The sequence below is a fragment of the Pleurodeles waltl genome, chromosome 1_1 (genome assembly GCF_031143425.1).
Source record: "Pleurodeles waltl isolate 20211129_DDA chromosome 1_1, aPleWal1.hap1.20221129, whole genome shotgun sequence".
Lineage (NCBI taxonomy): Eukaryota > Metazoa > Chordata > Amphibia > Caudata > Salamandridae > Pleurodeles > Pleurodeles waltl.
The window spans coordinates 986,572,277-986,643,900 of NC_090436.1; positions in this window are offsets into that span (position 1 = coordinate 986,572,277).

Here is a 71,624-nt window from a genome sequence, read left to right on the forward strand (position 1 = left end):
AAACAAGTTTTCCTCACATTTCGGTGACAGAAAGTTCTGGAATCTGAGAGGAGCCAAAAACTTCCTTCCACCCAGCGTTCCCCCAAGTCTCCCGATAAAAATGATACCTCACTTGTGTGGGTAGGCCTAGCGCCCACGACAGGAAACGCCCCAAAGCGCAACGTGGACACATACAAATTTTTGGAAGAAAACAGAGGTGTTTTTTGCGAAGTGCCTACCTGTAGATTTTGGCCTCTAGCTCAGCCGGCACCTAGGGAAACCTACCAAACCTGTGCATTTCTGAAAACTAGAGACCTAGGGGATTCCAAGGAGTTAGACTTGCGGGGCTCGCACCAGGTTCTGTTACCCAGAATCCTTTGCAAACCTCAAAAAGAGGCTAAAAAAACAAGTTTTCCTCACATTTCGGTGACAGAAAGTTCTGGAATCTGAGAGGAGCCACAAACTTCCTTCCACCCAGCATTTCCCCAAGTCTCCCGATAAAAATGATACCTCACTTGTGTGGGTAGGCCTAGCGCCCGCGACAGGAAACGCCCCAAAGCGCAACGTGGACACATACAAATTTTTGGAAGAAAACAGAGGTGTTTTTTGCGAAGTGCCTACCTGTAGATTTTGGCCTCTAGCTCAGCCGGCACCTAGGGAAACCTACCAAACCTGTGCATTTCTGAAAACTAGAGACCTAGGGGATTCCAAGGAGGGGTGACTTGCGGGGCTCGGACCAGGTTCTGTTACCCAGAATCCTTTGCAAACCTCAAAAAGAGGCTAAAAAAACAAGTTTTCCTCACATTTCGGTGACAGAAAGTTCTGGAATCTGAGAGGAGCCACAAACTTCCTTCCACCCAGCGTTCCCCCAAGTCTCCCGATAAAAATGATACCTCACTTGTGTGGGTAGGCCTAGCGCCCGCGACAGGAAACACCCCAAAGCGCAACGTGGACACACACAAATTTTTGGAAGAAAACAGAGGTGTTTTTTGCAAAGTGCCTACCTGTAGATTTTGGCCTCTAGCTCAGCCGGCACCTAGGGAAACCTACCAAACCTGTGCATTTCTGAAAACTAGAGACCTAGGGGAATCCAAGGAGGGGTGACTTGCGGGGCTCGGACCAGGTTCTGTTACCCAGAATCCTTTGCAAACCTCAAAAAGAGGCTAAAAAAACAAGTTTTCCTCACATTTCGGTGACAGAAAGTTCTGGAATCTGAGAGGAGCCACAAACTTCCTTCCACCCAGCGTTCCCCCAAGTCTCCCGATAAAAATGATACCTCACTTGTGTGGGTAGGCTTAGCGCCCACGACAGGAAACGCCCCAAAGCGCAACGTGGACACATACAAATTTTTGGAAGAAAACAGAGGTGTTTTTTGCGAAGTGCCTACCTGTAGATTTTGGCCTCTAGCTCAGCCGGCACCTAGGGAAACCTACCAAACCTGTGCATTTCTGAAAACTAGAGACCTAGGGGATTCGAAGGAGGGGTGACTTGCGGGGCTCGGACCAGGTTCTGTTACCCAGAATCCTTTGCAAACCTAAAAAAGAGGCTAAAAAAACAAGTTTTCCTCACATTTCGGTGACAGAAAGTTCTGGAATCTGAGAGGAGCCACAAACTTCCTTCCACCCAGCGTTCCCCCAAGTCTCCCGATAAAAATGATACCTCACTTGTGTGGGTATGCCTAGCGCCCGCGACAGGAAACGCCCCAAAGCGCAACGTGGACACACACAAATATTTGGAAGAAAACAGAGGTGTTTTTGGCGAAGTGCCTACCTGTAGATTTTGGCCTCTAGCTCAGCCGGCACCTAGGGAAACCTACCAAACCTGTGCATTTCTGCAAACTACAGACCTAGGGGAATCCAAGGAGGGGTGACTTGCGGGGCTCGGACCAGGTTCTGTTACCCAGAATCCTTTGCAAACCTCAAAAAGTGGTTAAAAAAACAAGTTTTCCTCACATTTCGGTGACAGAATGTTCTGGAATCTGAGAGGAGCCACAAATTTCCTGTCCACCCAGCGTTCCCCCAAGTCTCCCGATAAAAATGATACCTCACTTGTGTGGGTACGCCTAGCGCCCGCGACAGGAAACGCCCCAAAGTGCAACGTGGACACACACAAATATTTGGAAGAAAACAGAGGTGTTTTTGGCGAAGTGCCTACCTGTAGATTTTGGCCTCTAGCTCAGCCGGCACCTAGGGAAACCTACCAAACCTGTGCATTTCTGCAAACTACAGACCTAGGGGAATCCAAGGAGGGGTGACTTGCGGGGCTCGGACCAGGTTCTGTTACCCAGAATCCTTTGCAAACCTCAAAAAGTGGCTAAAAAAACAAGTTTTCCACACATATCGGTGACAGAAAGTTCTGGAATCTGAGAGGAGCCACAAATTTCCTTCCACCCAGCGTTCCCCCAAGTCTCCCGATGAAAATGATACCTCACTTGTGTGGGTAGGCTAGCGCCCGCGACAGGAAACGCCCCAAAGCGCAACGTGGACACACACAATTTTTGGAAGAAAACAGAGGTGTTTTTTGCGAAGTGCCTACCTGTAGATTTTGGCCTCTAGCTCAGCCGGCACCTAGGGAAACCTACCAAACCTGTGCATTTCTGAAAACTAGAGACCTAGGGGAATCCAAGGAGGGGTGACTTGCGGGGCTCGGACCAGGTTCTGTTACCCAGAATCCTTTGCAAACCTCAAAAAGAGGCTAAAAAAACAAGTTTTCCTCACATTTCGGTGACAGAAAGTTCTGGAATCTGAGAGGAGCCACAAACTTCCTTCCACCCAGCGTTCCCCCAAGTCTCCCGATAAAAATGATACCTCACTTGTGTGGGTAGGCCTAGCGCCCGCGACAGGAAACGCCCCAAAGCGCAACGTGGACACTCACAAATTTTTGGAAGAAAACAGAGGTGTTTTTTGTGAAGTGCCTACCTGTAGATTTTGGCCTCTAGCTCAGCCGGCTCCTAGGGAAACCTACCAAACCTGTGCATTTCTGCAAACTAGAGACCTAGTGGAATCCAAGGAGGGGTGACTTGCGGGGCTCGGACCAGGTTATGTTACCCAGAATCCTTTGCAAACCTCAAAAAGAGGCTAAAAAAACAAGTTTTCCTCACATTTCGGTGACAGAAAGTTCTGGAATCTGAGAGGAGCCACAAACTTCCTTCCACCCAGCGTTCCCCCAAGTCTCCCGATAAAATTGATACCTCACTTGTGTGGGTAGGCCTAGCGCCCACGACAGGAAACGCCCCAAAGCGCAACGTGGACACATACAAATTTTTGGAAGAAAACAGAGGTGTTTTTTGCGAAGTGCCTACCTGTAGATTTTGGCCTCTAGCTCAGCCGGCACCTAGGGAAACCTACCAAACCTGTGCATTTCTGAAAACTAGAGACCTAGGGGAATCCAAGGAGGGGTGACTTGCGGGGCTCGGACCAGGTTCTGTTACCCAGAATCCTTTGCAAACCTCAAAAAGAGGCTAAAAAAACAAGTTTTCCTCACATTTCGGTGACAGAAAGTTCTGGAATCTGAGAGGAGCCACAAACTTCCTTCCACCCAGCGTTCCCCCAAGTCTCCCGATAAAAATGATACCTCACTTGTGTGGGTAGGCCTAGCGCCCACGACAGGAAACGCCCCAAAGCGCAACGTGGACACATACACATTTTTGGAAGAAAACAGAGGTGTTTTTTGCGAAGTGCCTATCTGTAGATTTTGGCCTCTAGCTCAGCCGGGGCACCTAGGGAAACCTACCAAACCTGTGCATTTCTGAAAACTAGAGACCTAGGGGATTCCAAGGAGGGGTGACTTGCGGGCTCGGACCAGGTTCTGTTACCAGAATCCTGTGCAAACCTCAAAAGAGGCTAAAAAAACAAGTTTTCCTCACATTTCGGTGACAGAAAGTTCTGGAATCTGAGAGGAGCCACAAACTTCCTTCCACCCAGCGTTTGCCCCAAGTCTCTCGATAAAAATGATACCTCACTTGTGTGGGTAGGCCTAGCGCCCGCGACAGGAAACACCCCAAAGCGCAACGTGGACACACACAAATTTTTGGAAGAAAACAGAGGTGTTTTTTGCAAAGTGCCTACCTGTAGATTTTGGCCTCTAGCTCAGCCGGGGCACCTAGGGAAACCTACCAAACCTGTGCATTTCTGAAAACTAGAGACCTAGGGGAATCCAAGGAGGGGTGACTTGCGGGGCTCGGACCAGGTTCTGTTACCCAGAATCCTTTGCAAACCTCAAAAAGAGGCTAAAAAAACATGTTTTCCTCACATTTCTTTGACAGAAAGTTCTGGAATCTGAGAGGAGCCACAAACTTCCTTCCACCCAGCGTTCCCCCAAGTCTCCCGATAAAAATGATACCTCACTTGTGTGGGTAGGCCTAGCGCCCGCGACAGGAAACACCCCAAAGCGCAACGTGGACACACACAAATTTTTGGAAGAAAACAGAGGTGTTTTTTGCAAAGTGCCTACCTGTAGATTTTGGCCTCTAGCTCAGCCGGCACCTAGGGAAACCTACCAAACCTGTGCATTTCTGAAAACTAGAGACCTAGGGGAATCCAAGGAGGGGTGACTTGCGGGGGCTCGGACCAGGTTCTGTTACCCAGAATCCTTTGCAAACCTCAAAAAGAGGCTAAAAAAACAAGTTTTCCTCACATTTCGGTGACAGAAAGTTCTGGAATCTGAGAGGAGCCACAAACTTCCTTCCACCCAGCGTTCCCCCAAGTCTCCCGATAAAACTGATACCTCACTTGTGTGGGTAGGCCTAGCGCCCACGACAGGAAACGCCCCAAAGCGCAACGTGGACACACACAATATTTGGAAGAAAACAGAGGTGTTTTTGGCGAAGTGCCTACCTGTAGATTTTGGCCTCTAGCTCAGCCGGCACCTAGGGAAACCTACCAAACCTGTGCATTTCTGCAAACTACAGACCTAGGGGAATCCAAGGAGGGGTGACTTGCGGGGCTCGGACCAGGTTCTGTTACCCAGAATCCTTTGCAAACCTCAAAAAGTGGCTAAAAAAACAAGTTTTCCACACATATCGGTGACAGAAAGTTCTGGAATCTGAGAGGAGCCACAAATTTCCTTCCACCCAGCGTTCCCCCAAGTCTCCCGATGAAAATGATACCTCACTTGTGTGGGTAGGCCTAGCGCCCGCGACAGGAAACGCCCCAAAGCGCAACGTGGACACACACAAATTTTTGGAAGAAAACAGAGGTGTTTTTTGCGAAGTGCCTACCTGTAGATTTTGGCCTCTAGCTCAGCCGGCACCTAGGGAAACCTACCAAACCTGTGCATTTCTGAAAACTAGAGACCTAGGGGAATCCAAGGAGGGGTGACTTGCGGGGCTCGGGACCAGGTTCTGTTACCCAGAATCCTTTGCAAACCTCAAAAAGAGGCTAAAAAAACAAGTTTTCCTCACATTTCGGTGACAGAAAGTTCTGGAATCTGAGAGGAGCCACAAACTTCCTTCCACCCAGCGTTCCCCCAAGTCTCCCGATAAAAATGATACCTCACTTGTGTGGGTAGGCCTAGCGCCCGCGACAGGAAACGCCCCAAAGCGCAACGTGGACACTCACAAATTTTTGGAAGAAAACAGAGGTGTTTTTTTGTGAAGTGCCTACCTGTAGATTTTGGCCTCTAGCTCAGCCGGCACCTAGGGAAACCTACCAAACCTGTGCATTTCTGCAAACTAGAGACCTAGTGGAATCCAAGGAGGGGTGACTTGCGGGGCTCGGACCAGGTTATGTTACCCAGAATCCTTTGCAAACCTCAAAAAGAGGCTAAAAAAACAAGTTTTCCTCACATTTCGGTGACAGAAAGTTCTGGAATCTGAGAGGAGCCACAAACTTCCTTCCACCCAGCGTTCCCCCAAGTCTCCCGATAAAAATGATACCTCACTTGTGTGGGTAGGCTTAGCGCCCACGACAGGAAACGCCCCAAAGCGCAACGTGGACACATACAAATTTTTGGAAGAAAACAGAGGTGTTTTTTGCGAAGTGCCTACCTGTAGATTTTGGCCTCTAGCTCAGCCGGCACCTAGGGAAACCTACCAAACCTGTGCATTTCTGAAAACTAGAGACCTAGGGGATTCGAAGGAGGGGTGACTTGCGGGGCTCGGACCAGGTTCTGTTACCCAGAATCCTTTGCAAACCTCAAAAAGAGGCTAAAAAAACAAGTTTTCCTCACATTTCGGTGACAGAAAGTTCTGGAATCTGAGAGGAGCCACAAACTTCCTTCCACCCAGCGTTCCCCCAAGTCTCCCGATAAAATGACACCTCACTTGTGTGGGTATGCCTAGCGCCCGCGACAGGAAACGCCCCAAAGCGCAACGTGGACACACACAAATATTTGGAAGAAAACAGAGGTGTTTTTGGCGAAGTGCCTACCTGTAGATTTTGGCCTCTAGCTCAGCCGGCACCTAGGGAAACCTACCAAACCTGTGCATTTCTGCAAACTACAGACCTAGGGGAATCCAAGGAGGGGTGACTTGCGGGGCTCGGACCAGGTTCTGTTACCCAGAATCCTTTGCAAACCTCAAAAAGTGGTTAAAAAAACAAGTTTTCCTCACATTTCGGTGACAGAAAGTTCTGGAATCTGAGAGGAGCCACAAATTTCCTTCCACCCAGCGTTCCCCCAAGTCTCCCGATAAAAATGATACCTCACTTGTGTGGGTACGCCTAGCGCCCGCGACAGGAAACGCCCCAAAGTGCAACGTGGACACACACAAATATTTGGAAGAAAACAGAGGTGTTTTTGGCGAAGTGCCTACCTGTAGATTTTGGCCTCTAGCTCAGCGGCGGGCACCTAGGGAAACCTACCAAACCTGTGCATTTCTGCAAACTACAGACCTAGGGGAATCCAAGGAGGGGTGACTTGCGGGGCTCGGACCAGGTTCTGTTACCCAGAATCCTTTGCAAACCTCAAAAAGTTATCGGTGACAGAAAGTTCTGGAATCTGAGAGGAGCCACAAATTTTCCCTTCCACCCAGCGTTTCCCCCAAGTCTCCCGATGAAAATGATACCTCACTTGTGTGGGTAGGCCTAGCGCCCGCGACAGGAAACGCCCCAAAGCGCAACGTGGACACACACAAATTTTTGGAAGAAAACAGAGGTGTTTTTTGCGAAGTGAGCCTACCCTGTAGATTTTGGCCTCTAGCTCAGCCGGCACCTAGGGAAACCTACCAAACCCTGTGCAATTTCTGAAAACTAGAGACCTAGGGGAATCCAAGGAGGGGTGACTTGCGGGGGCTCGGACCAGGTTCTGTTACCCAGAATCCTTTTGCAAACCTCAAAAAGAGGCTAAAAAAACAAGTTTTCCTCACATTTCGGTGACAGAAAGTTCTGGAATCTGAGAGGAGCCACAAACTATCCTTCCAGCCCAGCGTTCCTCCCCAAGTCTCCCGATAAAAAATGATACCTCACTTGTGTGAGGTAGGCCTAGCGCCCGCGACAGGAAAACGCCCCAAAAGCGCAACGTGGACACTCACAAAATTTTTTGGAAGGAAAACAGAGGGTGTTTTTTTGTGAAGTGCCTACCCTGTAGATTTTGGCCTTCTAGCTCAGCCGGCACCTAGGGAAAACCTACCAAACCTGTGCATTTCTGCCAAACTAGAGACCTAGTGGAAATCCAAGGAGGGGTGACTTGCGGGGCTCGGACCAGGTTATGTTACCCAGGAATCCTTTGCAAACCTCAAAAAAGAGGCTAAAAAAAACAAGTTTTCCTCACATTTCGGTGACAGAAAGTTCTGGAATCTGAGAGGAGCCACAAACTTCCTTCCACCCAGCGTTCCCCCAAGTCTCCCGATAAAATTGATACCTCACTTGTGTGGGTAGGCCTAGCGCCCACGACAGGAAACGCCCCAAAGCGCAACGTGGACACATACAAATTTTTGGAAGAAAACAGAGGTGTTTTTTGCGAAGTGCCTACCTGTAGATTTTGGCCTCTAGCTCAGCCGGCACCTAGGGAAACCTACCAAACCTGTGCATTTCTGAAAACTAGAGACCTAGGGGAATCCAAGGAGGGGTGACTTGCGGGGCTCGGACCAGGTTCTGTTACCCAGAATCCTTTGCAAACCTCAAAAAGAGGCTAAAAAAACAAGTTTTCCTCACATTTCGGTGACAGAAAGTTCTGGAATCTGAGAGGAGCCACAAACTTCCTTCCACCCAGCGTTCCCCCAAGTCTCCCGATAAAAATGATACCTCACTTGTGTGGGTAGGCCTAGCGCCCACGACAGGAAACGCCCCAAAGCGCAACGTGGACACATACACATTTTTGGAAGAAAACAGAGGTGTTTTTTGCGAAGTGCCTATCTGTAGATTTTGGCCTCTAGCTCAGCCGGCACCTAGGGAAACCTACCAAACCTGTGCATTTCTGAAAACTAGAGACCTAGGGGATTCCAAGGAGGGGTGACTTGCGGGGCTCGGACCAGGTTCTGTTACCCAGAATCCTTTGCAAACCTCAAAAAGAGGCTAAAAAAACAAGTTTTCCTCACATTTCGGTGACAGAAAGTTCTGGAATCTGAGAGGAGCCACAAACTTCCTTCCACCCAGCGTTGCCCCAAGTCTCTCGATAAAAATGATACCTCACTTGTGTGGGTAGGCCTAGCGCCCGCGACAGGAAACACCCCAAAGCGCAACGTGGACACACACAAATTTTTGGAAGAAAACAGAGGTGTTTTTTGCAAAGTGCCTACCTGTAGATTTTGGCCTCTAGCTCAGCCGGCACCTAGGGAAACCTACCAAACCTGTGCATTTCTGAAAACTAGAGACCTAGGGGAATCCAAGGAGGGGTGACTTGCGGGGCTCGGACCAGGTTCTGTTACCCAGAATCCTTTGCAAACCTCAAAAAGAGGCTAAAAAAACAAGTTTTCCTCACATTTCGGTGACAGAAAGTTCTGGAATCTGAGAGGAGCCACAAACTTCCTTCCACCCAGCGTTCCCCCAAGTCTCCCGATAAAAATGACACCTCACTTGTGTGGGTATGCCTAGCGCCCGCGACAGGAAACGCCCCAAAGCGCAACGTGGACACACACAAATATTTGGAAGAAAACAGAGGTGTTTTTGGCGAAGTGCCTACCTGTAGATTTTGGCCTCTAGCTCAGCCGGCACCTAGGGAAACCTACCAAACCTGTGCATTTCTGCAAACTACAGACCTAGGGGAATCCAAGGAGGGGTGACTTGCGGGGCTCGGACCAGGTTCTGTTACCCAGAATCCTTTGCAAACCTCAAAAAGTGGTTAAAAAAACAAGTTTTCCTCACATTTCGGTGACAGAAAGTTCTGGAATCTGAGAGGAGCCACAAATTTCCTTCCACCCAGCATTCCCCCAAGTCTCCCGATAAAAATGATACCTCACTTGTGTGGGTACGCCTAGCGCGCCCGCGACAGGAAACGCCCCAAAGTGCAACGTGGACACACACAAATATTTGGAAGAAAACAGAGGTGTTTTTGGCGAAGTGCCTACCTGTAGATTTTGGCCTCTAGCTCAGCCGGCACCTAGGGAAACCTACCAAACCTGTGCATTTCTGCAAACTACAGACCTAGGGGAATCCAAGGAGGGGTGACTTGCGGGGCTCGGACCAGGTTCTGTTACCCAGAATCCTTTGCAAACCTCAAAAAGTGGCTAAAAAAACAAGTTTTCCACACATATCGGTGACAGAAAGTTCTGGAATCTGAGAGGAGCCACAAATTTCCTTCCACCCAGCGTTCCCCCAAGTCTCCCGATGAAAATGATACCTCACTTGTGTGGGTAGGCCTAGCGCCCGCGACAGGAAACGCCCCAAAGCGCAACGTGGACACACACAAATTTTTGGAAGAAAACAGAGGTGTTTTTTGCGAAGTGCCTACCTGTAGATTTTGGCCTCTAGCTCAGCCGGCACCTAGGGAAACCTACCAAACCTGTGCATTTCTGAAAACTAGAGACCTAGGGGAATCCAAGGAGGGGTGACTTGCGGGGCTCGGACCAGGTTCTGTTACCCAGAATCCTTTGCAAACCTCAAAAAGAGGCTAAAAAAACAAGTTTTCCTCACATTTCGGTGACAGAAAGTTCTGGAATCTGAGAGGAGCCACAAACTTCCTTCCACCCAGCGTTCCCCCAAGTCTCCCGATAAAAATGATACCTCACTTGTGTGGGTAGGCCTAGCGCCCGCGACAGGAAACGCCCCAAAGCGCAACGTGGACACTCACAAATTTTTGGAAGAAAACAGAGGTGTTTTTTGTGAAGTGCCTACCTGTAGATTTTGGCCTCTAGCTCAGCCGGCACCTAGGGAAACCTACCAAACCTGTGCATTTCTGCAAACTAGAGACCTAGTGGAATCCAAGGAGGGGTGACTTGCGGGGCTCGGACCAGGTTATGTTACCCAGAATCCTTTGCAAACCTCAAAAAGAGGCTAAAAAGAACAAGTTTTCCTCACATTTCGGTGACAGAAAGTTCTGGAATCTGAGAGGAGCCACAAACTTCCTTCCACCCAGCGTTCCCCCAAGTCTCCCGATAAAATTGATACCTCACTTGTGTGGGTAGGCCTAGCGCCCACGACAGGAAACGCCCCAAAGCGCAACGTGGACACATACAAATTTTTGGAAGAAAACAGAGGTGTTTTTTGCGAAGTGCCTACCTGTAGATTTTGGCCTCTAGCTCAGCCGGCACCTAGGGAAACCTACCAAACCTGTGCATTTCTGAAAACTAGAGACCTAGGGGAATCCAAGGAGGGGTGACTTGCGGGGCTCGGACCAGGTTCTGTTACCCAGAATCCTTTGCAAACCTCAAAAAGAGGCTAAAAAAACAAGTTTTCCTCACATTTCGGTGACAGAAAGTTCTGGAATCTGAGAGGAGCCACAAACTTCCTTCCACCCAGCGTTCCCCCAAGTCTCCCGATAAAAATGATACCTCACTTGTGTGGGTAGGCCTAGCGCCCACGACAGGAAACGCCCCAAAGCGCAACGTGGACACATACACATTTTTGGAAGAAAACAGAGGTGTTTTTTGCGAAGTGCCTATCTGTAGATTTTGGCCTCTAGCTCAGCCGGCACCTAGGGAAACCTACCAAACCTGTGCATTTCTGAAAACTAGAGACCTAGGGGATTCCAAGGAGGGGTGACTTGCGGGGCTCGGACCAGGTTCTGTTACCCAGAATCCTTTGCAAACCTCAAAAAGAGGCTAAAAAAACAAGTTTTCCTCACATTTCGGTGACAGAAAGTTCTGGAATCTGAGAGGAGCCACAAACTTCCTTCCACCCAGCGTTGCCCCAAGTCTCTCGATAAAAATGATACCTCACTTGTGTGGGTAGGCCTAGCGCCCGCGACAGGAAACACCCCAAAGCGCAACGTGGACACACACAAATTTTTGGAAGAAAACAGAGGTGTTTTTTGCAAAGTGCCTACCTGTAGATTTTGGCCTCTAGCTCAGCCGGCACCTAGGGAAACCTACCAAACCTGTGCATTTCTGAAAACTAGAGACCTAGGGGAATCCAAGGAGGGGTGACTTGCGGGGCTCGGACCAGGTTCTGTTACCCAGAATCCTTTGCAAACCTCAAAAAGAGGCTAAAAAAACAAGTTTTCCTCACATTTCTTTGACAGAAAGTTCTGGAATCTGAGAGGAGCCACAAACTTCCTTCCACCCAGCGTTCCCCCAAGTCTCCCGATAAAAATGATACCTCACTTGTGTGGGTAGGCCTAGCGCCCGCGACAGGAAACACCCCAAAGCGCAACGTGGACACACACAAATTTTTGGAAGAAAACAGAGGTGTTTTTTGCAAAGTGCCTACCTGTAGATTTTGGCCTCTAGCTCAGCCGGCACCTAGGGAAACCTACCAAACCTGTGCATTTCTGAAAACTAGAGACCTAGGGGAATCCAAGGAGGGGTGACTTGCGGGGCTCGGACCAGGTTCTGTTACCCAGAATCCTTTGCAAACCTCAAAAAGAGGCTAAAAAAACAAGTTTTCCTCACATTTCGGTGACAGAAAGTTCTGGAATCTGAGAGGAGCCACAAACTTCCTTCCACCCAGCGTTCCCCCAAGTCTCCCGATAAAAATGATACCTCACTTGTGTGGGTAGGCTTAGCGCCCACGACAGGAAACGCCCCAAAGCGCAACGTGGACACATACAAATTTTTGGAAGAAAACAGAGGTGTTTTTTGCGAAGTGCCTACCTGTAGATTTTGGCCTCTAGCTCAGCCGGCACCTAGGGAAACCTACCAAACCTGTGCATTTCTGAAAACTAGAGACCTAGGGGATTCCAAGGAGGGGTGACTTGCGGGGCTCGGACCAGGTTCTGTTACCCAGAATCCTTTGCAAACCTCAAAAAGAGGCTAAAAAAACAAGTTTTCCTCACATTTCGGTGACAGAAAGTTCTGGAATCTGAGAGGAGCCACAAACTTCCTTCCACCCAGCGTTCCCCCAAGTCTCCCGATAAAAATGATACCTCACTTGTGTGGGTACGCCTAGCGCCCGCGACAGGAAACGCCCCAAAGCGCAACGTGGACACACACAAATATTTGGAAGAAAACAGAGGTGTTTTTGGCGAAGTGCCTACCTGTAGATTTTGGCCTCTAGCTCAGCCGGCACCTAGGGAAACCTACCAAACCTGTGCATTTCTGCAAACTACAGACCTAGGGGAATCCAAGGAGGGGTGACTTGCGGGGCTCGGACCAGGTTCTGTTACCCAGAATCCTTTGCAAACCTCAAAAAGTGGCTAAAAAAACAAGTTTTCCTCACATTTCGGTGACAGAAAGTTCTGGAATCTGAGAGGAGCCACAAATTTCCTTCCACCCAGCGTTCCCCCAAGTCTCCCGATATAAATGATACCTCACTTGTGTGGGTAGGCCTAGCGCCCACGACAGGAAACGCCCCAAAGCGCAACGTGGACACATACACATTTTTGGAAGAAAACAGAGGTGTTTTTTGCGAAGTGCCTACCTGTAGATTTTGGCCTCTAGCTCAGCCGGCACCTAGGGAAACCTACCAAACCTGTGCATTTCTGAAAACTACAGACCTAGGGGATTCCAAGGAGTTAGACTTGCGGGGCTCGCACCAGGTTCTGTTACCCAGAATCCTTTGCAAACCTCAAAAAGAGGCTAAAAAAACAAGTTTTCCTCACATTTCGGTGACAGAAAGTTCTGGAATCTGAGAGGAGCCACAAACTTCCTTCCACCCAGCATTTCCCCAAGTCTCCCGATAAAAATGATACCTCACTTGTGTGGGTAGGCCTAGCGCCCGCGACAGGAGACGCCCCAAAGCGCAACGTGGACACATACAAATTTTTGGAAGAAAACATTGGTGTTTTTTGCGAAGTGCCTACCTGTAGATTTTGGCCTCTAGCTCAGCCGGCACCTAGGGAAACCTACCAAACCTGTGCATTTCTGAAAACTAGAGACCTAGGGGATTCCAAGGAGGGGTGACTTGCGGGGCTCGGACCAGGTTCTGTTACCCAGAATCCTTTGCAAACCTCAAAAAGAGGCTAAAAAAACAAGTTTTCCTCACATTTCGGTGACAGAAAGTTCTGGAATCTGAGAGGAGCCACAAACTTCCTTCCACCCAGCGTTCCCCCAAGTCTCCCGATAAAAATGATACCTCACTTGTGTGGGTAGGCCTAGCGCCCGCGACAGGAAACACCCCAAAGCGCAACGTGGACACACACAAATTTTTGGAAGAAAACAGAGGTGTTTTTTGCGAAGTGCCTACCTGTAGATTTTGGCCTCTAGCTCAGCCGGCACCTAGGGAAACCTACCAAACCTGTGCATTTCTGAAAACTAGAGACCTAGGGGAATCCAAGGAGGGGTGACTTGCGGGGCTCGGACCAGGTTCTGTTACCCAGAATCCTTTGCAAACCTCAAAAAGAGGCTAAAAAAACAAGTTTTCCTCACATTTCGGTGACAGAAAGTTCTGGAATCTGAGAGGAGCCACAAACTTCCTTCCACCCAGCGTTCCCCCAAGTCTCCCGATAAAAATGATACCTCACTTGTGTGGGTAGGCCTAGCGCCAACGACAGGAAACGCCCCAAAGCGCAACGTGGACACATACAAATTTTTGGAAGAAAACAGAGGTGTTTTTTGCGAAGTGCCTACCTGTAGATTTTGGCCTCTAGCTCAGCCGGCACCTAGGGAAACCTACCAAACCTGTGCATTTCTGAAAACTAGAGACCTAGGGGATTCGAAGGAGGGGTGACTTGCGGGGCTCGGACCAGGTTCTGTTACCCAGAATCCTTTGCAAACCTCAAAAAGAGGCTAAAAAAACAAGTTTTCCTCACATTTCGGTGACAGAAAGTTCTGGAATCTGAGAGGAGCCACAAACTTCCTTCCACCCAGCGTTCCCCCAAGTCTCCCGATAAAAATGATACCTCACTTGTGTGGGTACGCCTAGCGCCCGCGACAGGAAACGCCCCAAAGCGCAACGTGGACACACACAAATATTTGGAAGAAAACAGAGGTGTTTTTGGCGAAGTGCCTACCTGTAGATTTTGGCCTCTAGCTCAGCCAGCACCTAGGGAAACCTACCAAACCTGTGCATTTCTGCAAACTACAGACCTAGGGGAATCCAAGGAGGGGTGACTTGCGGGGCTCGGACCAGGTTCTGTTACCCAGAATCCTTTGCAAACCATAAAAAGTGGCTAAAAAAACAAGTTTTCCTCACATTTCGGTGACAGAAAGTTCTGGAATCTGAGAGGAGCCACAAATTTCCTTCCACCCAGCGTTCCCCCAAGTCTCCCGATAAAAATGATACCTCACTTGTGTGGGTACGCCTAGCGCCCGCGACAGGAAACGCCCCAAAGCGCAACGTGGACACACACAAATATTTGGAAGAAAACAGAGGTGTTTTTTGCGAAGTGCCTATCTGTAGATTTTGGCCTCTAGCTCAGCCGGCACCTAGGGAAACCTACCAAACCTGTGCATTTCTGAAAACTAGAGACCTAGGGGATTCCAAGGAGGGGTGACTTGCGGGGCTCGGACCAGGTTCTGTTACCCAGAATCCTTTGCAAACCTCAAAAAGGGGCTAAAAAAACAAGTTTTCCTCACATTTCGGTGACAGAAAGTTCTGGAATCTGAGAGGAGCCACAAACTTCCTTCCACCCAGCGTTCCCCCAAGTCTCCCGATAAAAATGATACCTCACTTGTGTGGGTAGGCCTAGCGCCCGCAACAGGAAACACCCCAAAGCGCAACGTGGACACACACAAATTTTTGGAAGAAAACAGAGGTGTTTTTTGCAAAGTGCCTACCTGTAGATTTTGGCCTCTAGCTCAGCCGGCACCTAGGGAAACCTACCAAACCTGTGCATTTCTGAAAACTAGAGACCTAGGGGAATCCAAGGAGGGGTGACTTGCGGGGCTCGGACCAGGTTCTGTTACCCAGAATCCTTTGCAAACCTCAAAAAGAGGCTAAAAAAACAAGTTTTCCTCACATTTCGGTGACAGAAAGTTCTGGAATCTGAGAGGAGCCACAAACTTCCTTCCACCCAGCGTTGCCCCAAGTCTCTCGATAAAAATGATACCTCACTTGTGTGGGTAGGCCTAGCGCCCGCGACAGGAAACACCCCAAAGCGCAACGTGGACACACACAAATTTTTGGAAGAAAACAGAGGTGTTTTTTGCGAAGTGCCTACCTGTAGATTTTGGCCTCTAGCTCAGCCGGCACCTAGGGAAACCTACCAAACCTGTGCATTTCTGAAAACTAGACACCTAGGGGAATCCAAGGAGGGGTGACTTGCGGGGCTCGGACCAGGTTCTGTTACCCAGAATCCTTTGCAAACCTCAAAAAGAGGCTAAAAAAACAAGTTTTCCTCACATTTCGGTGACAGAAAGTTCTGGAATCTGAGAGGAGCCACAAACTTCCTTCCACCCAGCGTTCCCCCAAGTCTCCCGATAAAAATGATACCTCACTTGTGTGGGTACGCCTAGCGCCCGCGACAGGAAACGCCCCAAAGCGCAACGTGGACACACACAAATATTTGGAAGAAAACAGAGGTGTTTTTGGCGAAGTGCCTACCTGTAGATTTTGGCCTCTAGCTCAGCCGGCACCTAGGGAAACCTACCAAACCTGTGCATTTCTGCAAACTACAGACCTAGGGGAATCCAAGGAGGGGTGACTTGCGGGGCTCGGACCAGGTTCTGTTACCCAGAATCCTTTGCAAACCTCAAAAAGAGGCTAAAAAAACAAGTTTTCCTCACATATCGGTGACAGAAAGTTCTGGAATCTGAGAGGAGCCACAAATTTCCTTCCACCCAGCGTTCCCCCAAGTCTCCCGATGAAAATGATACCTCACTTGTGTGGGTAGGCCTAGCGCCCGCGACAGGAAACGCCCCAAAGCGCAACGTGGACACACACAAATTTTTGGAAGAAAACAGAGGTGTTTTTTGCGAAGTGCCTACCTGTAGATTTTGGCCTCTAGCTCAGCCGGCACCTAGGGAAACCTACCAAACCTGTGCATTTCTGAAAACTAGAGACCTAGGGGAATCCAAGGAGGGGTGAGTTGCGGGGCTCGGACCAGGTTCTGTTACCCAGAATCCTTTGCAAACCTCAAAAAGAGGCTAAAAAAACAAGTTTTCCTCACATTTCGGTGACAGAAAGTTCTGGAATCTGAGAGGAGCCACAAACTTCCTTCCACCCAGCGTTCCCCCAAGTCTCCCGATAAAAATGATACCTCACTTGTGTGGGTAGGCCTAGCGCCCGCGACAGGAAACGCCCCAAAGCGCAACGTGGACACTCACAAATTTTTGGAAGAAAACAGAGGTGTTTTTTTGTGAAGTGCCTACCTGTAGATTTTGGCCTCTAGCTCAGCCGGCACCTAGGGAAACCTACCAAACCTGTGCATTTCTGCAAACTAGAGACCTAGTGGAATCCAAGGAGGGGTGACTTGCGGGGCTCGGACCAGGTTCTGTTACCCAGAATCCTTTGCAAACCTCAAAAAGAGGCTAAAAAAACAAGTTTTCCTCACATTTCGGTGACAGAAAGTTCTGGAATCTGAGAGGAGCCACAAACTTCCTTCCACCCAGCGTTCCCCCAAGTCTCCCGATAAAAATTATACCTCACTTGTGTGGGTAGGCCTAGCGCCCACGACAGGAAACGCCCCAAAGCGCAACGTGGACACATACAAATTTTTGGAAGAAAACAGAGGTGTTTTTTGCGAAGTGCCTATCTGTAGATTTTGGCCTCTAGCTCAGCCGGCACCTAGGGAAACCTACCAAACCTGTGCATTTCTGAAAACTAGAGACCTAGGGGATTCCAAGGAGGGGTGACTTGCGGGGCTCGGACCAGGTTCTGTTACCCAGAATCCTTTGCAAACCTCAAAAAGAGGCTAAAAAAACAAGTTTTCCTCACATTTCGGTGACAGAAAGTTCTGGAATCTGAGAGGAGCCACAAACTTCCTTCCACCCAGCGTTGCCCCAAGTCTCTCGATAAAAATGATACCTCACTTGTGTGGGTAGGCCTAGCGCCCGCGACAGGAAACACCCCAAAGCGCAACGTGGACACACACAAATTTTTGGAAGAAAACAGAGGTGTTTTTTGCGAAGTGCCTACCTGTAGATTTTGGCCTCTAGCTCAGCCGGCACCTAGGGAAACCTACCAAACCTGTGCATTTCTGAAAACTAGAGACCTAGGGGAATCCAAGGAGGGGTGACTTGTGGGGCTCGGACCAGGTTCTGTTACCCAGAATCCTTTGCAAACCTCAAAAAGAGGCTAAAAAAACAAGTTTTCCTCACATTTCGGTGACAGAAAGTTCTGGAATCTGAGAGGAGCCACAAACTTCCTTCCACCCAGCGTTCCCCCAAGTCTCCCGATAAAAATGATACCTCACTTGTGTGGGTAGGCCTAGCGCCCACGACAGGAAACGCCCCAAAGCGCAACGTGGACACATACAAATTTTTGGAAGAAAACAGAGGTGTTTTTTGCGAAGTGCCTACCTGTAGATTTTGGCCTCTAGCTCAGCCGGCACCTAGGGAAACCTACCAAACCTGTGCATTTCTGAAAACTAGAGACCTAGGGGAATCCAAGGAGGGGTGACTTGCGGGGCTCGGACCAGGTTCTGTTACCCAGAATCCTTTGCAAACCTCAAAAAGAGGCTAAAAAAACAAGTTTTCCTCACATTTCGGTGACAGAAAGTTCTGGAATCTGAGAGGAGCCAAAAACTTCCTTCCACCCAGCGTTCCCCCAAGTCTCCCGATAAAAATGATACCTCACTTGTGTGGGTAGGCCTAGCGCCCTCGACAGGAAACGCCCCAAAGCGCAACGTGGACACATACAAATTTTTGGAAGAAAACAGAGGTGTTTTTTGCGAAGTGCCTACCTGTAGATTTTGGCCTCTAGCTCAGCCGGCACCTAGGGAAACCTACCAAACCTGTGCATTTCTGAAAACTAGAGACCTAGGGGAATCCAAGGAGGGGTGACTTGCGGGGCTCGGACCAGGTTCTGTTACCCAGAATCCTTTGCAAACCTCAAAAAGAGGCTAAAAAAACAAGTTTTCCTCACATTTCGGTGACAGAAAGTTCTGGAATCTGAGAGGAGCCACAAACTTCCTTCCACCCAGCGTTCCCCCAAGTCTCCCGATAAAAATGATACCTCACTTGTGTGGGTAGGCCTAGCGCCAACGACAGGAAACGCCCCAAAGCGCAACGTGGACACACACAAATTTTTGGAAGAAAACAGAGGTGTTTTTTGCGAAGTGCCTACCTGTAGATTTTGGCCTCTAGCTCAGCCGGCACCTAGGGAAACCTACCAAACCTGTGCATTTCTGAAAACTAGAGACCTAGGGGATTCGAAGGAGGGGTGACTTGCGGGGCTCGGACCAGGTTCTGTTACCCAGAATCCTTTGCAAACCTCAAAAAGTGGCTAAAAAAACAAGTTTTCCTCACATTTCGGTGACAGAAAGTTCTGGAATCTGAGAGGAGCCACAAATTTCCTTCCACCCAGCGTTCCCCCAAGTCTCCCGATAAAAATGATACCTCACTTGTGTGGGTACGCCTAGCGCCCGCGACAGGAAACGCCCCAAAGCGCAACGTGGACACACACAAATATTTGGAAGAAAACAGAGGTGTTTTTTGCGAAGTGCCTACCTGTAGATTTTGGCCTCTAGCTCAGCCGGCACCTAGGGAAACCTACCAAACCTGTGCATTTCTGAAAACTAGAGACCTAGGGGATTCCAAGGAGGGGTGACTTGCGGGGCTCGGACCAGGTTCTGTTACCCAGAATCCTTTGCAAACCTCAAAAAGGGGCTAAAAAAACAAGTTTTCCTCACATTTCGGTGACAGAAAGTTCTGGAATCTGAGAGGAGCCACAAACTTCCTTCCACCCAGCGTTCCCCCAAGTCTCCCGATAAAAATGATACCTCACTTGTGTGGGTAGGCCTAGCGCCCGCGACAGGAAACACCCCAAAGCGCAACGTGGACACACACAAATTTTTGGAAGAAAACAGAGGTGTTTTTTGCAAAGTGCCTACCTGTAGATTTTGGCCTCTAGCTCAGCCGGCACCTAGGGAAACCTACCAAACCTGTGCATTTCTGAAAACTAGACACCTAGGGGAATCCAAGGAGGGGTGACTTGCGGGGCTCGGACCAGGTTCTGTTACCCAGAATCCTTTGCAAACCTCAAAAAGAGGCTAAAAAACAAGTTTTCCTCACATTTCGGTGACAGAAAGTTCTGGAATCTGAGAGGAGCCACAAACTTCCTTCCACCCAGCGTTCCCCCAAGTCTCCCGATAAAAATGATACCTCACTTGTGTGGGTAGGCCTAGCGCCCGCGACAGGAAACGCCCCAAAGCGCAACGTGGACACACACAAATTTTTGGAAGAAAACAGAGGTGTTTTTGGCGAAGTGCCTACCTGTAGATTTTGGCCTCTACCTCAGCCGGCACCTAGGGAAACCTACCAAACCTGTGCATTTCTGCAAACTACAGACCTAGGGGAATCCAAGGAGGGGTGACTTGCGGGGCTCGGACCAGGTTCTGTTACCCAGAATCCTTTGCAAACCTCAAAAAGTGGCTAAAAAAACAAGTTTTCCTCACATATCGGTGACAGAAAGTTCTGGAATCTGAGAGGAGCCACAAATTTCCTTCCACCCAGCGTTCCCCCAAGTCTCCCGATGAAAATGATACCTCACTTGTGTGGGTAGGCCTAGCGCCCGCGACAGGAAACGCCCCAAAGCGCAACGTGGACACACACAAATTTTTGGAAGAAAACAGAGGTGTTTTTTGCGAAGTGCCTACCTGTAGATTTTGGCCTCTAGCTCAGCCGGCACCTAGGGAAACCTACCAAACCTGTGCATTTCTAAAAACTAGAGACCTAGGGGAATCCAAGGAGGGGTGAGTTGCGGGGCTCGGACCAGGTTCTGTTACCCAGAATCCTTTGCAAACCTCAAAAAGAGGCTAAAAAAACAAGTTTTCCTCACATTTCGGTGACAGAAAGTTCTGGAATCTGAGAGGAGCCACAAACTTCCTTCCACCCAGCGTTCCCCCAAGTCTCCCGATAAAAATGATACCTCACTTGTGTGGGTAGGCCTAGCGCCCGCGACAGGAAACGCCCCAAAGCGCAACGTGGACACTCACAAATTTTTGGAAGAAAACAGAGGTGTTTTTTTGTGAAGTGCCTACCTGTAGATTTTGGCCTCTAGCTCAGCCGGCACCTAGGGAAACCTACCAAACCTGTGCATTTCTGCAAACTAGAGACCTAGTGGAATCCAAGGAGGGGTGACTTGCGGGGCTCGGACCAGGTTCTGTTACCCAGAATCCTTTGCAAACCTCAAAAAGAGGCTAAAAAAACAAGTTTTCCTCACATTTCGGTGACAGAAAGTTCTGGAATCTGAGAGGAGCCACAAACTTCCTTCCACCCAGCGTTCCCCCAAGTCTCCCGATAAAAATGATACCTCACTTGTGTGGGTAGGCCTAGCGCCCACGACAGGAAACGCCCCAAAGCGCAACGTGGACACATACAAATTTTTGGAAGAAAACAGAGGTGTTTTTTGCGAAGTGCCTACCTAAGATTTTGGCCTCTAGCTCAGCCGGCACCTAGGGAAACCTACCAAACCTGTGCATTTCTGAAAACTAGACACCTAGGGGAATCCAAGGAGGGGTGACTTGCGGGGCTCGGACCAGGTTCTGTTACCCAGAATCCTTTGCAAACCTCTAAAAGAGGCTAAAAAAACAAGTTTTCCTCACATTTCGGTGACAGAAAGTTCTGGAATCTGAGAGGAGCCACAAACTTCCTTCCACCCAGCGTTCCCCCAAGTCTCCCGATAAAAATGATACCTCACTTGTGTGGGTAGGCCTAGCGCCCACGACAGGAAACGCCCCAAAGCGCAACGTGGACACATACAAATTTTTGGAAGAAAACAGAGGTGTTTTTTGCGAAGTGCCTATCTGTAGATTTTGGCCTCTAGCTCAGCCGGCACCTAGGGAAACCTACCAAACCTGTGCATTTCTGAAAACTAGAGACCTAGGGGATTCCAAGGAGGGGTGACTTGCGGGGCTCGGACCAGGTTCTGTTACCCAGAATCCTTTGCAAACCTCAAAAAGAGGCTAAAAAAACAAGTTTTCCTCACATTTCGGTGACAGAAAGTTCTGGAATCTGAGAGGAGCCACAAACTTCCTTCCACCCAGCGTTGCCCCAAGTCTCTCGATAAAAATGATACCTCACTTGTGTGGGTAGGCCTAGCGCCCGCGACAGGAAACACCCCAAAGCGCAACGTGGACACACACAAATTTTTGGAAGAAAACAGAGGTGTTTTTTGCGAAGTGCCTACCTGTAGATTTTGGCCTCTAGCTCAGCCGGCACCTAGGGAAACCTACCAAACCTGTGCATTTCTGAAAACTAGAGACCTAGGGGAATCCAAGGAGGGGTGACTTGCGGGGCTCGGACCAGGTTCTGTTACCCAGAATCCTTTGCAAACCTCAAAAAGAGGCTAAAAAAACAAGTTTTCCTCACATTTCGGTGACAGAAAGTTCTGGAATCTGAGAGGAGCCACAAACTTCCTTCCACCCAGCGTTCCCCCAAGTCTCCCGATAAAAATGATACCTCACTTGTGTGGGTAGGCCTAGCGCCCACGACAGGAAACGCCCCAAAGCGCAACGTGGACACATACAAATTTTTGGAAGAAAACAGAGGTGTTTTTTGCGAAGTGCCTACCTGTAGATTTTGGCCTCTAGCTCAGCCGGCACCTAGGGAAACCTACCAAACCTGTGCATTTCTGAAAACTAGAGACCTAGGGGATTCCAAGGAGTTAGACTTGCGGGGCTCGCACCAGGTTCTGTTACCCAGAATCCTTTGCAAACCTCAAAAAGAGGCTAAAAAAACAAGTTTTCCTCACATTTCGGTGACAGAAAGTTCTGAAATCTGAGAGGAGCCACAAACTTCCTTCCACCCAGCATTTCCCCAAGTCTCCCGATAAAAATGATACCTCACTTGTGTGGGTAGGCCTAGCGCCCGCGACAGGAAACGCCCCAAAGCGCAACGTGGACACATACAAATTTTTGGAAGAAAACAGAGGTGTTTTTTGCGAAGTGCCTACCTGTAGATTTTGGCCTCTAGCTCAGCCGGCACCTAGCGAAACCTACCAAACCTGTGCATTTCTGAAAACTAGAGACCTAGGGGATTCCAAGGAGGGGTGACTTGCGGGGCTCGGACCAGGTTCTGTTACCCAGAATCCTTTGCAAACCTCAAAAAGAGGCTAAAAAAACAAGTTTTCCTCACATTTCGGTGACAGAAAGTTCTGGAATCTGAGAGGAGCCACAAACTTCCTTCCACCCAGCGTTCCCCCAAGTCTCCCGATAAAAATGATACCTCACTTGTGTGGGTAGGCCTAGCGCCCGCGACAGGAAACACCCCAAAGCGCAACGTGGACACACACAAATTTTTGGAAGAAAACAGAGGTGTTTTTTGCAAAGTGCCTACCTGTAGATTTTGGCCTCTAGCTCAGCCGGCACCTAGGGAAACCTACCAAACCTGTGCATTTCTGAAAACTAGAGACCTAGGGGAATCCAAGGAGGGGTGACATGCGGGGCTCGGACCAGGTTCTGTTACCCAGAATCCTTTGCAAACCTCAAAAAGAGGCTAAAAAAACAAGTTTTCCTCACATTTCGGTGACAGAAAGTTCTGGAATCTGAGAGGAGCCACAAACTTCCTTCCACCCAGCGTTCCCCCAAGTCTCCCGATAAAAATGATACCTCACTTGTGTGGGTAGGCTTAGCGCCCACGACAGGAAACGCCCCAAAGCGCAACGTGGACACATACAAATTTTTGGAAGAAAACAGAGGTGTTTTTTGCGAAGTGCCTACCTGTAGATTTTGGCCTCTAGCTCAGCCGGCACCTAGGGAAACCTACCAAACCTGTGCATTTCTGAAAACTAGAGACCTAGGGGATTCGAAGGAGGGGTGACTTGCGGGGCTCGGACCAGGTTCTGTTACCCAGAATCCTTTGCAAACCTCAAAAAGAGGCTAAAAAAACAAGTTTTCCTCACATTTCGGTGACAGAAAGTTCTGGAATCTGAGAGGAGCCACAAACTTCCTTCCACCCAGCGTTCCCCCAAGTCTCCCGATAAAAATGATACCTCACTTGTGTGGGTACGCCTATCGCCCGCGACAGGAAACGCCCCAAAGCGCAACGTGGACACACACAAATATTTGGAAGAAAACAGAGGTGTTTTTGGCGAAGTGCCTACCTGTAGATTTTGGCCTCTAGCTCAGCCGGCACCTAGGGAAACCTACCAAAACTGTGCATTTCTGCAAACTACAGACCTAGGGGAATCCAAGGAGGGGTGACTTGCGGGGCTCGGACCAGGTTCTGTTACCCAGAATCCTTTGCAAACCTCAAAAAGTGGCTAAAAAAACAAGTTTTCCTCACATTTCGGTGACAGAAAGTTCTGGAATCTGAGAGGAGCCACAAATTTCCTTCCACCCAGCGTTCCCCCAAGTTTCCCGATAAAAATGATACCTCACTTGTGTGGGTACGCCTAGCGCCCGCGACAGGAAACGCCCCAAAGCGCAACGTGGACACACACAAATATTTGGAAGAAAACAGAGGTGTTTTTGGCGAAGTGCCTACCTGTAGATTTTGGCCTCTAGCTCAGCCGGCACCTAGGGAAACCTACCAAACCTGTGCATTTCTGAAAACTAGAGACCTAGGGGAATCCAAGGAGGGGTGACTTGCGGGGTTCGGACCAGGTTCTGTTACCCAGAATCCTTTGCAAACCTCAAAAAGAGGCTAAAAAAACAAGTTTTCCTCACATTTCGGTGACAGAAAGTTCTGGAATCTGAGAGGAGCCACAAACTTCCTTCCACCCAGCGTTCCCCCAAGTCTCCCGATAAAAATGATACCTCACTTGTGTGGGTAGGCCTAGCGCCCGCGACAGGAAACACCCCAAAGCGCAACGTGGACACACACAAATTTTTGGAAGAAAACAGAGGTGTTTTTTGCAAAGTGCCTACCTGTAGATTTTGGCCTCTAGCTCAGCCGGCACCTAGGGAAACCTACCAAACCTGTGCATTTCTGAAAACTAGACACCTAGGGGAATCCAAGGAGGGGTGACTTGCGGGGCTCGGACCAGGTTCTGTTACCCAGAATCCTTTGCAAACCTCAAAAAGAGGCTAAAAAACAAGTTTTCCTCACATTTCGGTGACAGAAAGTTCTGGAATCTGAGAGGAGCCACAAACTTCCTTCCACCCAGCGTTCCCCCAAGTCTCCCGATAAAAATGATACCTCACTTGTGTGGGTAGGCCTAGCGCCCGCGACAGGAAACGCCCCAAAGCGCAACGTGGACACACACAAATTTTTGGAAGAAAACAGAGGTGTTTTTGGCGAAGTGCCTACCTGTAGATTTTGGCCTCTAGCTCAGCCGGCACCTAGGGAAACCTACCAAACCTGTGCATTTCTGCAAACTACAGACCTAGGGGAATCCAAGGAGGGGTGACTTGCGGGGCTCGGACCAGGTTCTGTTACCCAGAATCCTTTGCAAACCTCAAAAAGTGGCTAAAAAAACAAGTTTTCCTCACATATCGGTGACAGAAAGTTCTGGAATCTGAGAGGAGCCACAAATTTCCTTCCACCCAGCGTTCCCCCAAGTCTCCCGATGAAAATGATACCTCACTTGTGTGGGTAGGCCTAGCGCCCGCGACAGGAAACGCCCCAAAGCGCAACGTGGACACACACAAATTTTTGGAAGAAAACAGAGGTGTTTTTTGCGAAGTGCCTACCTGTAGATTTTGGCCTCTAGCTCAGCCGGCACCTAGGGAAACCTACCAAACCTGTGCATTTCTGAAAACTAGAGACCTAGGGGAATCCAAGGAGGGGTGAGTTGCGGGGCTCGGACCAGGTTCTGTTACCCAGAATCCTTTGCAAACCTCAAAAAGAGGCTAAAAAAACAAGTTTTCCTCACATTTCGGTGACAGAAAGTTCTGGAATCTGAGAGGAGCCACAAACTTCCTTCCACCCAGCGTTCCCCCAAGTCTCCCGATAAAAATGATACCTCACTTGTGTGGGTAGGCCTAGCGCCCGCGACAGGAAACGCCCCAAAGCGCAACGTGGACACTCACAAATTTTTGGAAGAAAACAGAGGTGTTTTTTTGTGAAGTGCCTACCTGTAGATTTTGGCCTCTAGCTCAGCCGGCACCTAGGGAAACCTACCAAACCTGTGCATTTCTGCAAACTAGAGACCTAGTGGAATCCAAGGAGGGGTGACTTGCGGGGCTCGGACCAGGTTCTGTTACCCAGAATCCTTTGCAAACCTCAAAAAGAGGCTAAAAAAACAAGTTTTCCTCACATTTCGGTGACAGAAAGTTCTGGAATCTGAGAGGAGCCACAAACTTCCTTCCACCCAGCGTTCCCCCAAGTCTCCCGATAAAAATGATACCTCACTTGTGTGGGTAGGCCTAGCGCCCACGACAGGAAACGCCCCAAAGCGCAACGTGGACACATACAAATTTTTGGAAGAAAACAGAGGTGTTTTTTGCGAAGTGCCTACCTAAGATTTTGGCCTCTAGCTCAGCCGGCACCTAGGGAAACCTACCAAACCTGTGCATTTCTGAAAACTAGAGACCTAGGGGAATCCAAGGAGGGGTGACTTGCGGGGCTCGGACCAGGTTCTGTTACCCAGAATCCTTTGCAAACCTCAAAAAGAGGCTAAAAAAACAAGTTTTCCTCACATTTCGGTGACAGAAAGTTCTGGAATCTGAGAGGAGCCACAAACTTCCTTCCACCCAGCGTTCCCCCAAGTCTCCCGATAAAAATGATACCTCACTTGTGTGGGTAGGCCTAGCGCCCACGACAGGAAACGCCCCAAAGCGCAACGTGGACACATACAAATTTTTGGAAGAAAACAGAGGTGTTTTTTGCGAAGTGCCTATCTGTAGATTTTGGCCTCTAGCTCAGCCGGCACCTAGGGAAACCTACCAAACCTGTGCATTTCTGAAAACTAGAGACCTAGGGGATTCCAAGGAGGGGTGACTTGCGGGGCTCGGACCAGGTTCTGTTACCCAGAATCCTTTGCAAACCTCAAAAAGAGGCTAAAAAAACAAGTTTTCCTCACATTTCGGTGACAGAAAGTTCTGGAATCTGAGAGGAGCCACAAACTTCCTTCCACCCAGCGTTGCCCCAAGTCTCTCGATAAAAATGATACCTCACTTGTGTGGGTAGGCCTAGCGCCCGCGACAGGAAACACCCCAAAGCGCAACGTGGACACACACAAATTTTTGGAAGAAAACAGAGGTGTTTTTTGCGAAGTGCCTACCTGTAGATTTTGGCCTCTAGCTCAGCCGGCACCTAGGGAAACCTACCAAACCTGTGCATTTCTGAAAACTAGAGACCTAGGGGAATCCAAGGAGGGGTGACTTGCGGGGCTCGGACCAGGTTCTGTTACCCAGAATCCTTTGCAAACCTCAAAAAGAGGCTAAAAAAACAAGTTTTCCTCACATTTCGGTGACAGAAAGTTCTGGAATCTGAGAGGAGCCACAAACTTCCTTCCACCCAGCGTTCCCCCAAGTCTCCCGATAAAAATGATACCTCACTTGTGTGGGTAGGCCTAGCGCCCACGACAGGAAACGCCCCAAAGCGCAACGTGGACACACACAAATTTTTGGAAGAAAACAGAGGTGTTTTTTGCGAAGTGCCTACCTGTAGATTTTGGCCTCTAGCTCAGCCGGCACCTAGGGAAACCTACCAAACCTGTGCATTTCTGCAAACTAGAGACCTAGTGGAATCCAAGGAGGGGTGACTTGCGGGGCTCGGACCAGGTTCTGTTACCCAGAATCCTTTGCAAACCTCAAAAAGAGGCTAAAAAAACAAGTTTTCCTCACATTTCGGTGACAGAAAGTTCTGGAATCTGAGAGGAGCCACAAACTTCCTTCCACCCAGCGTTCCCCCAAGTCTCCCGATAAAAATGATACCTCACTTGTGTGGGTAGGCCTAGCGCCCACGACAGGAAACGCCCCAAAGCGCAACGTGGACACATACAAATTTTTGGAAGAAAACAGAGGTGTTTTTTGCGAAGTGCCTACCTAAGATTTTGGCCTCTAGCTCAGCCGGCACCTAGGGAAACCTACCAAACCTGTGCATTTCTGAAAACTAGAGACCTAGGGGAATCCAAGGAGGGGTGACTTGCGGGGCTCGGACCAGGTTCTGTTACCCAGAATCCTTTGCAAACCTCAAAAAGAGGCTAAAAAAACAAGTTTTCCTCACATTTCGGTGACAGAAAGTTCTGGAATCTGAGAGGAGCCACAAACTTCCTTCCACCCAGCGTTCCCCCAAGTCTCCCGATAAAAATGATACCTCACTTGTGTGGGTAGGCCTAGCGCCCACGACAGGAAACGCCCCAAAGCGCAACGTGGACACATACAAATTTTTGGAAGAAAACAGAGGTGTTTTTTGCGAAGTGCCTATCTGTAGATTTTGGCCTCTAGCTCAGCCGGCACCTAGGGAAACCTACCAAACCTGTGCATTTCTGAAAACTAGAGACCTAGGGGATTCCAAGGAGGGGTGACTTGCGGGGCTCGGACCAGGTTCTGTTACCCAGAATCCTTTGCAAACCTCAAAAAGAGGCTAAAAAAACAAGTTTTCCTCACATTTCGGTGACAGAAAGTTCTGGAATCTGAGAGGAGCCACAAACTTCCTTCCACCCAGCGTTGCCCCAAGTCTCTCGATAAAAATGATACCTCACTTGTGTGGGTAGGCCTAGCGCCCGCGACAGGAAACACCCCAAAGCGCAACGTGGACACACACAAATTTTTGGAAGAAAACAGAGGTGTTTTTTGCGAAGTGCCTACCTGTAGATTTTGGCCTCTAGCTCAGCCGGCACCTAGGGAAACCTACCAAACCTGTGCATTTCTGAAAACTAGAGACCTAGGGGAATCCAAGGAGGGGTGACTTGCGGGGCTCGGACCAGGTTCTGTTACCCAGAATCCTTTGCAAACCTCAAAAAGAGGCTAAAAAAACAAGTTTTCCTCACATTTCGGTGACAGAAAGTTCTGGAATCTGAGAGGAGCCACAAACTTCCTTCCACCCAGCGTTCCCCCAAGTCTCCCGATAAAAATGATACCTCACTTGTGTGGGTAGGCCTAGCGCCCACGACAGGAAACGCCCCAAAGCGCAACGTGGACACATACAAATTTTTGGAAGAAAACAGAGGTGTTTTTTGCGAAGTGCCTACCTGTAGATTTTGGCCTCTAGCTCAGCCGGCACCTAGGGAAACCTACCAAACCTGTGCATTTCTGAAAACTAGAGACCTAGGGGATTCCAAGGAGTTAGACTTGCGGGGCTCGCACCAGGTTCTGTTACCCAGAATCCTTTGCAAACCTCAAAAAGAGGCTAAAAAAACAAGTTTTCCTCACATTTCGGTGACAGAAAGTTCTGGAATCTGAGAGGAGCCACAAACTTCCTTCCACCCAGCATTTCCCCAAGTCTCCCGATAAAAATGATACCTCACTTGTGTGGGTAGGCCTAGCGCCCGCGACAGGAAACGCCCCAAAGCGCAACGTGGACACATACAAATTTTTGGAAGAAAACAGAGGTGTTTTTTGCGAAGTGCCTACCTGTAGATTTTGGCCTCTAGCTCAGCCGGCACCTAGGGAAACCTACCAAACCTGTGCATTTCTGAAAACTAGAGACCTAGGGGATTCCAAGGAGGGGTGACTTGCGGGGCTCGGACCAGGTTCTGTTACCCAGAATCCTTTGCAAACCTCAAAAAGAGGCTAAAAAAACAAGTTTTCCTCACATTTCGGTGACAGAAAGTTCTGGAATCTGAGAGGAGCCACAAACTTCCTTCCACCCAGCGTTCCCCCAAGTCTCCCGATAAAAATGATACCTCACTTGTGTGGGTAGGCCTAGCGCCCGCGACAGGAAACACCCCAAAGCGCAACGTGGACACACACAAATTTTTGGAAGAAAACAGAGGTGTTTTTTGCAAAGTGCCTACCTGTAGATTTTGGCCTCTAGCTCAGCCGGCACCTAGGGAAACCTACCAAACCTGTGCATTTCTGAAAACTAGAGACCTAGGGGAATCCAAGGAGGGGTGACTTGCGGGGCTCGGACCAGGTTCTGTTACCCAGAATCCTTTGCAAACCTCAAAAAGAGGCTAAAAAAACAAGTTTTCCTCACATTTCGGTGACAGAAAGTTCTGGAATCTGAGAGGAGCCACAAACTTCCTTCCACCCAGCGTTCCCCCAAGTCTCCCGATAAAAATGATACCTCACTTGTGTGGGTAGGCTTAGCGCCCACGACAGGAAACGCCCCAAAGCGCAACGTGGACACATACAAATTTTTGGAAGAAAACAGAGGTGTTTTTTGCGAAGTGCCTACCTGTAGATTTTGGCCTCTAGCTCAGCCGGCACCTAGGGAAACCTACCAAACCTGTGCATTTCTGAAAACTAGAGACCTAGGGGATTCGAAGGAGGGGTGACTTGCGGGGCTCGGACCAGGTTCTGTTACCCAGAATCCTTTGCAAACCTCAAAAAGAGGCTAAAAAAACAAGTTTTCCTCACATTTCGGTGACAGAAAGTTCTGGAATCTGAGAGGAGCCACAAACTTCCTTCCACCCAGCGTTCCCCCAAGTCTCCCGATAAAAATGATACCTCACTTGTGTGGGTACGCCTAGCGCCCGCGACAGGAAACGCCCCAAAGCGCAACGTGGACACACACAAATATTTGGAAGAAAACAGAGGTGTTTTTGGCGAAGTGCCTACCTGTAGATTTTGGCCTCTAGCTCAGCCGGCACCTAGGGAAACCTACCAAACCTGTGCATTTCTGCAAACTACAGACCTAGGGGAATCCAAGGAGGGGTGACTTGCGGGGCTCGGACCAGGTTCTGTTACCCAGAATCCTTTGCAAACCTCAAAAAGTGGCTAAAAAAACAAGTTTTCCTCACATTTCGGTGACAGAAAGTTCTGGAATCTGAGAGGAGCCACAAATTTCCTTCCACCCAGCGTTCCCCCAAGTTTCCCGATAAAAATGATACCTCACTTGTGTGGGTACGCCTAGCGCCCGCGACAGGAAACGCCCCAAAGCGCAACGTGGACACACACAAATATTTGGAAGAAAACAGAGGTGTTTTTGGCGAAGTGCCTACCTGTAGATTTTGGCCTCTAGCTCAGCCGGCACCTAGGGAAACCTACCAAACCTGTGCATTTCTGAAAACTAGAGACCTAGGGGATTCGAAGGAGGGGTGACTTGCGGGGCTCGGACCAGGTTCTGTTACCCAGAATCCTTTGCAAACCTCAAAAAGAGGCTAAAAAAACAAGTTTTCCTCACATTTCGGTGACAGAAAGTTCTGGAATCTGAGAGGAGCCACAAACTTCCTTCCACCCAGCGTTCCCCCAAGTCTCCCGATAAAAATGATACCTCACTTGTGTGGGTACGCCTAGCGCCCGCGACAGGAAACGCCCCAAAGCGCAACGTGGACACACACAAATATTTGGAAGAAAACAGAGGTGTTTTTGGCGAAGTGCCTACCTGTAGATTTTGGCCTCTAGCTCAGCCGGCACCTAGGGAAACCTACCAAACCTGTGCATTTCTGCAAACTACAGACCTAGGGGAATCCAAGGAGGGGTGACTTGCGGGGCTCGGACCAGGTTCTGTTACCCAGAATCCTTTGCAAACCTCAAAAAGTGGCTAAAAAAACAAGTTTTCCTCACATTTCGGTGACAGAAAGTTCTGGAATCTGAGAGGAGCCACAAATTTCCTTCCACCCAGCGTTCCCCCAAGTTTCCCGATAAAAATGATACCTCACTTGTGTGGGTACGCCTAGCGCCCGCGACAGGAAACGCCCCAAAGCGCAACGTGGACACACACAAATATTTGGAAGAAAACAGAGGTGTTTTTGGCGAAGTGCCTACCTGTAGATTTTGGCCTCTAGCTCAGCCGGCACCTAGGGAAACCTACCAAACCTGTGCATTTCTGAAAACTAGAGACCTAGGGGAATCCAAGGAGGGGTGACTTGCGGGGCTCGGACCAGGTTCTGTTACCCAGAATCCTTTGCAAACCTCAAAAAGAGGCTAAAAAAACAAGTTTTCCTCACATTTCGGTGACAGAAAGTTCTGGAATCTGAGAGGAGCCACAAACTTCCTTCCACCCAGCGTTCCCCCAAGTCTCCCGATAAAAATGATACCTCACTTGTGTGGGTAGGCCTAGCGCCCGCGACAGGAAACGCCCCAAAGCGCAACGTGGACACTCACAAATTTTTGGAAGAAAACAGAGGTGTTTTTTGTGAAGTGCCTACCTGTAGATTTTGGCCTCTAGCTCAGCCGGCACCTAGGGAAACCTACCAAACCTGTGCATTTCTGCAAACTAGAGACCTAGTGGAATCCAAGGAGGGGTGACTTGCGGGGCTCGGACCAGGTTCTGTTACCCAGAATCCTTTGCAAACCTCAAAAAGAGGCTAAAAAAACAAGTTTTCCTCACATTTCGGTGACAGAAAGTTCTGGAATCTGAGAGGAGCCACAAACTTCCTTCCACCCAGCGTTCCCCCAAGTCTCCCGATAAAAATGATACCTCACTTGTGTGGGTAGGCCTAGCGCCCACGACAGGAAACGCCCCAAAGCGCAACGTGGACACATACAAATTTTTGGAAGAAAACAGAGGTGTTTTTTGCGAAGTGCCTACCTGTAGATTTTGGCCTCTAGCTCAGCCGGCACCTAGGGAAACCTACCAAACCTGTGCATTTCTGAAAACTAGAGACCTAGGGGAATCCAAGGAGGGGTGACTTGCGGGGCTCGGACCAGGTTCTGTTACCCAGAATCCTTTGCAAACCTCAAAAAGAGGCTAAAAAAACAAGTTTTCCTCACATTTCGGTGACAGAAAGTTCTGGAATCTGAGAGGAGCCACAAACTTCCTTCCACCCAGCGTTCCCCCAAGTCTCCCGATAAAAATGATACCTCACTTGTGTGGGTAGGCCTAGCGCCCACGACAGGAAACGCCCCAAAGCGCAACGTGGACACATACAAATTTTTGGAAGAAAACAGAGGTGTTTTTTGCGAAGTGCCTATCTGTAGATTTTGGCCTCTAGCTCAGCCGGCACCTAGGGAAACCTACCAAACCTGTGCATTTCTGAAAACTAGAGACCTAGGGGATTCCAAGGAGGGGTGACTTGCGGGGCTCGGACCAGGTTCTGTTACCCAGAATCCTTTGCAAACCTCAAAAAGAGGCTAAAAAAACAAGTTTTCCTCACATTTCGGTGACAGAAAGTTCTGGAATCTGAGAGGAGCCACAAACTTCCTTCCACCCAGCGTTGCCCCAAGTCTCTCGATAAAAATGATACCTCACTTGTGTGGGTAGGCCTAGCGCCCGCGACAGGAAACACCCCAAAGCGCAACGTGGACACACACAAATTTTTGGAAGAAAACAGAGGTGTTTTTTGCAAAGTGCCTACCTGTAGATTTTGGCCTCTAGCTCAGCCGGCACCTAGGGAAACCTACCAAACCTGTGCATTTCTGAAAACTAGAGACCTAGGGGAATCCAAGGAGGGGTGACTTGCGGGGCTCGGACCAGGTTCTGTTACCCAGAATCCTTTGCAAACCTCAAAAAGAGGCTAAAAAAACAAGTTTTCCTCACATTTCGGTGACAGAAAGTTCTGGAATCTGAGAGGAGCCACAAACTTCCTTCCACCCAGCATTTCCCCAAGTCTCCCGATAAAAATGATACCTCACTTGTGTGGGTAGGCCTAGCGCCCGCGACAGGAAACGCCCCAAAGCGCAACGTGGACACATACAAATTTTTGGAAGAAAACAGAGGTGTTTTTTGCGAAGTGCCTACCTGTAGATTTTGGCCTCTAGCTCAGCCGGCACCTAGGGAAACCTACCAAACCTGTGCATTTCTGAAAACTAGAGACCTAGGGGATTCCAAGGAGGGGTGACTTGCGGGGCTCGGACCAGGTTCTGTTACCCAGAATCCTTTGCAAACCTCAAAAAGAGGCTAAAAAAACAAGTTTTCCTCACATTTCGGTGACAGAAAGTTCTGGAATCTGAGAGGAGCCACAAACTTCCTTCCACCCAGCGTTCCCCCAAGTCTCCCGATAAAAATGATACCTCACTTGTGTGGGTAGGCCTAGCGCCCGCGACAGGAAACACCCCAAAGCGCAACGTGGACACACACAAATTTTTGGAAGAAAACAGAGGTGTTTTTTGCAAAGTGCCTACCTGTAGATTTTGGCCTCTAGCTCAGCCGGCACCTAGGGAAACCTACCAAACCTGTGCATTTCTGAAAACTAGAGACCTAGGGGAATCCAAGGAGGGGTGACTTGCGGGGCTCGGACCAGGTTCTGTTACCCAGAATCCTTTGCAAACCTCAAAAAGAGGCTAAAAAAACAAGTTTTCCTCACATTTCGGTGACAGAAAGTTCTGGAATCTGAGAGGAGCCACAAACTTCCTTCCACCCAGCGTTCCCCCAAGTCTCCCGATAAAAATGATACCTCACTTGTGTGGGTAGGCTTAGCGCCCACGACAGGAAACGCCCCAAAGCGCAACGTGGACACATACAAATTTTTGGAAGAAAACAGAGGTGTTTTTTGCGAAGTGCCTACCTGTAGATTTTGGCCTCTAGCTCAGCCGGCACCTAGGGAAACCTACCAAACCTGTGCATTTCTGAAAACTAGAGACCTAGGGGATTCGAAGGAGGGGTGACTTGCGGGGCTCGGACCAGGTTCTGTTACCCAGAATCCTTTGCAAACCTCAAAAAGAGGCTAAAAAAACAAGTTTTCCTCACATTTCGGTGACAGAAAGTTCTGGAATCTGAGAGGAGCCACAAACTTCCTTCCACCCAGCGTTCCCCCAAGTCTCCCGATAAAAATGATACCTCACTTGTGTGGGTACGCCTAGCGCCCGCGACAGGAAACGCCCCAAAGCGCAACGTGGACACACACAAATATTTGGAAGAAAACAGAGGTGTTTTTGGCGAAGTGCCTACCTGTAGATTTTGGCCTCTAGCTCAGCCGGCACCTAGGGAAACCTACCAAACCTGTGCATTTCTGCAAACTACAGACCTAGGGGAATCCAAGGAGGGGTGACTTGCGGGGCTCGGACCAGGTTCTGTTACCCAGAATCCTTTGCAAACCTCAAAAAGTGGCTAAAAAAACAAGTTTTCCTCACATTTCGGTGACAGAAAGTTCTGGAATCTGAGAGGAGCCACAAATTTCCTTCCACCCAGCGTTCCCCCAAGTTTCCCGATAAAAATGATACCTCACTTGTGTGGGTACGCCTAGCGCCCGCGACAGGAAACGCCCCAAAGCGCAACGTGGACACACACAAATATTTGGAAGAAAACAGAGGTGTTTTTGGCGAAGTGCCTACCTGTAGATTTTGGCCTCTAGCTCAGCCGGCACCTAGGGAAACCTACCAAACCTGTGCATTTCTGAAAACTAGAGACCTAGGGGATTCGAAGGAGGGGTGACTTGCGGGGCTCGGACCAGGTTCTGTTACCCAGAATCCTTTGCAAACCTCAAAAAGAGGCTAAAAAAACAAGTTTTCCTCACATTTCGGTGACAGAAAGTTCTGGAATCTGAGAGGAGCCACAAACTTCCTTCCACCCAGCGTTCCCCCAAGTCTCCCGATAAAAATGATACCTCACTTGTGTGGGTACGCCTAGCGCCCGCGACAGGAAACGCCCCAAAGCGCAACGTGGACACACACAAATATTTGGAAGAAAACAGAGGTGTTTTTGGCGAAGTGCCTACCTGTAGATTTTGGCCTCTAGCTCAGCCGGCACCTAGGGAAACCTACCAAACCTGTGCATTTCTGCAAACTACAGACCTAGGGGAATCCAAGGAGGGGTGACTTGCGGGGCTCGGACCAGGTTCTGTTACCCAGAATCCTTTGCAAACCTCAAAAAGTGGCTAAAAAAACAAGTTTTCCTCACATTTCGGTGACAGAAAGTTCTGGAATCTGAGAGGAGCCACAAATTTCCTTCCACCCAGCGTTCCCCCAAGTTTCCCGATAAAAATGATACCTCACTTGTGTGGGTACGCCTAGCGCCCGCGACAGGAAACGCCCCAAAGCGCAACGTGGACACACACAAATATTTGGAAGAAAACAGAGGTGTTTTTGGCGAAGTGCCTACCTGTAGATTTTGGCCTCTAGCTCAGCCGGCACCTAGGGAAACCTACCAAACCTGTGCATTTCTGAAAACTAGAGACCTAGGGGAATCCAAGGAGGGGTGACTTGCGGGGCTCGGACCAGGTTCTGTTACCCAGAATCCTTTGCAAACCTCAAAAAGAGGCTAAAAAAACAAGTTTTCCTCACATTTCGGTGACAGAAAGTTCTGGAATCTGAGAGGAGCCACAAACTTCCTTCCACCCAGCGTTCCCCCAAGTCTCCCGATAAAAATGATACCTCACTTGTGTGGGTAGGCCTAGCGCCCGCGACAGGAAACGCCCCAAAGCGCAACGTGGACACTCACAAATTTTTGGAAGAAAACAGAGGTGTTTTTTGTGAAGTGCCTACCTGTAGATTTTGGCCTCTAGCTCAGCCGGCACCTAGGGAAACCTACCAAACCTGTGCATTTCTGCAAACTAGAGACCTAGTGGAATCCAAGGAGGGGTGACTTGCGGGGCTCGGACCAGGTTCTGTTACCCAGAATCCTTTGCAAACCTCAAAAAGAGGCTAAAAAAACAAGTTTTCCTCACATTTCGGTGACAGAAAGTTCTGGAATCTGAGAGGAGCCACAAACTTCCTTCCACCCAGCGTTCCCCCAAGTCTCCCGATAAAAATGATACCTCACTTGTGTGGGTAGGCCTAGCGCCCACGACAGGAAACGCCCCAAAGCGCAACGTGGACACATACAAATTTTTGGAAGAAAACAGAGGTGTTTTTTGCGAAGTGCCTACCTGTAGATTTTGGCCTCTAGCTCAGCCGGCACCTAGGGAAACCTACCAAACCTGTGCATTTCTGAAAACTAGAGACCTAGGGGAATCCAAGGAGGGGTGACTTGCGGGGCTCGGACCAGGTTCTGTTACCCAGAATCCTTTGCAAACCTCAAAAAGAGGCTAAAAAAACAAGTTTTCCTCACATTTCGGTGACAGAAAGTTCTGGAATCTGAGAGGAGCCACAAACTTCCTTCCACCCAGCGTTCCCCCAAGTCTCCCGATAAAAATGATACCTCACTTGTGTGGGTAGGCCTAGCGCCCACGACAGGAAACGCCCCAAAGCGCAACGTGGACACATACAAATTTTTGGAAGAAAACAGAGGTGTTTTTTGCGAAGTGCCTATCTGTAGATTTTGGCCTCTAGCTCAGCCGGCACCTAGGGAAACCTACCAAACCTGTGCATTTCTGAAAACTAGAGACCTAGGGGATTCCAAGGAGGGGTGACTTGCGGGGCTCGGACCAGGTTCTGTTACCCAGAATCCTTTGCAAACCTCAAAAAGAGGCTAAAAAAACAAGTTTTCCTCACATTTCGGTGACAGAAAGTTCTGGAATCTGAGAGGAGCCACAAACTTCCTTCCACCCAGCGTTGCCCCAAGTCTCTCGATAAAAATGATACCTCACTTGTGTGGGTAGGCCTAGCGCCCGCGACAGGAAACACCCCAAAGCGCAACGTGGACACACACAAATTTTTGGAAGAAAACAGAGGTGTTTTTTGCAAAGTGCCTACCTGTAGATTTTGGCCTCTAGCTCAGCCGGCACCTAGGGAAACCTACCAAACCTGTGCATTTCTGAAAACTAGAGACCTAGGGGAATCCAAGGAGGGGTGACTTGCGGGGCTCGGACCAGGTTCTGTTACCCAGAATCCTTTGCAAACCTCAAAAAGAGGCTAAAAAAACAAGTTTTCCTCACATTTCGGTGACAGAAAGTTCTGGAATCTGAGAGGAGCCACAAACTTCCTTCCACCCAGCGTTCCCCCAAGTCTCCCGATAAAAATGATACCTCACTTGTGTGGGTAGGCCTAGCGCCCGCGACAGGAAACACCCCAAAGCGCAACGTGGACACACACAAATTTTTGGAAGAAAACAGAGGTGTTTTTTGCAAAGTGCCTACCTGTAGATTTTGGCCTCTAGCTCAGCCGGCACCTAGGGAAACCTACCAAACCTGTGCATTTCTGAAAACTAGAGACCTAGGGGAATCCAAGGAGGGGTGACTTGCGGGGCTCGGACCAGGTTCTGTTACCCAGAATCCTTTGCAAACCTCAAAAAGAGGCTAAAAAAACAAGTTTTCCTCACATTTCGGTGACAGAAAGTTCTGGAATCTGAGAGGAGCCACAAACTTCCTTCCACCCAGCGTTCCCCCAAGTCTCCCGATAAAAATGATACCTCACTTGTGTGGGTAGGCTTAGCGCCCACGACAGGAAACGCCCCAAAGCGCAACGTGGACACATACAAATTTTTGGAAGAAAACAGAGGTGTTTTTTGCGAAGTGCCTACCTGTAGATTTTGGCCTCTAGCTCAGCCGGCACCTAGGGAAACCTACCAAACCTGTGCATTTCTGAAAGCTAGAGACCTAGGGGATTCCAAGGAGGGGTGACTTGCGGGGCTCGGACCAGGTTCTGTTACCCAGAATCCTTTGCAAACCTCAAAAAGAGGCTAAAAAAACAAGTTTTCCTCACATTTCGGTGACAGAAAGTTCTGGAATCTGAGAGGAGCCACAAACTTCCTTCCACCCAGCGTTCCCCCAAGTCTCCCGATAAAAATGATACCTCACTTGTGTGGGTACGCCTAGCGCCCGCGACAGGAAACGCCCCAAAGCGCAACGTGGACACACACAAATATTTGGAAGAAAACAGAGGTGTTTTTGGCGAAGTGCCTACCTGTAGATTTTGGCCTCTAGCTCAGCCGGCACCTAGGGAAACCTACCAAACCTGTGCATTTCTGCAAACTACAGACCTAGGGGAATCCAAGGAGGGGTGACTTGCGGGGCTCGGACCAGGTTCTGTTACCCAGAATCCTTTGCAAACCTCAAAAAGAGGCTAAAAAAACAAGTTTTCCTCACATTTCGGTGACAGAAAGTTCTGGAATCTGAGAGGAGCCACAAACTTCCTTCCACCCAGCGTTCCCCCAAGTCTCCCGATAAAAATGATACCTCACTTGTGTGGGTAGGCCTAGCGCCCGCGACAGGAAACACCCCAAAGCGCAACGTGGACACACACAAATTTTTGGAAGAAAACAGAGGTGTTTTTTGCGAAGTGCCTACCTGTAGATTTTGGCCTCTAGCTCAGCCGGCACCTAGGGAAACCTACCAAACCTGTGCATTTCTGAAAACTAGAGACCTAGGGGATTCCAAGGAGGGGTGACTTGCGGGGCTCGGACCAGGTTCTGTTACCCAGAATCCTTTGCAAACCTCAAAAAGAGGCTAAAAAAACAAGTTTTCCTCACATTTCGGTGACAGAAAGTTCTGGAATCTGAGAGGAGCCACAAACTTCCTTCCACCCAGCGTTGCCCCAAGTCTCTCGATAAAAATGATACCTCACTTGTGTGGGTAGGCCTAGCGCCCGCGACAGGAAACACCCCAAAGCGCAACGTGGACACACACAAATTTTTGGAAGAAAACAGAGGTGTTTTTTGCGAAGTGCCTACCTGTAGATTTTGGCCTCTAGCTCAGCCGGCACCTAGGGAAACCTACCAAACCTCTGCATTTCTGAAAATTAGAGACCTAGGGGAATCCAAGGAGGGGTGACTTGCGGGGCTCGGACCAGGTTCTGTTACCCAGAATCGTTTGCAAACCTCAAAAAGAGGCTAAAAAAACAAGTTTTCCTCACATTTCGGTGACAGAAAGTTCTGGAATCTGAGAGGAGCCACAAACTTCCTTCCACCCAGCGTTCCCCCAAGTCTCCCGATAAAAATGATACCTCACTTGTGTGGGTAGGCCTAGCGCCCACGACAGGAAACGCCCCAAAGCGCAACGTGGACACATACAAATTTTTGGAAGAAAACAGAGGTGTTTTTTGCGAAGTGCCTACCTGTAGATTTTGGCCTCTAGCTCAGCCGGCACCTAGGGAAACCTACCAAACCTGTGCATTTCTGAAAACTAGAGACCTAGGGGATTCCAAGGAGTTAGACTTGCGGGGCTCGCACCAGGTTCTGTTACCCAGAATCCTTTGCAAACCTCAAAAAGAGGCTAAAAAAACAAGTTTTCCTCACATTTCGGTGACAGAAAGTTCTGGAATCTGAGAGGAGCCACAAACTTCCTTCCACCCAGCATTTCCCCAAGTCTCCCGATAAAAATGATACCTCACTTGTGTGGGTAGGCCTAGCGCCCGCGACAGGAAACGCCCCAAAGCGCAACGTGGACACATACAAATTTTTGGAAGAAAACAGAGGTGTTTTTTGCGAAGTGCCTACCTGTAGATTTTGGCCTCTAGCTCAGCCGGCACCTAGGGAAACCTACCAAACCTGTGCATTTCTGAAAACTAGAGACCTAGGGGATTCCAAGGAGGGGTGACTTGCGGGGCTCGGACCAGGTTCTGTTACCCAGAATCCTTTGCAAACCTCAAAAAGAGGCTAAAAAAACAAGTTTTCCTCACATTTCGGTGACAGAAAGTTCTGGAATCTGAGAGGAGCCACAAACTTCCTTCCACCCAGCGTTCCCCCAAGTCTCCCGATAAAAATGATACCTCACTTGTGTGGGTAGGCCTAGCGCCCGCGACAGGAAACACCCCAAAGCGCAACGTGGACACACACAAATTTTTGGAAGAAAACAGAGGTGTTTTTTGCAAAGTGCCTACCTGTAGATTTTGGCCTCTAGCTCAGCCGGCACCTAGGGAAACCTACCAAACCTGTGCATTTCTGAAAACTAGAGACCTAGGGGAATCCAAGGAGGGGTGACTTGCGGGGCTCGGACCAGGTTCTGTTACCCAGAATCCTTTGCAAACCTCAAAAAGAGGCTAAAAAAACAAGTTTTCCTCACATTTCGGTGACAGAAAGTTCTGGAATCTGAGAGGAGCCACAAACTTCCTTCCACCCAGCGTTCCCCCAAGTCTCCCGATAAAAATGATACCTCACTTGTGTGGGTAGGCTTAGCGCCCACGACAGGAAACGCCCCAAAGCGCAACGTGGACACATACAAATTTTTGGAAGAAAACAGAGGTGTTTTTTGCGAAGTGCCTACCTGTAGATTTTGGCCTCTAGCTCAGCCGGCACCTAGGGAAACCTACCAAACCTGTGCATTTCTGAAAACTAGAGACCTAGGGGATTCGAAGGAGGGGTGACTTGCGGGGCTCGGACCAGGTTCTGTTACCCAGAATCCTTTGCAAACCTCAAAAAGAGGCTAAAAAAACAAGTTTTCCTCACATTTCGGTGACAGAAAGTTCTGGAATCTGAGAGGAGCCACAAACTTCCTTCCACCCAGCGTTCCCCCAAGTCTCCCGATAAAAATGATACCTCACTTGTGTGGGTACGCCTAGCGCCCGCGACAGGAAACGCCCCAAAGCGCAACGTGGACACACACAAATATTTGGAAGAAAACAGAGGTGTTTTTGGCGAAGTGCCTACCTGTAGATTTTGGCCTCTAGCTCAGCCGGCACCTAGGGAAACCTACCAAACCTGTGCATTTCTGCAAACTACAGACCTAGGGGAATCCAAGGAGGGGTGACTTGCGGGGCTCGGACCAGGTTCTGTTACCCAGAATCCTTTGCAAACCTCAAAAAGTGGCTAAAAAAACTAGTTTTCCTCACATTTCGGTGACAGAAAGTTCTGGAATCTGAGAGGAGCCACAAATTTCCTTCCACCCAGCGTTCCCCCAAGTTTCCCGATAAAAATGATACCTCACTTGTGTGGGTACGCCTAGCGCCCGCGACAGGAAACGCCCCAAAGCGCAACGTGGACACACACAAATATTTGGAAGAAAACAGAGGTGTTTTTGGCGAAGTGCCTACCTGTAGATTTTGGCCTCTAGCTCAGCCGGCACCTAGGGAAACCTACCAAACCTGTGCATTTCTGAAAACTAGAGACCTAGGGGATTCGAAGGAGGGGTGACTTGCGGGGCTCGGACCAGGTTCTGTTACCCAGAATCCTTTGCAAACCTCAAAAAGAGGCTAAAAAAACAAGTTTTCCTCACATTTCGGTGACAGAAAGTTCTGGAATCTGAGAGGAGCCACAAACTTCCTTCCACCCAGCGTTCCCCCAAGTCTCCCGATAAAAATGATACCTCACTTGTGTGGGTACGCCTAGCGCCCGCGACAGGAAACGCCCCAAAGCGCAACGTGGACACACACAAATATTTGGAAGAAAACAGAGGTGTTTTTGGCGAAGTGCCTACCTGTAGATTTTGGCCTCTAGCTCAGCCGGCACCTAGGGAAACCTACCAAACCTGTGCATTTCTGCAAACTACAGACCTAGGGGAATCCAAGGAGGGGTGACTTGCGGGGCTCGGACCAGGTTCTGTTACCCAGAATCCTTTGCAAACCTCAAAAAGTGGCTAAAAAAACAAGTTTTCCTCACATTTCGGTGACAGAAAGTTCTGGAATCTGAGAGGAGCCACAAATTTCCTTCCACCCAGCGTTCCCCCAAGTTTCCCGATAAAAATGATACCTCACTTGTGTGGGTACGCCTAGCGCCCGCGACAGGAAACGCCCCAAAGCGCAACGTGGACACACACAAATATTTGGAAGAAAACAGAGGTGTTTTTGGCGAAGTGCCTACCTGTAGATTTTGGCCTCTAGCTCAGCCGGCACCTAGGGAAACCTACCAAACCTGTGCATTTCTGAAAACTAGAGACCTAGGGGAATCCAAGGAGGGGTGACTTGCGGGGCTCGGACCAGGTTCTGTTACCCAGAATCCTTTGCAAACCTCAAAAAGAGGCTAAAAAAACAAGTTTTCCTCACATTTCGGTGACAGAAAGTTCTGGAATCTGAGAGGAGCCACAAACTTCCTTCCACCCAGCGTTCCCCCAAGTCTCCCGATAAAAATGATACCTCACTTGTGTGGGTAGGCCTAGCGCCCGCGACAGGAAACGCCCCAAAGCGCAACGTGGACACTCACAAATTTTTGGAAGAAAACAGAGGTGTTTTTTGTGAAGTGCCTACCTGTAGATTTTGGCCTCTAGCTCAGCCGGCACCTAGGGAAACCTACCAAACCTGTGCATTTCTGCAAACTAGAGACCTAGTGGAATCCAAGGAGGGGTGACTTGCGGGGCTCGGACCAGGTTCTGTTACCCAGAATCCTTTGCAAACCTCAAAAAGAGGCTAAAAAAACAAGTTTTCCTCACATTTCGGTGACAGAAAGTTCTGGAATCTGAGAGGAGCCACAAACTTCCTTCCACCCAGCGTTCCCCCAAGTCTCCCGATAAAAATGATACCTCACTTGTGTGGGTAGGCCTAGCGCCCACGACAGGAAACGCCCCAAAGCGCAACGTGGACACATACAAATTTTTGGAAGAAAACAGAGGTGTTTTTTGCGAAGTGCCTACCTGTAGATTTTGGCCTCTAGCTCAGCCGGCACCTAGGGAAACCTACCAAACCTGTGCATTTCTGAAAACTAGAGACCTAGGGGAATCCAAGGAGGGGTGACTTGCGGGGCTCGGACCAGGTTCTGTTACCCAGAATCCTTTGCAAACCTCAAAAAGAGGCTAAAAAAACAAGTTTTCCTCACATTTCGGTGACAGAAAGTTCTGGAATCTGAGAGGAGCCACAAACTTCCTTCCACCCAGCGTTCCCCCAAGTCTCCCGATAAAAATGATACCTCACTTGTGTGGGTAGGCCTAGCGCCCACGACAGGAAACGCCCCAAAGCGCAACGTGGACACATACAAATTTTTGGAAGAAAACAGAGGTGTTTTTTGCGAAGTGCCTATCTGTAGATTTTGGCCTCTAGCTCAGCCGGCACCTAGGGAAACCTACCAAACCTGTGCATTTCTGAAAACTAGAGACCTAGGGGATTCCAAGGAGGGGTGACTTGCGGGGCTCGGACCAGGTTCTGTTACCCAGAATCCTTTGCAAACCTCAAAAAGAGGCTAAAAAAACAAGTTTTCCTCACATTTCGGTGACAGAAAGTTCTGGAATCTGAGAGGAGCCACAAACTTCCTTCCACCCAGCGTTGCCCCAAGTCTCTCGATAAAAATGATACCTCACTTGTGTGGGTAGGCCTAGCGCCCGCGACAGGAAACACCCCAAAGCGCAACGTGGACACACACAAATTTTTGGAAGAAAACAGAGGTGTTTTTTGCAAAGTGCCTACCTGTAGATTTTGGCCTCTAGCTCAGCCGGCACCTAGGGAAACCTACCAAACCTGTGCATTTCTGAAAACTAGAGACCTAGGGGAATCCAAGGAGGGGTGACTTGCGGGGCTCGGACCAGGTTCTGTTACCCAGAATCCTTTGCAAACCTCAAAAAGAGGCTAAAAAAACAAGTTTTCCTCACATTTCGGTGACAGAAAGTTCTGGAATCTGAGAGGAGCCACAAACTTCCTTCCACCCAGCGTTCCCCCAAGTCTCCCGATAAAAATGATACCTCACTTGTGTGGGTAGGCCTAGCGCCCGCGACAGGAAACACCCCAAAGCGCAACGTGGACACACACAAATTTTTGGAAGAAAACAGAGGTGTTTTTTGCAAAGTGCCTACCTGTAGATTTTGGCCTCTAGCTCAGCCGGCACCTAGGGAAACCTACCAAACCTGTGCATTTCTGAAAACTAGAGACCTAGGGGAATCCAAGGAGGGGTGACTTGCGGGGCTCGGACCAGGTTCTGTTACCCAGAATCCTTTGCAAACCTCAAAAAGAGGCTAAAAAAACAAGTTTTCCTCACATTTCGGTGACAGAAAGTTCTGGAATCTGAGAGGAGCCACAAACTTCCTTCCACCCAGCGTTCCCCCAAGTCTCCCGATAAAAATGATACCTCACTTGTGTGGGTAGGCTTAGCGCCCACGACAGGAAACGCCCCAAAGCGCAACGTGGACACATACAAATTTTTGGAAGAAAACAGAGGTGTTTTTTGCGAAGTGCCTACCTGTAGATTTTGGCCTCTAGCTCAGCCGGCACCTAGGGAAACCTACCAAACCTGTGCATTTCTGAAAGCTAGAGACCTAGGGGATTCCAAGGAGGGGTGACTTGCGGGGCTCGGACCAGGTTCTGTTACCCAGAATCCTTTGCAAACCTCAAAAAGAGGCTAAAAAAACAAGTTTTCCTCACATTTCGGTGACAGAAAGTTCTGGAATCTGAGAGGAGCCACAAACTTCCTTCCACCCAGCGTTCCCCCAAGTCTCCCGATAAAAATGATACCTCACTTGTGTGGGTACGCCTAGCGCCCGCGACAGGAAACGCCCCAAAGCGCAACGTGGACACACACAAATATTTGGAAGAAAACAGAGGTGTTTTTGGCGAAGTGCCTACCTGTAGATTTTGGCCTCTAGCTCAGCCGGCACCTAGGGAAACCTACCAAACCTGTGCATTTCTGCAAACTACAGACCTAGGGGAATCCAAGGAGGGGTGACTTGCGGGGCTCGGACCAGGTTCTGTTACCCAGAATCCTTTGCAAACCTCAAAAAGTGGCTAAAAAAACAAGTTTTCCTCACATTTCGGTGACAGAAAGTTCTGGAATCTGAGAGGAGCCACAAATTTCCTTCCACCCAGCGTTCCCCCAAGTCTCCCGATAAAAATGATACCTCACTTGTGTGGGTAGGCCTAGCGCCCACGACAGGAAACGCCCCAAAGCGCAACGTGGACACATACACATTTTTGGAAGAAAACAGAGGTGTTTTTTGCGAAGTGCCTACCTGTAGATTTTGGCCTCTAGCTCAGCCGGCACCTAGGGAAACCTACCAAACCTGTGCATTTCTGAAAACTAGAGACCTAGGGGATTCCAAGGAGTTAGACTTGCGGGGCTCACACCAGGTTCTGTTACCCAGAATCCTTTGCAAACCTCAAAAAGAGGCTAAAAAAACAAGTTTTCCTCACATTTCGGTGACAGAAAGTTCTGGAATCTGAGAGGAGCCACAAACTTCGTTCCACCCAGCATTTTCCCAAGTCTCCCGATAAAAATGATACCTCACTTGTGTGGGTAGGCCTAGCGCCCGCGACAGGAAACGCCCCAAAGCGCAACGTGGACACATACAAATTTTTGGAAGAAAACAGAGGTGTTTTTTGCGAAGTGCCTACCTGTAGATTTTGGCCTCTAGCTCAGCCGGCACCTAGGGAAACCTACCAAACCTGTGCATTTCTGAAAACTAGAGACCCAGGGGATTCCAAGGAGGGGTGACTTGCGGGGCTCGGACCAGGTTCTGTTACCCAGAATCCTTTGCAAACCTCAAAAAGTGGCTAAAAAAACAAGTTTTCCTCACATTTCGGTGACAGAAAGTTCTGGAATCTGAGAGGAGCCACAAATTTCCTTCCACCCAGCGTTCCCCCAAGTCTCCCGATAAAAATGATACCTCACTTGTGTGGGTACGCCTAGCGCCCGCGACAGGAAACGCCCCAAAGCGCAACGTGGACACACACAAATATTTGGAAGAAAACAGAGGTGTTTTTGGCGAAGTGCCTACCTGTAGATTTTGGCCTCTAGCTCAGCCGGCACCTAGGGAAACCTACCAAACCTGTGCATTTCTGCAAACTACAGACCTAGGGGAATCCAAGGAGGGGTGACTTGCGGGGCTCGGACCAGGTTCTGTTACCCAGAATCCTTTGCAAACCTCAAAAAGAGGCTAAAAAAACAAGTTTTCCTCACATTTCGGTGACAGAAAGTTCTGGAATCTGAGAGGAGCCACAAATTTCCTTCCACCCAGCGTTCCCCCAAGTCTCCCGATGAAAATGATACCTCACTTGTGTGGGTAGGCCTAGCGCCCGCGACAGGAAACGCCCCAAAGCGCAACGTGGACACACACAAATTTTTGGAAGAAAACAGAGGTGTTTTTTGCGAAGTGCCTACCTGTAGATTTTGGCCTCTAGCTCAGCCGGCACCTAGGGAAACCTACCAAACCTCTGCATTACTGAAAACTAGAGACCTAGGGGAATCCAAGGAGGGGTGACTTGCGGGGCTCGGACCAGGTTCTGTTACCCAGAATCGTTTGCAAACCTCAAAAAGAGGCTAAAAAAACAAGTTTTCCTCACATTTCGGTGACAGAAAGTTCTGGAATCTGAGAGGAGCCACAAACTTCCTTCCACCCAGCGTTCCCCCAAGTCTCCCGATAAAAATGATACCTCACTTGTGTGGGTAGGCCTAGCGCCCGCGACAGGAAACACCCCAAAGCGCAACGTGGACACACACAAATTTTTGGAAGAAAACAGAGGTGTTTTTTGCGAAGTGCCTACCTGTAGATTTTGGCCTCTAGCTCAGCCGGCACCTAGGGAAACCTACCAAACCTGTGCATTTCTGCAAACTAGAGACCTAGTGGAATCCAAGGAGGGGTGACTTGCGGGGCTCGGACCAGGTTCTGTTACCCAGAATCCTTTGCAAACCTCAAAAAGAGGCTAAAAAAACAAGTTTTCCTCACATTTCGGTGACAGAAAGTTCTGGAATCTGAGAGGAGCCACAAACTTCCTTCCACCCAGCGTTCCCCCAAGTCTCCCGATAAAAATTATACCTCACTTGTGTGGGTAGGCCTAGCGCCCACGACAGGAAACGCCCCAAAGCGCAACGTGGACACATACAAATTTTTGGAAGAAAACAGAGGTGTTTTTTGCGAAGTGCCTACCTGTAGATTTTGGCCTCTAGCTCAGCCGGCACCTAGGGAAACCTACCAAACCTGTGCATTTCTGAAAACTAGAGACCTAGGGGAATCCAAGGAGGGGTGACTTGCGGGGCTCGGACCAGGTTCTGTTACCCAGAATCCTTTGCAAACCTCAAAAAGAGGCTAAAAAAACAAGTTTTCCTCACATTTCGGTGACAGAAAGTTCTGGAATCTGAGAGGAGCCACAAACTTCCTTCCACCCAGCGTTCCCCCAAGTCTCCCGATAAAAATTATACCTCACTTGTGTGGGTAGGCCTAGCGCCCACGACAGAAAACGCCCCAAAGCGCAACGTGGACACATACAAATTTTTGGAAGAAAACAGAGGTGTTTTTTGCGAAGTGCCTATCTGTAGATTTTGGCCTCTAGCTCAGCCGGCACCTAGGGAAACCTACCAAACCTGTGCATTTCTGAAAACTAGAGACCTAGGGGATTCCAAGGAGGGGTGACTTGCGGGGCTCGGACCAGGTTCTGTTACCCAGAATCCTTTGCAAACCTCAAAAAGAGGCTAAAAAAACAAGTTTTCCTCACATTTCGGTGACAGAAAGTTCTGGAATCTGAGAGGAGCCACAAACTTCCTTCCACCCAGCGTTGCCCCAAGTCTCTCGATAAAAATGATACCTCACTTGTGTGGGTAGGCCTAGCGCCCGCGACAGGAAACACCCCAAAGCGCAACGTGGACACACACAAATTTTTGGAAGAAAACAGAGGTGTTTTTTGCGAAGTGCCTACCTGTAGATTTTGGCCTCTAGCTCAGCCGGCACCTAGGGAAACCTACCAAACCTGTGCATTTCTGAAAACTAGAGACCTAGGGGAATCCAAGGAGGGGTGACTTGCGGGGCTCGGACCAGGTTCTGTTACCCAGAATCCTTTGCAAACCTCAAAAAGAGGCTAAAAAAACAAGTTTTCCTCACATTTCGGTGACAGAAAGTTCTGGAATCTGAGAGGAGCCACAAACTTCCTTCCACCCAGCGTTCCCCCAAGTCTCCCGATAAAAATGATACCTCACTTGTGTGGGTAGGCCTAGCGCCCACGACAGGAAACGCCCCAAAGCGCAACGTGGACACATACAAATTTTTGGAAGAAAACAGAGGTGTTTTTTGCGAAGTGCCTACCTGTAGATTTTGGCCTCTAGCTCAGCCGGCACCTAGGGAAACCTACCAAACCTGTGCATTTCTGAAAACTAGAGACCTAGGGGAATCCAAGGAGGGGTTACTTGCGGGGCTCGGACCAGGTTCTGTTACCCAGAATCCTTTGCAAACCTCAAAAAGAGGCTAAAAAAACAAGTTTTCCTCACATTTCGGTGACAGAAAGTTCTGGAATCTGAGAGGAGCCAAAAACTTCCTTCCACCCAGCGTTCCCCCAAGTCTCCCGATAAAAATGATACCTCACTTGTGTGGGTAGGCCTAGCGCCCACGACAGGAAACGCCCCAAAGCGCAACGTGGACACATACAAATTTTTGGAAGAAAACAGAGGTGTTTTTTGCGAAGTGCCTACCTGTAGATTTTGGCCTCTAGCTCAGCCGGCACCTAGGGAAACCTACCAAACCTGTGCATTTCTGAAAACTAGAGACCTAGGGGATTCCAAGGAGTTAGACTTGCGGGGCTCGCACCAGGTTCTGTTACCCAGAATCCTTTGCAAACCTCAAAAAGAGGCTAAAAAAACAAGTTTTCCTCACATTTCGGTGACAGAAAGTTCTGGAATCTGAGAGGAGCCACAAACTTCCTTCCACCCAGCATTTCCCCAAGTCTCCCGATAAAAATGATACCTCACTTGTGTGGGTAGGCCTAGCGCCCGCGACAGGAAACGCCCCAAAGCGCAACGTGGACACATACAAATTTTTGGAAGAAAACAGAGGTGTTTTTTGCGAAGTGCCTACCTGTAGATTTTGGCCTCTAGCTCAGCCGGCACCTAGGGAAACCTACCAAACCTGTGCATTTCTGAAAACTAGAGACCTAGGGGATTCCAAGGAGGGGTGACTTGCGGGGCTCGGACCAGGTTCTGTTACCCAGAATCCTTTGCAAACCTCAAAAAGAGGCTAAAAAAACAAGTTTTCCTCACATTTCGGTGACAGAAAGTTCTGGAATCTGAGAGGAGCCACAAACTTCCTTCCACCCAGCGTTCCACCAAGTCTCCCGATAAAAATGATACCTCACTTGTGTGGGTAGGCCTAGCGCCCGCGACAGGAAACACCCCAAAGCGCAACGTGGACACACACACATTTTTGGAAGAAAACAGAGGTGTTTTTTGCAAAGTGCCTACCTGTAGATTTTGGCCTCTAGCTCAGCCGGCACCTAGGGAAACCTACCAAACCTGTGCATTTCTGAAAACTAGAGACCTGGGGGAATCCAAGGAGGGGTGACTTGCGGGGCTCGGACCAGGTTCTGTTACCCAGAATCCTTTGCAAACCTCAAAAAGAGGCTAAAAAAACAAGTTTTCCTCACATTTCGGTGACAGAAAGTTCTGGAATCTGAGAGGAGCCACAAACTTCCTTCCACCCAGCGTTCCCCCAAGTCTCCCGATAAAAATGATACCTCACTTGTGTGGGTAGGCTTAGCGCCCACGACAGGAAACGCCCCAAAGCGCAACGTGGACACATTCAAATTTTTGGAAGAAAACAGAGGTGTTTTTTGCGAAGTGCCTACCTGTAGATTTTGGCCTCTAGCTCAGCCGGCACCTAGGGAAACCTACCAAACCTGTGCATTTCTGAAAACTAGAGACCTAGGGGATTCGAAGGAGGGGTGACTTGCGGGGCTCGGACCAGGTTCTGTTACCCAGAATCCTTTGCAAACCTCAAAAAGAGGCTAAAAAAACAAGTTTTCCTCACATTTCGGTGACAGAAAGTTCTGGAATCTGAGAGGAGCCACAAACTTCCTTCCACCCAGCGTTCCCCCAAGTCTCCCGATAAAAATGATACCTCACTTGTGTGGGTAGGCCTAGCGCCCGCGACAGGAAACGCCCCAAAGCGCAACGTGGACACACACAAATATTTGGAAGAAAACAGAGGTGTTTTTGGCGAAGTGCCTACCTGTAGATTTTGGCCTCTAGCTCAGCCGGCACCTAGGGAAACCTACCAAACCTGTGCATTTCTGCAAACTACAGACCTAGGGGAATCCAAGGAGGGGTGACTTGCGGGGCTCGGACCAGGTTCTGTTACCCAGAATCCTTTGCAAACCTCAAAAAGTGGCTAAAAAAACAAGTTTTCCTCACATTTCGGTGACAGAAAGTTCTGGAATCTGAGAGGAGCCACAAATTTCCTTCCACCCAGCGTTCCCCCAAGTCTCCCGATAAAAATGATACCTCACTTGTGTGGGTACGCCTAGCGCCCGCGACAGGAAACGCCCCAAAGCGCAACGTGGACACACACAAATATTTGGAAGAAAACAGAGGTGTTTTTGGCGAAGTGCCTACCTGTAGATTTTGGCCTCTTGCTCAGCCGGCACCTAGGGAAACCTACCAAACCTGTGCATTTCTGCAAACTACAGACCTAGGGGAATCCAAGGAGGGGTGACTTGCGGGGCTCGGACCAGGTTCTGTTACCCAGAATCCGTTGCAAACCTCAAAAAGTGGCTAAAAAAACAAGTTTTCCTCACATATCGGTGACAGAAAGTTCTGGAATCTGAGAGGAGCCACAAATTTCCTTCCACCCAGCGTTCCCCCAAGTCTCCCGATGAAAATGATACCTCACTTGTGTGGGTAGGCCTAGCGCCCGCGACAGGAAACGCCCCAAAGCGCAACGTGGACACACACAAATTTTTGGAAGAAAACAGAGGTGTTTTTTGCGAAGTGCCTACCTGTAGATTTTGGCCTCTAGCTCAGCCGGCACCTAGGGAAACCTACCAAACCTGTGCATTTCTGAAAACTAGAGACCTAGGGGAATCCAAGGAGGGGTGACTTGCGGGGCTCGGACCAGGTTCTGTTACCCAGAATCCTTTGCAAACCTCAAAAAGAGGCTAAAAAAACAAGTTTTCCTCACATTTCGGTGACAGAAAGTTCTGGAATCTGAGAGGAGCCACAAACTTCCTTCCACCCAGCGTTCCCCCAAGTCTCCCGATAAAAATGATACCTCACTTGTGTGGGTAGGCCTAGCGCCCGCGACAGGAAACGCCCCAAAGCGCAACGTGGACACTCACAAATTTTTGGAAGAAAACAGAGGTGTTTTTTGTGAAGTGCCTACCTGTAGATTTTGGCCTCTAGCTCAGCCGGCACCTAGGGAAACCTACCAAACCTGTGCATTTCTGCAAACTAGAGACCTAGTGGAATCCAAGGAGGGGTGACTTGCAGGGCTCGGACCAGGTTCTGTTACCCAGAATCCTTTGCAAACCTCAAAAAGAGGCTAAAAAAACAAGTTTTCCTCACATTTCGGTGACAGAAAGTTCTGGAATCTGAGAGGAGCCACAAACTTCCTTCCACCCAGCGTTCCCCCAAGTCTCCCGATAAAAATGATACCTCACTTGTGTGGGTAGGCCTAGCGCCCACGACAGGAAACGCCCCAAAGCGCAACGTGGACACATACAAATTTTTGGAAGAAAACAGAGGTGTTTTTTGCGAAGTGCCTACCTGTAGATTTTGGCCTCTAGCTCAGCCGGCACCTAGGGAAACCTACCAAACCTGTGCATTTCTGAAAACTAGAGACCTAGGGGAATCCAAGGAGGGGTGACTTGCGGGGCTCGGACCAGGTTCTGTTACCCAGAATCCTTTGCAAACCTCAAAAAGAGGCTAAAAAAACAAGTTTTCCTCACATTTCGGTGACAGAAAGTTCTGGAATCTGAGAGGAGCCACAAACTTCCTTCCACCCAGCGTTCCCCCAAGTCTCCCGATAAAAATGATACCTCACTTGTGTGGGTAGGCCTAGCGCCCACGACAGGAAACGCCCCCAAAGCGCAACGTGGACACATACAAATTTTTGGAAGAAAACAGAGGTGTTTTTTGCGAAGTGCCTATCTGTAGATTTTGGCCTCTAGCTCAGCCGGCACCTAGGGAAACCTACCAAACCTGTGCATTTCTGAAAACTAGAGACCTAGGGGATTCCAAGGAGGGGTGACTTGCGGGGCTCGGACCAGGTTCTGTTACCCAGAATCCTTTGCAAACCTCAAAAAGAGGCTAAAAAAACAAGTTTTCCTCACATTTCGGTGACAGAAAGTTCTGGAATCTGAGAGGAGCCACAAACTTCCTTCCACCCAGCGTTGCCCCAAGTCTCTCGATAAAAATGATACCTCACTTGTGTGGGTAGGCCTAGCGCCCGCGACAGGAAACACCCCAAAGCGCAACGTGGACACACACAAATTTTTGGAAGAAAACAGAGGTGTTTTTTGCAAAGTGCCTACCTGTAGATTTTGGCCTCTAGCTCAGCCGGCACCTAGGGAAACCTACCAAACCTGTGCATTTCTGAAAACTAGAGACCTAGGGGAATCCAAGGAGGGGTGACTTGCGGGGCTCGGACCAGGTTCTGTTACCCAGAATCCTTTGCAAACCTCAAAAAGAGGCTAAAAAAACAAGTTTTCCTCATATTTCGGTGACAGAAAGTTCTGGAATCTGAGAGGAGCCACAAACTTCCTTCCACCCAGCGTTCCCCCAAGTCTCCCGATAAAAATGATACCTCACTTGTGTGGGTAGGCCTAGCGCCCGCGACAGGAAACACCCCAAAGCGCAACGTGGACACACACAAATTTTTGGAAGAAAACAGAGGTGTTTTTTGCAAAGTGCCTACCTGTAGATTTTGGCCTCTAGCTCAGCCGGCACCTAGGGACACTTACCAAACCTGTGCATTTCTGAAAACTAGAGACCTAGGGGAATCCAAGGAGGGGTGACTTGCGGGGCTCGGACCAGGTTCTGTTACCCAGAATCCTTTGCAAACCTCAAAAAGAGGCTAAAAAAACAAGTTTTCCTCACATTTCGGTGACAGAAAGTTCTGGAATCTGAGAGGAGCCACAAACTTCCTTCCACCCAGCGTTCCTCCAAGTCTCCCGATAAAAATGATACCTCACTTGTGTGGGTACGCCTAGCGCCCGCGACAGGAAACGCCCCAAAGCGCAACGTGGACACACACAAATATTTGGAAGAAAACAGAGGTGTTTTTGGCGAAGTGCCTACCTGTAGATTTTGGCCTCTAGCTCAGCCGGCACCTAGGGAAACCTACCAAACCTGTGCATTTCTGCAAACTACAGACCTAGGGGAATCCAAGGAGGGGTGACTTGCGGGGCTCGGACCAGGTTCTGTTACCCAGAATGCTTTGCAAACCTCAAAAAGTGGCTAAAAAAACAAGTTTTCCTCACATTTCGGTGACAGAAAGTTCTGGAATCTGAGAGGAGCCACAAATTTCCTTCCACCCAGCGTTCCCCCAAGTCTCCCGATAAAAATGATACCTCACTTGTGTGGGTACGCCTAGCGCCCGCGACAGGAAACGCCCCAAAGCGCAACGTGGACACACACAAATATTTGGAAGAAAACAGAGGTGTTTTTGGCGAAGTGCCTACCTGTAGATTTTGGCCTCTTGCTCAGCCGGCACCTAGGGAAACCTACCAAACCTGTGCATTTCTGCAAACTAGAGACCTAGGGGAATCCAAGGAGGGGTGACTTGCGGGGCTCGGACCAGGTTCTGTTACCCAGAATCCTTTGCAAACCTCAAAAAGAGGCTAAAAAAACAAGTTTTCCTCACATTTCGGTGACAGAAAGTTCTGGAATCTGAGAGGAGCCACAAACTTCCTTCCACCCAGCGTTCCCCCAAGTCTCCCGATAAAAATGATACCTCACTTGTGTGGGTAGGCCTAGCGCCCACGACAGGAAACGCCCCAAAGCGCAACGTGGACACATACAAATTTTTGGAAGAAAACAGAGGTGTTTTTTGCGAAGTGCCTATCTGTAGATTTTGGCCTCTAGCTCAGCCGGCACCTAGGGAAACCTACCAAACCTGTGCATTTCTGAAAACTAGAGACCTAGGGGATTCCAAGGAGGGGTGACTTGCGGGGCTCGGACCAGGTTCTGTTACCCAGAATCCTTTGCAAACCTCAAAAAGAGGCTAAAAAAACAAGTTTTCCTCACATTTCGGTGACAGAAAGTTCTGGAATCTGAGAGGAGCCACAAACTTCCTTCCACCCAGCGTTGCCCCAAGTCTCTCGATAAAAATGATACCTCACTTGTGTGGGTAGGCCTAGCGCCCGCGACAGGAAACACCCCAAAGCGCAACGTGGACACACACAAATTTTTGGAAGAAAACAGAGGTGTTTTTGGCGAAGTGCCTACCTGTAGATTTTGGCCTCTAGCTCAGCCGGCACCTAGGGAAACCTACCAAACCTGTGCATTTCTGCAAACTACAGACCTAGGGGAATCCAAGGAGGGGTGACTTGCGGGGCTCGGACCAGGTTCTGTTACCCAGAATCCTTTGCAAACCTCAAAAAGTGGCTAAAAAAACAAGTTTTCCTCACATTTCGGTGACAGAAAGTTCTGGAATCTGAGAGGAGCCACAAATTTCCTTCCACCCAGCGTTCCCCCAAGTCTCCCGATAAAAATGATACCTCACTTGTGTGGGTACGCCTAGCGCCCGCGACAGGAAACGCCCCAAAGCGCAACGTGGACACACACAAATATTTGGAAGAAAACAGAGGTGTTTTTGGCGAAGTGCCTACCTGTAGATTTTGGCCTCTTGCTCAGCCGGCACCTAGGGAAACCTACCAAACCTGTGCATTTCTGCAAACTACAGACCTAGGGGAATCCAAGGAGGGGTGACTTGCGGGGCTCGGACCAGGTTCTGTTACCCAGAATCCTTTGCAAACCTCAAAAAGTGGCTAAAAAAACAAGTTTTCCTCACATATCGGTGACAGAAAGTTCTGGAATCTGAGAGGAGCCACAAATTTCCTTCCACCCAGCGTTCCCCCAAGTCTCCCGATGAAAATGATACCTCACTTGTGTGGGTAGGCCTAGCGCCCGCGACAGGAAACGCCCCAAAGCGCAACGTGGACACACACAAATTTTTGGAAGAAAACAGAGGTGTTTTTTGCGAAGTGCCTACCTGTAGATTTTGGCCTCTAGCTCAGCCGGCACCTAGGGAAACCTACCAAACCTGTGCATTTCTGAAAACTAGAGACCTAGGGGAATCCAAGGAGGGGTGACTTGCGGGGCTCGGACCAGGTTCTGTTACCCAGAATCCTTTGCAAACCTCAAAAAGAGGCTAAAAAAACAAGTTTTCCTCACATTTCGGTGACAGAAAGTTCTGGAATCTGAGAGGAGCCACAAACTTCCTTCCACCCAGCGTTCCCCCAAGTCTCCCGATAAAAATGATACCTCACTTGTGTGGGTAGGCCTAGCGCCCGCGACAGGAAACGCCCCAAAGCGCAACGTGGACACTCACAAATTTTTGGAAGAAAACAGAGGTGTTTTTTGTGAAGTGCCTACCTGTAGATTTTGGCCTCTAGCTCAGCCGGCACCTAGGGAAACCTACCAAACCTGTGCATTTCTGCAAACTAGAGACCTAGTGGAATCCAAGGAGGGGTGACTTGCGGGGCTCGGACCAGGTTCTGTTACCCAGAATCCTTTGCAAACCTCAAAAAGAGGCTAAAAAAACAAGTTTTCCTCACATTTCGGTGACAGAAAGTTCTGGAATCTGAGAGGAGCCACAAACTTCCTTCCACCCAGCGTTCCCCAAAGTCTCCCGATAAAAATGATACCTCACTTGTGTGGGTAGGCCTAGCGCCCACGACAGGAAACGCCCCAAAGCGCAACGTGGACACATACAAATTTTTGGAAGAAAACAGAGGTGTTTTTTGCGAAGTGCCTACCTGTAGATTTTGGCCTCTAGCTCAGCCGGCACCTAGGGAAACCTACCAAACCTGTGCATTTCTGAAAACTAGAGACCTAGGGGAATCCAAGGAGGGGTGACTTGCGGGGCTCGGACCAGGTTCTGTTACCCAGAATCCTTTGCAAACCTCAAAAAGAGGCTAAAAAAACAAGTTTTCCTCACATTTCGGTGACAGAAAGTTCTGGAATCTGAGAGGAGCCACAAACTTCCTTCCACCCAGCGTTCCCCCAAGTCTCCCGATAAAAATGATACCTCACTTGTGTGGGTAGGCCTAGCGCCCACGACAGGAAACGCCCCAAAGCGCAACGTGGACACATACAAATTTTTGGAAGAAAACAGAGGTGTTTTTTGCGAAGTGCCTACCTGTAGATTTTGGCCTCTAGCTCAGCCGGCACCTAGGGAAACCTACCAAACCTGTGCATTTCTGAAAACTAGAGACCTAGGGGAATCCAAGGAGGGGTGACTTGCGGGGCTCGGACCAGGTTCTGTTACCCAGAATCCTTTGCAAACCTCAAAAAGAGGCTAAAAAAACAAGTTTTCCTCACATTTCGGTGACAGAAAGTTCTGGAATCTGAGAGGAGCCACAAACTTCCTTCCACCCAGCGTTCCCCCAAGTCTCCCGATAAAAATGATACCTCACTTGTGTGGGTAGGCCTAGCACCCACGACAAGAAACGCCCCAAAGCGCAACGTGGACACATACAAATTTTTGGAAGAAAACAGAGGTGTTTTTTGCGAAGTGCCTATCTGTAGATTTTGGCCTCTAGCTCAGCCGGCACCTAGGGAAACCTACCAAACCTGTGCATTTCTGAAAACTAGAGACCTAGGGGATTCCAAGGAGGGGTGACTTGCGGGGCTCGGACCAGGTTCTGTTACCCAGAATCCTTTGCAAACCTCAAAAAGAGGCTAAAAAAACAAGTTTTCCTCACATTTCGGTGACAGAAAGTTCTGGAATCTGAGAGGAGCCACAAACTTCCTTCCACCCAGCGTTGCCCCAAGTCTCTCGATAAAAATGATACCTCACTTGTGTGGGTAGGCCTAGCGCCCGCGACAGGAAACACCCCAAAGCGCAACGTGGACACACACAAATTTTTGGAAGAAAACAGAGGTGTTTTTTGCAAAGTGCCTACCTGTAGATTTTGGCCTCTAGCTCAGCCGGCACCTAGGGAAACCTACCAAACCTGTGCATTTCTGAAAACTAGAGACCTAGGGGAATCCAAGGAGGGGTGACTTGCGGGGCTCGGACCAGGTTCTGTTACCCAGAATCCTTTGCAAACCTCAAAAAGAGGCTAAAAAAACAAGTTTTCCTCACATTTCGGTGACAGAAAGTTCTGGAATCTGAGAGGAGCCACAAACTTCCTTCCACCCAGCGTTCCCCCAAGTCTCCCGATAAAAATGATACCTCACTTGTGTGGGTAGGCCTAGCGCCCGCGACAGGAAACACCCCAAAGCGCAACGTGGACACACACAAATTTTTGGAAGAAAACAGAGGTGTTTTTTGCAAAGTGCCTACCTGTAGATTTTGGCCTCTAGCTCAGCCGGCACCTAGGGACACCTACCAAACCTGTGCATTTCTGAAAACTAGAGACCTAGGGGAATCCAAGGAGGGGTGACTTGCGGGGCTCGGACCAGGTTCTGTTACCCAGAATCCTTTGCAAACCTCAAAAAGAGGCTAAAAAAACAAGTTTTCCTCACATTTCGGTGACAGAAAGTTCTGGAATCTGAGAGGAGCCACAAACTTCCTTCCACCCAGCGTTCCCCCAAGTCTCCCGATAAAAATGATACCTCACTTGTGTGGGTAGGCTTAGCGCCCACGACAGGAAACGCCCCAAAGCGCAACGTGGACACATACAAATTTTTGGAAGAAAACAGAGGTGTTTTTTGCGAAGTGCCTACCTGTAGATTTTGGCCTCTAGCTCAGCCGGCACCTAGGGAAACCTACCACACCTGTGCATTTCTGAAAACTAGAGACCTAGGGGATTCCAAGGAGGGGTGACTTGCGGGGCTCGGACCAGGTTCTGTTACCCAGAATCCTTTGCAAACCTCAAAAAGAGGCTAAAAAAACAAGTTTTCCTCACATTTCGGTGACAGAAAGTTCTGGAATCTGAGAGGAGCCACAAACTTCCTTCCACCCAGCGTTCCCCCAAGTCTCCCGATAAAAATGATACCTCACTTGTGTGGGTACGCCTAGCGCCCGCGACAGGAAACGCCCCAAAGCGCAACGTGGACACACACAAATATTTGGAAGAAAACAGAGGTGTTTTTGGCGAAGTGCCTACCTGTAGATTTTGGCCTCTAGCTCAGCCGGCACCTAGGGAAACCTACCAAACCTGTGCATTTCTGCAAACTACAGACCTAGGGGAATCCAAGGAGGGGTGACTTGCGGGGCTCGGACCAGGTTCTGTTACCCAGAATCCTTTGCAAACCTCAAAAAGTGGCTAAAAAAACAAGTTTTCCTCACATTTCGGTGACAGAAAGTTCTGGAATCTGAGAGGAGCCACAAATTTCCTTCCACCCAGCGTTCCCCCAAGTCTCCCGATAAAAATGATACCTCACTTGTGTGGGTACGCCTAGCGCCCGCGACAGGAAACGCCCCAAAGCGCAACGTGGATACACACAAATATTTGGAAGAAAACAGAGGTGTTTTTGGCGAAGTGCCTACCTGTAGATTTTGGCCTCTTGCTCAGCCGGCACCTAGGGAAACCTACCAAACCTGTGCATTTCTGCAAACTACAGACCTAGGGGAATCCAAGGAGGGGTGACTTGCGGGGCTCGGACCAGGTTCTGTTACCCAGAATCCTTTGCAAACCTCAAAAAGAGGCTAAAAAAACAAGTTTTCCTCACATTTCGGTGACAGAAAGTTCTGGAATCTGAGAGGAGCCACAAACTTCCTTCCACCCAGCGTTCCCCCAAGTCTCCCGATAAAAATGATACCTCACTTGTGTGGGTAGGCCTAGCGCCCACGACAGGAAACGCCCCAAAGCGCAACGTGGACACATACAAATTTTTGGAAGAAAACAGAGGTGTTTTTTGCGAAGTGCCTATCTGTAGATTTTGGCCTCTAGCTCAGCCGGCACCTAGGGAAACCTACCAAACCTGTGCATTTCTGAAAACTAGAGACCTAGGGGATTCCAAGGAGGGGTGACTTGCGGGGCTCGGACCAGGTTCTGTTACCCAGAATCCTTTGCAAACCTCAAAAAGAGGCTAAAAAAACAAGTTTTCCTCACATTTCGGTGACAGAAAGTTCTGGAATCTGAGAGGAGCCACAAACTTCCTTCCACCCAGCGTTGCCCCAAGTCTCTCGATAAAAATGATACCTCACTTGTGTGGGTAGGCCTAGCGCCCGCGACAGGAAACACCCCAAAGCGCAACGTGGACACACACAAATTTTTGGAAGAAAACAGAGGTGTTTTTTGCGAAGTGCCTACCTGTAGATTTTGGCCTCTAGCTCAGCCGGCACCTAGGGAAACCTACCAAACCTGTGCATTTCTGAAAACTAGAGACCTAGGGGAATCCAAGGAGGGGTGACTTGCGGTGCTCGGACCAGGTTCTGTTACCCAGAATCCTTTGCAAACCTCAAAAAGAGGCTAAAAAAACAAGTTTTCCTCACATTTCGGTGACAGAAAGTTCTGGAATCTGAGAGGAGCCACAAACTTCCTTCCACCCAGCGTTCCCCCAAGTCTCCCGATAAAAATGATACCTCACTTGTGTGGGTAGGCCTAGCGCCCACGACAGGAAACGCCCCAAAGCGCAACGTGGACACATACAAATTTTTGGAAGAAAACAGAGGTGTTTTTTGCGAAGTGCCTACCTGTAGATTTTGGCCTCTAGCTCAGCCGGCACCTAGGGAAACCTACCAAACCTGTGCATTTCTGAAAACTAGAGACCTAGGGGAATCCAAGGAGGGGTGACTTGCGGGGCTCGGACCAGGTTCTGTTACCCAGAATCCTTTGCAAACCTCAAAAAGAGGCTAAAAAAACAAGTTTTCCTCACATTTCGGTGACAGAAAGTTCTGGAATCTGAGAGGAGCCAAAAACTTCCTTCCACCCAGCGTTCCCCCAAGTCTCCCGATAAAAATGATACCTCACTTGTGTGGGTAGGCCTAGCGCCCACGACAGGAAACGCCCCAAAGCGCAACGTGGACACATACAAATTTTTGGAAGAAAACAGAGGTGTTTTTTGCGAAGTGCCTACCTGTAGATTTTGGCCTCTAGCTCAGCCGGCACCTAGGGAAACCTACCAAACCTGTGCATTTCTGAAAACTAGAGACCTAGGGGATTCCAAGGAGTTAGACTTGCGGGGCTCGCACCAGGTTCTGTTACCCAGAATCCTTTGCAAACCTCAAAAAGAGGCTAAAAAAACAAGTTTTCCTCACATTTCGGTGACAGAAAGTTCTGGAATCTGAGAGGAGCCACAAACTTCCTTCCACCCAGCATTTCCCCAAGTCTCCCGATAAAAATGATACCTCACTTGTGTGGGTAGGCCTAGCGCCCGCGACAGGAAACGCCCCAAAGCGCAACGTGGACACATACAAATTTTTGGAAGAAAACAGAGGTGTTTTTTGCGAAGTGCCTACCTGTAGATTTTGGCCTCTAGCTCAGCCGGCACCTAGGGAAACCTACCAAACCTGTGCATTTCTGAAAACTAGAGACCTAGGGGATTCCAAGGAGGGGTGACTTGCGGGGCTCGGACCAGGTTCTGTTACCCAGAATCCTTTGCAAACCTCAAAAAGAGGCTAAAAAAACAAGTTTTCCTCACATTTCGGTGACAGAAAGTTCTGGAATCTGAGAGGAGCCACAAACTTCCTTCCACCCAGCGTTCCACCAAGTCTCCCGATAAAAATGATACCTCACTTGTGTGGGTAGGCCTAGCGCCCGCGACAGGAAACACCCCAAAGCGCAACGTGGACACACACAAATTTTTGGAAGAAAACAGAGGTGTTTTTTGCAAAGTGCCTACCTGTAGATTTTGGCCTCTAGCTCAGCCGGCACCTAGGGAAACCTACCAAACCTGTGCATTTCTGAAAACTAGAGACCTGGGGGAATCCAAGGAGGGGTGACTTGCGGGGCTCGGACCAGGTTCTGTTACCCAGAATCCTTTGCAAACCTCAAAAAGAGGCTAAAAAAACAAGTTTTCCTCACATTTCGGTGACAGAAAGTTCTGGAATCTGAGAGGAGCCACAAACTTCCTTCCACCCAGCGTTCCCCCAAGTCTCCCGATAAAAATGATACCTCACTTGTGTGGGTAGGCTTAGCGCCCACGACAGGAAACGCCCCAAAGCGCAACGTGGACACATACAAATTTTTGGAAGAAAACAGAGGTGTTTTTTGCGAAGTGCCTACCTGTAGATTTTGGCCTCTAGCTCAGCCGGCACCTAGGGAAACCTACCAAACCTGTGCATTTCTGAAAACTAGAGACCTAGGGGATTCGAAGGAGGGGTGACTTGCGGGGCTCGGACCAGGTTCTGTTACCCAGAATCCTTTGCAAACCTCAAAAAGAGGCTAAAAAAACAAGTTTTCCTCACATTTCGGTGACAGAAAGTTCTGGAATCTGAGAGGAGCCACAAACTTCCTTCCACCCAGCGTTCCCCCAAGTCTCCCGATAAAAATGATACCTCACTTGTGTGGGTACGCCTAGCGCCCGCGACAGGAAACGCCCCAAAGCGCAACGTGGACACACACAAATATTTGGAAGAAAACAGAGGTGTTTTTGGCGAAGTGCCTACCTGTAGATTTTGGCCTCTAGCTCAGCCGGCACCTAGGGAAACCTACCAAACCTGTGCATTTCTGCAAACTACAGACCTAGGGGAATCCAAGGAGGGGTGACTTGCGGGGCTCGGACCAGGTTCTGTTACCCAGAATCCTTTGCAAACCTCAAAAAGTGGCTAAAAAAACAAGTTTTCCTCACATTTCGGTGACAGAAAGTTCTGGAATCTGAGAGGAGCCACAAATTTCCTTCCACCCAGCGTTCCCCCAAGTCTCCCGATAAAAATGATACCTCACTTGTGTGGGTACGCCTAGCGCCCGCGACAGGAAACGCCCCAAAGCGCAACGTGGACACACACAAATATTTGGAAGAAAACAGAGGTGTTTTTGGCGAAGTGCCTACCTGTAGATTTTGGCCTCTTGCTCAGCCGGCACCTAGGGAAACCTACCAAACCTGTGCATTTCTGCAAACTACAGACCTAGGGGAATCCAAGGAGGGGTGACTTGCGGGGCTCGGACCAGGTTCTGTTACCCAGAATCCTTTGCAAACCTCAAAAAGTGGCTAAAAAAACAAGTTTTCCTCACATATCGGTGACAGAAAGTTCTGGAATCTGAGAGGAGCCACAAATTTCCTTCCACCCAGCGTTCCCCCAAGTCTCCTGATGAAAATGATACCTCACTTGTGTGGGTAGGCCTAGCGCCCGCGACAGGAAACGCCCCAAAGCGCAACGTGGACACACACAAATTTTTGGAAGAAAACAGAGGTGTTTTTTGCGAAGTGCCTACCTGTAGATTTTGGCCTCTAGCTCAGCCGGCACCTAGGGAAACCTACCAAACCTGTGCATTTCTGAAAACTAGAGACCTAGGGGAATCCAAGGAGGGGTGACTTGCGGGGCTCGGACCAGGTTCTGTTACCCAGAATCCTTTGCAAACCTCAAAAAGTGGCTAAAAAAACAAGTTTTCCTCACATTTCGGTGACAGAAAGTTCTGGAATCTGAGAGGAGCCACAAATTTCCTTCCACCCAGCGTTCCCCCAAGTCTCCCGATAAAAATGATACCTCACTTGTGTGGGTACGCCTAGCGCCCGCGACAGGAAACGCCCCAAAGCGCAACGTGGACACACACAAATATTTGGAAGAAAACAGAGGTGTTTTTGGCGAAGTGCCTACCTGTAGATTTTGGCCTCTTGCTCAGCCGGCACCTAGGGAAACCTACCAAACCTGTGCATTTCTGCAAACTACAGACCTAGGGGAATCCAAGGAGGGGTGACTTGCGGGGCTCGGACCAGGTTCTGTTACCCAGAATCCTTTGCAAACCTCAAAAAGAGGCTAAAAAAACAAGTTTTCCTCACATTTCGGTGACAGAAAGTTCTGGAATCTGAGAGGAGCCACAAACTTCCTTCCACCCAGCGTTCCCCCAAGTCTCCCGATAAAAATGATACCTCACTTGTGTGGGTAGGCCTAGCGCCCACGACAGGAAACGCCCCAAAGCGCAACGTGGACACATACAAATTTTTGGAAGAAAACAGAGGTGTTTTTTGCGAAGTGCCTATCTGTAGATTTTGGCCTCTAGCTCAGCCGGCACCTAGGGAAACCTACCAAACCTGTGCATTTCTGAAAACTAGAGACCTAGGGGATTCCAAGGAGGGGTGACTTGCGGGGCTCGGACCAGGTTCTGTTACCCAGAATCCTTTGCAAACCTCAAAAAGAGGCTAAAAAAACAAGTTTTCCTCACATTTCGGTGACAGAAAGTTCTGGAATCTGAGAGGAGCCACAAACTTCCTTCCACCCAGCGTTGCCCCAAGTCTCTCGATAAAAATGATACCTCACTTGTGTGGGTAGGCCTAGCGCCCGCGACAGGAAACACCCCAAAGCGCAACGTGGACACACACAAATTTTTGGAAGAAAACAGAGGTGTTTTTTGCGAAGTGCCTACCTGTAGATTTTGGCCTCTAGCTCAGCCGGCACCTAGGGAAACCTACCAAACCTGTGCATTTCTGAAAACTAGAGACCTAGGGGAATCCAAGGAGGGGTGACTTGCGGTGCTCGGACCAGGTTCTGTTACCCAGAATCCTTTGCAAACCTCAAAAAGAGGCTAAAAAAACAAGTTTTCCTCACATTTCGGTGACAGAAAGTTCTGGAATCTGAGAGGAGCCACAAACTTCCTTCCACCCAGCGTTCCCCCAAGTCTCCCGATAAAAATGATACCTCACTTGTGTGGGTAGGCCTAGCGCCCACGACAGGAAACGCCCCAAAGCGCAACGTGGACACATACAAATTTTTGGAAGAAAACAGAGGTGTTTTTTGCGAAGTGCCTACCTGTAGATTTTGGCCTCTAGCTCAGCCGGCACCTAGGGAAACCTACCAAACCTGTGCATTTCTGAAAACTAGAGACCTAGGGGAATCCAAGGAGGGGTGACTTGCGGGGCTCGGACCAGGTTCTGTTACCCAGAATCCTTTGCAAACCTCAAAAAGAGGCTAAAAAAACAAGTTTTCCTCAATTTCGGTGACAGAAAGTTCTGGAATCTGAGAGGAGCCAAAAACTTCCTTCCACCCAGCGTTCCCCCAAGTCTCCCGATAAAAATGATACCTCACTTGTGTGGGTAGGCCTAGCGCCCACGACAGGAAACGCCCCAAAGCGCAACGTGGACACATACAAATTTTTGGAAGAAAACAGAGGTGTTTTTTGCGAAGTGCCTACCTGTAGATTTTGGCCTCTAGCTCAGCCGGCACCTAGGGAAACCTACCAAACCTGTGCATTTCTGAAAACTAGAGACCTAGGGGATTCCAAGGAGTTAGACTTGCGGGGCTCGCACCAGGTTCTGTTACCCAGAATCCTTTGCAAACCTCAAAAAGAGGCTAAAAAAACAAGTTTTCCTCACATTTCGGTGACAGAAAGTTCTGGAATCTGAGAGGAGCCACAAACTTCCTTCCACCCAGCATTTCCCCAAGTCTCCCGATAAAAATGATACCTCACTTGTGTGGGTAGGCCTAGCGCCCGCGACAGGAAACGCCCCAAAGCGCAACGTGGACACATACAAATTTTTGGAAGAAAACAGAGGTGTTTTTTGCGAAGTGCCTACCTGTAGATTTTGGCCTCTAGCTCAGCCGGCACCTAGGGAAACCTACCAAACCTGTGCATTTCTGAAAACTAGAGACCTAGGGGATTCCAAGGAGGGGTGACTTGCGGGGCTCGGACCAGGTTCTGTTACCCAGAATCCTTTGCAAACCTCAAAAAGAGGCTAAAAAAACAAGTTTTCCTCACATTTCGGTGACAGAAAGTTCTGGAATCTGAGAGGAGCCACAAACTTCCTTCCACCCAGCGTTCCACCAAGTCTCCCGATAAAAATGATACCTCACTTGTGTGGGTAGGCCTAGCGCCCGCGACAGGAAACACCCCAAAGCGCAACGTGGACACACACAAATTTTTGGAAGAAAACAGAGGTGTTTTTTGCAAAGTGCCTACCTGTAGATTTTGGCCTCTAGCTCAGCCGGCACCTAGGGAAACCTACCAAACCTGTGCATTTCTGAAAACTAGAGACCTGGGGGAATCCAAGGAGGGGTGACTTGCGGGGCTCGGACCAGGTTCTGTTACCCAGAATCCTTTGCAAACCTCAAAAAGAGGCTAAAAAAACAAGTTTTCCTCACATTTCGGTGACAGAAAGTTCTGGAATCTGAGAGGAGCCACAAACTTCCTTCCACCCAGCGTTCCCCCAAGTCTCCCGATAAAAATGATACCTCACTTGTGTGGGTAGGCTTAGCGCCCACGACAGGAAACGCCCCAAAGCGCAACGTGGACACATACAAATTTTTGGAAGAAAACAGAGGTGTTTTTTGCGAAGTGCCTACCTGTAGATTTTGGCCTCTAGCTCAGCCGGCACCTAGTGAAACCTACCAAACCTGTGCATTTCTGAAAACTAGAGACCTAGGGGATTCGAAGGAGGGGTGACTTGCGGGGCTCGGACCAGGTTCTGTTACCCAGAATCCTTTGCAAACCTCAAAAAGAGGCTAAAAAAACAAGTTTTCCTCACATTTCGGTGACAGAAAGTTCTGGAATCTGAGAGGAGCCACAAACTTCCTTCCACCCAGCGTTCCCCCAAGTCTCCCGATAAAAATGATACCTCACTTGTGTGGGTACGCCTAGCGCCCGCGACAGGAAACGCCCCAAAGCGCAACGTGGACACACACAAATATTTGGAAGAAAACAGAGGTGTTTTTGGCGAAGTGCCTACCTGTAGATTTTGGCCTCTAGCTCAGCCGGCACCTAGGGAAACCTACCAAACCTGTGCATTTCTGCAAACTACAGACCTAGGGGAATCCAAGGAGGGGTGACTTGCGGGGCTCGGACCAGGTTCTGTTACCCAGAATCCTTTGCAAACCTCAAAAAGTGGCTAAAAAAACAAGTTTTCCTCACATTTCGGTGACAGAAAGTTCTGGAATCTGAGAGGAGCCACAAATTTCCTTCCACCCAGCGTTCCCCCAAGTCTCCCGATAAAAATGATACCTCACTTGTGTGGGTACGCCTAGCGCCCGCGACAGGAAACGCCCCAAAGCGCAACGTGGACACACACAAATATTTGGAAGAAAACAGAGGTGTTTTTGGCGAAGTGCCTACCTGTAGATTTTGGCCTCTTGCTCAGCCGGCACCTAGGGAAACCTACCAAACCTGTGCATTTCTGCAAACTACAGACCTAGGGGAATCCAAGGAGGGGTGACTTGCGGGGCTCGGACCAGGTTCTGTTACCCAGAATCCTTTGCAAACCTCAAAAAGTGGCTAAAAAAACAAGTTTTCCTCACATATCGGTGACAGAAAGTTCTGGAATCTGAGAGGAGCCACAAATTTCCTTCCACCCAGCGTTCCCCCAAGTCTCCTGATGAAAATGATACCTCACTTGTGTGGGTAGGCCTAGCGCCCGCGACAGGAAACGCCCCAAAGCGCAACGTGGACACACACAAATTTTTGGAAGAAAATAGAGGTGTTTTTTGCGAAGTGCCTACCTGTAGATTTTGGCCTCTAGCTCAGCCGGCACCTAGGGAAACCTACCAAACCTGTGCATTTCTGAAAACTAGAGACCTAGGGGAATCCAAGGAGGGGTGACTTGCGGGGCTCGGACCAGGTTCTGTTACCCAGAATCCTTTGCAAACCTCAAAAAGAGGCTAAAAAAACAAGTTTTCCTCACATTTCGGTGACAGAAAGTTCTGGAATCTGAGAGGAGTCACAAACTTCCTTCCACCCAGCGTTCCCCCAAGTCTCCCGATAAAAATGATACCTCACTTGTGTGGGTAGGCCTAGCGCCCGCGACAGGAAACGCCCCAAAGCGCAACGTGGACACTCACAAATTTTTGGAAGAAAACAGAGGTGTTTTTTGTGAAGTGCCTACCTGTAGATTTTGGCCTCTAGCTCAGCCGGCACCTAGGGAAACCTACCAAACCTGTGCATTTCTGCAAACTAGAGACCTAGTGGAATCCAAGGAGGGGTGACTTGCGGGGCTCGGACCAGGTTCTGTTACCCAGAATCCTTTGCAAACCTCAAAAAGAGGCTAAAAAAACAAGTTTTCCTCACATTTCGGTGACAGAAAGTTCTGGAATCTGAGAGGAGCCGCAAACTTCCTTCCACCCAGCGTTCCCCCAAGTCTCCCGATAAAAATGATACCTCACTTGTGTGGGTAGGCCTAGCGCCCACGACAGGAAACGCCCCAAAGCGCAACGTGGACACATACAAATTTTTGGAAGAAAACAGAGGTGTTTTTTGCGAAGTGCCTACCTGTAGATTTTGGCCTCTAGCTCAGCCGGCACCTAGGGAAACCTACCAAACCTGTGCATTTCTGAAAACTAGAGACCTAGGGGAATCCAAGGAGGGGTGACTTGCGGGGCTCGGACCAGGTTCTGTTACCCAGAATCCTTTGCAAACCTCAAAAAGAGGCTAAAAAAACAAGTTTTCCTCACATTTCGGTGACAGAAAGTTCTGGAATCTGAGAGGAGCCACAAACTTCCTTCCACCCAGCGTTCCCCCAAGTCTCCCGATAAAAATGATACCTCACTTGTGTGGGTAGGCCTAGCGCCCACGACAGGAAACGTCCCAAAGCGCAACGTGGACACTTACAAATTTTTGGAAGAAAACAGAGGTGTTTTTTGCGAAGTGCCTATCTGTAGATTTTGGCCTCTAGCTCAGCCGGCACCTAGGGAAACCTACCAAACCTGTGCATTTCTGAAAACTAGAGACCTAGGGGATTCCAAGGAGGGGTGACTTGCGGGGCTCGGACCAGGTTCTGTTACCCAGAATCCTTTGCAAACCTCAAAAAGAGGCTAAAAAAACAAGTTTTCCTCACATTTCGGTGACAGAAAGTTCTGGAATCTGAGAGGAGCCACAAACTTCCTTCCACCCAGCGTTGCCCCAAGTCTCTCGATAAAAATGATACCTCACTTGTGTGGGTAGGCCTAGCGCCCGCGACAGGAAACACCCCAAAGCGCAACGTGGACACACACAAATTTTTGGAAGAAAACAGAGGTGTTTTTTGCAAAGTGCCTACCTGTAGATTTTGGCCTCTAGCTCAGCCGGCACCTAGGGAAACCTACCAAACCTGTGCATTTCTGAAAACTAGAGACCTAGGGGAATCCAAGGAGGGGTGACTTGCGGGGCTCGGACCAGGTTCTGTTACCCAGAATCCTTTGCAAACCTCAAAAAGAGGCTAAAAAAACAAGTTTTCCTCACATTTCGGTGACAGAAAGTTCTGGAATCTGAGAGGAGCCACAAACTTCCTTCCACCCAGCGTTCCCCCAAGTCTCCCGATAAAAATGATACCTCACTTGTGTGGGTAGGCCTAGCGCCCGCGACAGGAAACACCCCAAAGCGCAACGTGGACACACACAAATTTTTGGAAGAAAACAGAGGTGTTTTTTGCAAAGTGCCTACCTGTAGATTTTGGCCTCTAGCTCAGCCGGCACCTAGGGACACCTACCAAACCTGTGCATTTCTGAAAACTAGAGACCTAGGGGAATCCAAGGAGGGGTGACTTGCGGGGCTCGGACCAGGTTCTGTTACCCAGAATCCTTTGCAAACCTCAAAAAGAGGCTAAAAAAACAAGTTTTCCTCACATTTCGGTGACAGAAAGTTCTGGAATCTGAGAGGAGCCACAAACTTCCTTCCACCCAGCGTTCCCCCAAGTCTCCCGATAAAAATGATACCTCACTTGTGTGGGTAGGCTTAGCGCCCACGACAGGAAACGCCCCAAAGCGCAACGTGGACACATACAAATTTTTGGAAGAAAACAGAGGTGTTTTTTGCGAAGTGCCTACCTGTAGATTTTGGCCTCTAGCTCAGCCGGCACCTAGGGAAACCTACCAAACCTGTGCATTTCTGAAAACTAGAGACCTAGGGGAATCCAAGGAGGGGTGACTTGCGGGGCTCGGACCAGGTTCTGTTACCCAGAATCCTTTGCAAACCTCAAAAAGTGGCTAAAAAAACAAGTTTTCCTCACATATCGGTGACAGAAAGTTCTGGAATCTGAGAGGAGCCACAAATTTCCTTCCACCCAGCATTCCCCCAAGTCTCCTGATGAAAATGATACCTCACTTGTGTGGGTAGGCCTAGCGCCCGCGACAGGAAACGCCCCAAAGCGCAACGTGGACACACACAAATTTTTGGAAGAAAACAGAGGTGTTTTTTGCGAAGTGCCTACCTGTAGATTTTGGCCTCTAGCTCAGCCGGCACCTAGGGAAACCTACCAAACCTGTGCATTTCTGAAAACTAGAGACCTAGGGGAATCCAAGGAGGGGTGACTTGCGGGGCTCGGACCAGGTTCTGTTACCCAGAATCCTTTGCAAACCTCAAAAAGAGGCTAAAAAAACAAGTTTTCCTCACATTTCGGTGACAGAAAGTTCTGGAATCTGAGAGGAGCCACAAACTTCCTTCCACCCAGCGTTCCCCCAAGTCTCCCGATAAAAATGATACCTCACTTGTGTGGGTAGGCCTAGCGCCCGCGACAGGAAACGCCCCAAAGCGCAACGTGGACACTCACAAATTTTTGGAAGAAAACAGAGGTGTTTTTTGTGAAGTGCCTACCTGTAGATTTTGGCCTCTAGCTCAGCCGGCACCTAGGGAAACCTACCAAACCTGTGCATTTCTGCAAACTAGAGACCTAGTGGAATCCAAGGAGGGGTGACTTGCGGGGCTCGGACCAGGTTCTGTTACCCAGAATCCTTTGCAAACCTCAAAAAGAGGCTAAAAAAACAAGTTTTCCTCACATTTCGGTGACAGAAAGTTCTGGAATCTGAGAGGAGCCGCAAACTTCCTTCCACCCAGCGTTCCCCCAAGTCTCCCGATAAAAATGATACCTCACTTGTGTGGGTAGGCCTAGCGCCCACGACAGGAAACGCCCCAAAGCGCAACGTGGACACATACAAATTTTTGGAAGAAAACAGAGGTGTTTTTTGCGAAGTGCCTACCTGTAGATTTTGGCCTCTAGCTCAGCCGGCACCTAGGGAAACCTACCAAACCTGTGCATTTCTGAAAACTAGAGACCTAGGGGAATCCAAGGAGGGGTGACTTGCGGGGCTCGGACCAGGTTCTGTTACCCAGAATCCTTTGCAAACCTCAAAAAGAGGCTAAAAAAACAAGTTTTCCTCACATTTCGGTGACAGAAAGTTCTGGAATCTGAGAGGAGCCACAAACTTCCTTCCACCCAGCGTTCCCCCAAGTCTCCCGATAAAAATGATACCTCACTTGTGTGGGTAGGCCTAGCGCCCACGACAGGAAACGCCCCAAAGCGCAACGTGGACACATACAAATTTTTGGAAGAAAACAGAGGTGTTTTTTGCGAAGTGCCTACCTGTAGATTTTGGCCTCTAGCTCAGCCGGCACCTAGGGAAACCTACCAAACCTGTGCATTTCTGAAAACTAGAGACCTAGGGGATTCCAAGGAGTTAGACTTGCGGGGCTCGCACCAGGTTCTGTTACCCAGAATCCTTTGCAAACCTCAAAAAGAGGCTAAAAAAACAAGTTTTCCTCACATTTCGGTGACAGAAAGTTCTGGAATCTGAGAGGAGCCACAAACTTCCTTCCACCCAGCATTTCCCCAAGTCTCCCGATAAAAATGATACCTCACTTGTGTGGGTAGGCCTAGCGCCCGCAACAGGAAACGCCCCAAAGCGCAACGTGGACACATACAAATTTTTGGAAGAAAACAGAGGTGTTTTTTGCGAAGTGCCTACCTGTAGATTTTGGCCTCTAGCTCAGCCGGCACCTAGGGAAACCTACCAAACCTGTGCATTTCTGAAAACTAGAGACCTAGGGGATTCCAAGGAGGGGTGACTTGCGGGGCTCGGACCAGGTTCTGTTACCCAGAATCCTTTGCAAACCTCAAAAAGAGGCTAAAAAAACAAGTTTTCCTCACATTTCGGTGACAGAAAGTTCTGGAATCTGAGAGGAGCCACAAACTTCCTTCCACCCAGCGTTCCACCAAGTCTCCCGATAAAAATGATACCTCACTTGTGTGGGTAGGCCTAGCGCCCGCGACAGGAAACACCCCAAAGCGCAACGTGGACACACACAAATTTTTGGAAGAAAACAGAGGTGTTTTTTGCAAAGTGCCTACCTGTAGATTTTGGCCTCTAGCTCAGCCGGCACCTAGGGAAACCTACCAAACCTGTGCATTTCTGAAAACTAGAGACCTGGGGGAATCCAAGGAGGGGTGACTTGCGGGGCTCGGACCAGGTTCTGTTACCCAGAATCCTTTGCAAACCTCAAAAAGAGGCTAAAAAAACAAGTTTTCCTCACATTTCGGTGACAGAAAGTTCTGGAATCTGAGAGGAGCCACAAACTTCCTTCCACCCAGCGTTCCCCCAAGTCTCCCGATAAAAATGATACCTCACTTGTGTGGGTAGGCTTAGCGCCCACGACAGGAAACGCCCCAAAGCGCAACGTGGACACATACAAATTTTTGGAAGAAAACAGAGGTGTTTTTTGCGAAGTGCCTACCTGTAGATTTTGGCCTCTAGCTCAGCCGGCACCTAGGGAAACCTACCAAACCTGTGCATTTCTGAAAACTAGAGACCTAGGGGATTCGAAGGAGGGGTGACTTGCGGGGCTCGGACCAGGTTCTGTTACCCAGAATCCTTTGCAAACCTCAAAAAGAGGCTAAAAAA